Source organism: Bacillus rossius, chromosome 11 (genome assembly GCF_032445375.1).
Source record: "Bacillus rossius redtenbacheri isolate Brsri chromosome 11, Brsri_v3, whole genome shotgun sequence".
Classification (NCBI taxonomy): Eukaryota; Metazoa; Arthropoda; class Insecta; order Phasmatodea; family Bacillidae; genus Bacillus; species Bacillus rossius.
In genome coordinates, this window is record NC_086338.1 from 28871333 (window position 1) to 28943421 (window position 72089).

At 42.8% G+C, this 72089-nt stretch overlaps 3 protein-coding genes across 3 annotated transcripts; 2 read left to right on the top strand and 1 right to left on the bottom strand.

The window, feature by feature from the left end:
- The first annotated feature begins 11700 nt into the window (after window positions 1-11700).
- On the top strand, window positions 11701-29647 carry LOC134536751 (peptidyl-prolyl cis-trans isomerase-like 3). The gene is made up of 5 exons (XM_063376660.1): window positions 11701-11800; window positions 18328-18402; window positions 25108-25269; window positions 28159-28277; window positions 29060-29647. The coding sequence occupies exons 1-5, from the start codon at window positions 11798-11800 to the stop codon at window positions 29184-29186; spliced, it is 486 nt and encodes a 161-aa protein (XP_063232730.1). The 5' UTR covers window positions 11701-11797; the 3' UTR covers window positions 29187-29647.
- On the top strand, window positions 11852-13001 carry LOC134536750 (solute carrier family 25 member 32-like). The gene has a single exon (XM_063376659.1). It carries the CDS (start codon window positions 11945-11947, stop codon window positions 12896-12898), a length of 954 nt encoding a protein of 317 aa, XP_063232729.1. The 5' UTR covers window positions 11852-11944; the 3' UTR covers window positions 12899-13001.
- Window positions 29648-30013: 366 nt separating the features above from the next.
- LOC134536442 (sodium/hydrogen exchanger 9B2-like) lies at window positions 30014-59311 on the bottom strand. The gene is made up of 10 exons (XM_063376156.1): window positions 59071-59311; window positions 56141-56237; window positions 52123-52443; window positions 49304-49486; window positions 46161-46336; window positions 43514-43620; window positions 34220-34384; window positions 33343-33486; window positions 31131-31232; window positions 30014-30920 (listed from the first exon to the last, which is right to left on the bottom strand). The coding sequence occupies exons 1-10, from the start codon at window positions 59309-59311 to the stop codon at window positions 30612-30614; spliced, it is 1845 nt and encodes a 614-aa protein (XP_063232226.1). The 3' UTR covers window positions 30014-30611.
- Between the last annotated feature and the right edge of the window lie 12778 nt (window positions 59312-72089).

Below are 72089 nucleotides of genomic sequence, written 5' to 3' on the forward strand. Positions count from 1 at the left end.
TCGCTAGGCTCAATTATCCCGTCATGCAACATGTCCTGAACCTGGTCTAGGATGGTCTGTTTACCAACGTGGCCGTAGCTACCGGGTGGGATAAACATTGGCTCGTGAGGATGGGTCGGGATGGCATGCTCAGCTATGGTGGTACGTTTCAGCGGGTCCGCGGACGCAAACACATTACACTGATGATCGAGGACCTGCTGGATGGTAGCACGAAACTCGGGGGGAACTCCGTGCTGGAACTCGTCGAGACTGACCTGGTTTACTGCTGGTGGAGTAGGCTTACCCAGCCCGTGGATGGTCCGCCGCCCCTGGGTGCCGACGTGGACGCAGCCGGCCCGGATGTCGATGGCTGCGTGCTGCTCGTAGAGCCAGGGTAGCCCCAGAATGACGTCATCACGTAACTGCTCCACCACCAGCGCCGTCGTGACGGACCGTTGGTCCCGCACGTCCACCTCCAGCGTCGCGACGCCCTGGGTGTAGCAGGCGTCCCCCGTGGTAGCCAGCTGGAGTTGGCCCGGGTGGTACTCGAAGTTGTCACGGCCAATCACGCGTGCCGCCACACAGTTGTGGCTGGCGGCGGTGTCAACAAGCGCGTGGACTGCGCGCCCGTTGACAACCACCGGAATGCGCAACAGGTCGGCCTCCGCCGCTCCCACGTGACCCAGGAGAGGCCCCGCCGCCGTAGGTCTGTTGTTGTTAGGTGAGGCGGGGGAGGTGGGCTGTCTTAGCGCGCCGCCCCCTGCCGTCCGTTTCCCGACGGCTGCTGCGCCGCGAAGTCAGGCCGGAACTTGTTCCTCACCGGGCAGTTCTCGTGCCAATGGAACGTGCCTGGTGGACACGTGTGGCACTGAGGTGGTGGGCTGCCGCCGGTAGTCCGTCTCCGCCATGTCAGCTGCGCGTGGCCGCTCGGTCCGGGTTCGTCGCGCCTAGCTTGGTCTCGGGTGGGCGCCGTGTAGGGCACCAGCGCCTTGGTGTCGGCGGGCGTCGTGTCTTCCTGCTTGGTGCTCAGGGTGGCGTGGATCCTGGTCGGTCTGACAGCTCGTAGGTCCTGCTCTAAGACGCGCGCCTGTTGGACGAACTCCTCTGCCGGACGCCGCGTCATCGGGCGTAAATACGGGCGAAATTCCGGGCGCATCAGCTCAACTACCCGCTCCAGCACTCCGGTAGGTTCTTCTCCGGGAAACAGCCGCTTGTACAGACGTATTTTTTTCATGATAAACGCCTCCGCCGCCTCCGTCGCGCCTTGCTCGAGACAATACAGCTCCGTCCGCACTCTCATCTCTGTCTTCACGTCCGCGAATCTGGCCTCGAACAATCTCGCGAACTCGGTCCACGGCATGTCATACTCCTGGACGATCTGCCACCACGTCTTGGCGTCGCCTTTGAGCGCGGTGCTCACCCTGTTCGCCCACTCACACTCCGGCACTCCGTAGCGATTCAGGCGTTCCCGACACGCGTGTACAAATCTCCGCGGATCGTCGCTGGTTCTGCCCGCAAATTCCGGTAGCTCCACGTGTCCTATGAGAGGTACCCTGCTCCGTGGTGTGTCGGCGGCGTCTCTCACCGGGCTGCGGCCTGACGGGCCCGCTATTCTCACGTGGTGGCACCACTGGCACGTGTACCACCCGTCTTGAAAGGAGATTATTTCGGACTTCGCGAAACACGCCGTGTGCTTGAACGCGCGACAGTTCCGGCACCAGCCTCCCTCCCGCGTCTTGCCCTCACACTCCGCATCCGTGCACTTCCCGTGTCCCGCCTCAAACTGATCCGCCCGTTCTGCCTGCTCGTGGTTCGGCTGCGCTTCATACTGTCCTACGCACACGCACGTGTCCGTCCACGAAGAAATCGCCGTCCCGCTCACCTGGCGCGGTCGCGCGCACATAACACAATATAAGCTATTCTTTTGAAACAACTCACTTGCCTTAATCGCGCCCGGATTTTTGTCAAGTCCGTGGTTGTCCGACATGGTCGTGTGGTGGTGAAGCCGGTCGATTGCCCCTCTTCCCTTCGCTACGCGACGCGACGCGGATGGCGGTACACACACACACTGACCTGGCCCGGCTGCTGTTGTCGCGAGGAATGCGGCCACCTGGCTGCTCGCAGCGAATTCCTGGAAGCGCGCGCCCGGCTGGTCACGTGGCCGGCGCGCCAGAGTCCCGCTATGCGCTCCGCGCGAACAATAGTTCCAGCGCGAACTTTAGTTCCGCGCGCTCCGCGTAACAACCGCCTATCTCACACGCTCGTACAGGTCTGGTTTTCGCGGAAGATGTAACTCGCCCCACGCTCTTGGGCGCCATTTGAGGGCTGATCGCGCATTGCCGGTGATTTCGAGATGTTAACTATGGGCGCCACCACGTGGAAGGGCACGTGGACCCGGCGGAGTCTCTCACTCAGGGCGTGACGTAGCCCAAGTGGGGACGAGTTACCAGCCCTTTCTATCCTAGCTACCCAGACCTGGCCCGCTCTAGGCGTCGGGCATGCCACACTCCTAGACTCACTCACCACGTGATTAAATAAGTACTCACTTTATATTTATTCTCCAGATTTAATTTCACTAACACGTCTCTCTACACGCCCGTTACACGTTACACATTACACGGTTAAAAAGCCTGAGGCACGAATCGGTTTAGGTGAGGGCATGGTCCACACACGTGGCCATGCTGCAAAGTATACTTATTACACGGTGATGAAAAAACTCGACTGAGACAATTAATTAATTAAACAGCCCGCTGGCCGAGAGCTGCCCCGAGGATGACGAGCGAAAGAGATTCAGAAATACTTAACGAGACAGAATTACTTGGTCAGTGCAGAACAAAGGTTGAAGTCCCCGGGGTGCTGGCGCGTCTGCTCTCGGTCAGTGATGAAGATCGACTGGGGCTGAGCTCATCGCTCGCAGGTGGCAACATGGCGCCCTTCGCGCCAACACAATTACCGTTACTGTATTCTACGACTCCGTGCCCCGGCGAAGGTGGGTAAATTACAGATAAACATTAAAAATATATAAAAATTACTGACAATGGAAAGTTTGTTACTATTTACTTATTTAATGATAATTCATATAAAAGCATTCCTATCCTCGTCCAAGTCCGTGCCTGTTCGGGTCCGCCCGGGCAACGTCTATAGTTATTTAAGGTAACTTATTTAAATTAAAGAAACACAAGTAAACTACACAGCACTGGGGCGAAGATGGATGAAAACAACAAAAAGGCTTACAATTAATATTAACATAGCAATTTTAGGGATCGCCGCACTGCTTCTAAGCGCCCTCTTGTGGTAGTTCGTGGCGCGCAATTCAAACACACGACTACGTACATGGCGGTACAAATGCCGGGGAAGGGGAGAGGAATGTTGAGGAAACGGAGACTGACTAGGCTCATGGGGCGTAGCCCCGGCTGACGTCAGTATAATATTGTATTGATAACCATACAAAGAAATTCAGTTCAAAATTTAATTTTTCGAGCATGATTAGCTGCAAAAGTGTTAATATTATCATCAAAATTGATCAAAGCAGCTCGTTTGTGTTCAATAGATATTGACGTCGACCCAAGTGTCTCCTCGGCTCCCTCAGGCCGTTATGCCTCGTCAACGTCCTCCCTGTGTGTCCCCAGTGGAGTGCGACGGCCAGGGACGCACCCGCGTGCGCCCTAGCATGCCAGTGAGGGTTATGTCTGTGTATATATATTTGCAAACGATCAAGGGTCTTAAATGTAAATAACTTATTTATTCATTAATGTCTCGTGTATGTCTTTGTAAAAAATTCAATAACTTTCTGAAGGGTTTCGCCGTAGTATGTAGTCGCAGCCTGGCGCGCCGCGGGACGGAGCTCTCTCCCACGCCGGCCGATTTTCCCCTCCCTCCCCGCCACCCGCGGGCGCCGGCCCGCGGGCGAGCGGGGAGAGGCAGTCGCGTCCTGGTCTCGAGCGGAGACAGACGTGTTCGTTGCTCCGCGAGCCGCGCACGTTGCGCTCGGGATTGAACGTTCGCTCAGTCCGCAGTCGGTCACGGCAGCTGAGCTGCCACCGCGAATCAGCTTAGCATTGTTAACTTACGAGTCATCGGGAGACGTGTCTAGCGGGCAGTTTCTACAACGCGAACGTGGTGCTACGAGTCTCTGAACTTTTCGCCGTCCACGGAACATTACGTAACGGGCCGCGTATGTACAGCGTTCCGTCTTCGGGCCCTTTCTCACTGGGTCAGCCTAGCATTAATAAACTTTACGATTCGCGCCGAAACGTATTTGAGAACCGCCCCGTCATCAGGGAGTCCGTGTCGCCGTGGTAGGGCACTTGTTCCGCGACGGTTCCGCCAGGCTGCGGCAGGACTTTATAAGCGTTAATAAAAGACGGCTCGTGAAATTCGTTAATGCCGTGTTCTGCTTGCGACAACCTACCAACATTCCTCGCAATCACTTCACTCTCCCTCCAGGTCCCGCCTTTCCCGGTCCCGGCCACGTTGGCCTGGACCCACACCTCTCCGACGAGGGCAGTACGGGCATAACAGGACATTTATTTCAACGGGAAAACGGGGACCTGAAGCCGAGGGACGTCATTTGGCGCCCAACTAGTGTGGCCGTAAGCATACGCAAGCGCACGCAAGCGCACGCAAGCGCGCAGATGCAGGACAGGACGGAAGCAGGTGCGACCGCGCGGCGTGGGAGCGGCGCGAACTCGAGACGGCGCGCCGGCGCGCCGGCGGGAGATAACGCAGCGCGGGAACGGCGCGAACACGAGACGTTTCGGCGAGAGATACCGTGGCGTGAGAGCGACGCGAACTCGAGACGTTCGGCGTAAGATAACGCGACGTGGGAGCGGTGTGAACCGGAGACGGCGGGCGACGCGACAGGGATCGGTGGCGCGACAGATAACGTGTCGTGGGAGCGCCACGAACCTGAGATCGCGACGCAGCAGGGATCTTCGGTTCAAGATAACGCCGCGAGAGGAAGACACGGACTGAATTACCGAACAGAGACACTCCCGATAAACATGGACGACTTCCAGGAAGCGTACGAGACATGGGCGGAAACAGACTTTCCGGAGCCCGGCGAGTGCTGCGAGCACTTCGCAGATTACGAGTGCGGTTTCTGCTTTGAGTACCGGGCGTATGGTAGGACAATGTGCGGTGCGGACTCGTGCCCCGGCGGGACATCGGATGGGCGGATCTGCGGGACGTGCGGGAATCTGTGGCACAGGGAGTGTTCACAACTGGTCGCGCGAGAAGAGGAATGGACGTCCTGCTTTACGTGTGACCAGTGCCAAGCGAAACTGGGCGTGGGTGGTGCCGCAAGTGTCTCGACCGCGAAGGTCGAGTGGTCACACTGGGCGGGCGCCATCACGCTGCAGGAGTCGGCGATACTCCCAACGCCACTGCAACCGACGCCGCCGCCGACGCTGCCCACGACACCGCCGCCGACGCTGCCTCCGACACCGCCTCCAACACAGCCCCCGCCCTATGGGGTGGAGACGCCGAGCAGGACATCGCTGAAGACGGAGGAAGCCGCGCCCGTCCAGCCCCTGTGGTACGACTGGCACGCGACGTCCGGGTGGATACGGCAGGCCGACTCAGACACGCCGCCCCTGACGCCGCCGCCCCCAACTGCCGTAGGGGCTCACGAGGAGCCTACGCGGTGCGAACCGGCTGTGCTGACACAACCGCTCTGCACACACAAGGGCGTGCCGCGACCACTGTCACGTGGGCCACCTTTGACGCGACGCCGCCGCCATCTGCCGCGCGCGACGCGAAAGGTGCCAAGCCCCTTCGGACCGTCATGTGGGCCACCTTTGACGCGACGCCGCCGCCATCTGCCGCGTGCGACGCGGAAGGTGCCACGCCCCTTCGGACTATCACGTGGACCGCCTTTGACGCGACGCCGCCGCCTGCTGCCGCGCGCGACGCGAAAGGTGCCACGCCCCTTCGGACTATCAAGTGGGCCACCTTTGACGCGACGCCGCCGCCTGTTGCTGCGGGCGACGCGAAAGGTGCCACGCCCCTTCGGACTGGCACGTGGGCCACCTTTGACGCGACGCCGCCGCCAGTTGCCGCGCGCGACGCGAAAGGTGCCACGCCCCCTCGGACTGTCAAGCGGGCCGCCTTTGACGCGACGCCGCCGCCTGTTGCCGCGCGCGCCGCGAAAGGTGCCACGCCCCCACCACCTGTCACGTGGGCCGCCTTTGACGCGACGCCGCCGCCAGCTGCTGCGCGCGACGCGAATGGTGCCACGCCCCTCTGGACTGTCACGTGGGCCGCCTTTGACGCGACGCCGCCGCCAACTGCCGCGTGCGACGCGGAAGGTGCCACGCATCCTCGGACTGTCAAGTGTGCCACCTTTGACGCGACGCCGCCGCCTGTTGCTGCGGACGACGCGAAAGGTGCCACGCCCCCTCGTCAAGTGTGCCACCTTTGACGCGACGCCGCCGCCTGATGCTGCGGGCGACGCGAAAGGTGCCACGCCCCCTCGAAGTTACAAGTGTGCCACCTTTGACGCGACGCCGCCGCCTGATGCTGCGGGCGACGCGAAAGGTGCCACGCCCCCTCGAAGTTACAAGTGTGCCACCTTTGACGCGACGCCGCCGCCTGTTGCTGCGGGCGACGCGAAAGGTGCCACGCCCCTTTCGGACTATCACGTGGGCCGCCTTTGACGCGACGACGCCGCCAACTGCCGCGTGCGACGCGGAAGGTGCCACGCATCCTCGGACTGTCAAGTGTGCCACCTTTGACGCGACGCCGCCGCCTGTTACTGCGGGCGACGCGAAAGGTGCCACGCCCCCTCGGACTGTCAAGTGTGCCACCTTTGACGCGACGCTGCCGCCTGATGCTGCGGGCGACGCGAAAGGTGCCACGCCCCCTCGGACTGCCAAGTGTGCCACCTTTGACGCGACGCCGCCGCCTGTTGCTGCGGACGACGCGAAAGGTGCCACGCCCCCTCGGACTGTCAAGTGTGCCACCCTTGACGCGACGCCGCCGCCTGATGCTGCAGACGACGAGAAAGGTGCCACGCCCCCTCGGACTGTCAAGTGTGCCACCTTTGACGCGACGCCGCCGCCTGATGCTGCGGGCGACGCGAAAGGTGCCACGCCCCCTCGAAGTGTCAAGTGTGCCACCTTTGACGCGACGCCGCCGCCCACTGCCGCGCGCGACGCGAAAGGTGCCACGCCCCTTCGGACTGTCACGTGGGCCGCCTTTGACGCGACGCCGCCGCCAGCTGCTGCGGGCGACGCGAAAGGTGCCACACCCCCTCGGACTGTCACGGGGGCTACCTTTGACGCGACGCCGCCGCCAGCTGCCGCGTGCGACGCGGAAGGTGCCACGCCCCTTCGGACTGTCATGCGGGCCGCCTTTGACGCGACGCAAAAGGTGCCACGCCCCTTCGGACCATCACGTGGGCACCTTTGACGCGACGCCGCCGCCCACTGCCGCGCGCGACGCGAAAGGTGCCACGCCCCTTCCATCTGTCACGAGGGTCCCGGACTCAGCAGGTCAGTTCTCCAGTGCCACGGCCTGGTGCTTCATGTCCATTTAATAAATGAGAGGCGTTGACGGACATAACGGCCTCGTCGGAGGGGGGGCATTTGACGTCGACCCAAGTGTCTCCTCGGCTCCCTCAGGCCGTTATGCCTCGTCAACGTCCTCCCTGTGTGTCCCCAGTGGAGTGCGACGGCCAGGGACGCACCCGCGTGCGCCCTAGCATGCCAGTGAGGGTTATGTCTGTGTATATATATTTGCAAACGATCAAGGGTCTTAAATGTAAATAACTTATTTATTCATTAATGTCTCGTGTATGTCTTTGTAAAAAATTCAATAACTTTCTGAAGGGTTTCGCCGTAGTATGTAGTCGCAGCCTGGCGCGCCGCGGGACGGAGCTCTCTCCCACGCCGGCCGATTTTCCCCTCCCTCCCCGCCACCCGCGGGCGCCGGCCCGCGGGCGAGCGGGGAGAGGCAGTCGCGTCCTGGTCTCGAGCGGAGACAGACGTGTTCGTTGCTCCGCGAGCCGCGCACGTTGCGCTCGGGATTGAACGTTCGCTCAGTCCGCAGTCGGTCACGGCAGCTGAGCTGCCACCGCGAATCAGCTTAGCATTGTTAACTTACGAGTCATCGGGAGACGTGTCTAGCGGGCAGTTTCTACAACGCGAACGTGGTGCTACGAGTCTCTGAACTTTTCGCCGTCCACGGAACATTACGTAACGGGCCGCGTATGTACAGCGTTCCGTCTTCGGGCCCTTTCTCACTGGGTCAGCCTAGCATTAATAAACTTTACGATTCGCGCCGAAACGTATTTGAGAACCGCCCCGTCATCAGGGAGTCCGTGTCGCCGTGGTAGGGCACTTGTTCCGCGACGGTTCCGCCAGGCTGCGGCAGGACTTTATAAGCGTTAATAAAAGACGGCTCGTGAAATTCGTTAATGCCGTGTTCTGCTTGCGACAACCTACCAACATTCCTCGCAATCACTTCACTCTCCCTCCAGGTCCCGCCTTTCCCGGTCCCGGCCACGTTGGCCTGGACCCACACCTCTCCGACGAGGGCAGTACGGGCATAACAGGACATTTATTTCAACGGGAAAACGGGGACCTGAAGCCGAGGGACGTCAATATAATACTTAGATTTGTTAATCTCTGCTGGCCCATCGTGCTTCTCAAATAGCTTTTAGTAAGTTTAAGTTTACTAAAACTTCTTTCACCTGACGCAATTGTAACTGGAAGGGTGAAAAACATTCTCAGAGCAGTAGTAATGTTAGGATGTGCCTCCTCCAGTTTATATTTGTAGATAAGGCTCAACATTGTTGATGCTGTAGCATCTTTTAATTCATAGTCTACTGTTAATGCATGGTGCTTAAAACTTTCAATTTCAAATACGAATTCCTCTTTGTTAAGATCGGCACTGTGTTTCCTAATTCTGCTGCTTTGACTTTTAAATCTTCTACTTCCATTTTATGAATTTGAACACCACTAAAAAATCCAAACTTTTAGTTAATGTTCTCCAAAGCCTTAAACCTGTTACTCAGTTCCATAATTAATCTGTCAATGACTTTAAACATTACTTGATGTAAGTTTTTTGGACATACGCCATTGCTAAGCACTTTTTCTGTAGAAGAAAACTAAAAAATAAAATAAATAAATAAGTAAAAATAACCAAAAGACAAAAAGCACAAATAAGCAAACAATTGGTGTTGTCAACAGAATATAAACACCACAAAATATTCCGTAACAGCAATATGGTCAACAAACAAAGAAAAACAAAGAAAAACGTACTAAGAGAACGAAAAAAAAACCCACAAATCATGACAACACAAAAATATTGAACCCAAAAAAAGTTCAGCACAATGGTTGAAACGAGACAATAACACGACAAAACGAAAAAACGAAACAAACACAATAGTTTTTCCAAAACAGAAACAAGCGACGTTTCGGGAACTGCTATCTGCTCCCGTCCTCAGGCAGAGACGCACATGGTATGAAAACACAGGAGCGATTGAGTAGGGGCTGGAAAAATGAGGTTATTTATCAGAGAAAGGGCTACATCTTGCTCAGCCAAGTGATCACCCGCGCAACGGGTCCTTGAGATACCAGCTCTCATCGCAGTGGTTTTACTCACTCCAGACCACGAATTATGGTAATAATTGTTTCTTAGAGTGAAGTAACGCATTTGAAGTACGAATATATTTACAAATTATACATAATCAAGTTAAATAGAATTTCTTAATTTCTTGGCTAACTTATTGGTTGCGATATGTACACTTTCAAAACTTTTTTTAATGACTAGTTTCAACTTGTTTTAGTGAACCACTTTTCATATTTTGCCGCCCCCTGATATTTGCTGCCCGGGGCACATGCCCCCCATGCCCCCCCCTTAGTTCCGGCCCTGGTGTGGTGGTTACGATCAGGGACGCACCCGCGTACGCCCTGGAACATCCTTAACCAAATACTTGTTTTGTAAATAATTCCTTCTGTCTTGTAATTATCGTGTCAGTGTATTTCCTGTTGTCTAATACTTTTTATAATATTTTGTAATGTTCTTAACTTGTGTTTACGTCTTTTAAAAGTAATTTATAATGTTTCGTAATTTCTTAAATAATTTGCATTTAAATATTTTTGTATATATTTTTCAGTGCCTATGTTATCATGTAGAACCGCAAGCCTGGCCCGCCGCGCGAGTCGCGTCTCTCCCACGCCGGCCCATTTCCCCTTCCTCATCTCTGCAGCCCGCGCGGGCGGGCGGGCGGCGGAGTGTCAGTCGCCTGCAGGCAGCCGCACGCAGCAGACCTGCTTCGCTCTGCTCCGCGAGAAGTAGTATGTTACGGAGTCCGGGTCGCAGCGTGGATGAAACATCCGTCAACCGACGTGGTCATCCAGGCTGTGACAAGATTTCCAGTGGTAAATCTCGTTAACAAGATCGCGTTTTCTTCACTTTGCAATTCGCTCCGCTCGAGACGCACGCTGTGCACGTCTGAACTTTTATAACCATACATTTCGTCACGGGACATCGAGTCGTGTTCCAGTTGTTTCCAGTATATTTCCGGGAGTCCGGAACGTGGCGAAGAAGGACGCTCGTCCCGCAACGCGTCGGCCAGGCTGCGATAGGGCTTTGAACGGAATAAAGGAGCTCGTGAAAACGGACAGCAACATCTTCTCCTTGCAACCTTCTACATTTCCTATTTAACTATACTAATTTCCTTCCTGGTCCCATGTTTCACGGTCCCGGCCACGTTGGCCTGAACTCCACTCTCTCTCCGACTGGAGCTACGCGGGCAAATCAGGGCGAGTCTCAGGACAATTCGAAACAGGGACTTAGGGACCGCAGGCCGAGGGACGTCAAATAGTTCTTAAGTATTAAAATTTTTGTGTTTAAAGCATAGGCGCGCCTACAGGGGGGGCCAGGTGGGCCATGGCCCCCCCTAATGTAATCACTCAGATCGGCATTTTCTCTAATGCGTTCGTTAATATTCGTATATTCCTGGCACTGTGACACTCAAACTGTTTTTCAGTGTTGCAGTGTGGTAATTATCAATATTTCTAAACATTTTATCGTTCTGGAAATACAGCCGCCTTAGTTTATTTAAAACACGAGGTCCCTTAAAATTGCCAAGCAAAAAAAAAAAAAAATTAAGAGGTTTGTTAAAGTTCCGTTGTCTGAATTGCTGTGTTTGCATTCACTAAAAAGAAGTTAATTTCAAGGTAGATCTGGACCAAGCTATTGGAAAATTCGAGAGGGAAAAATGTGTAGGTACCCTTTAAACATTGTCTATGGAAAAAAAAAAAACATATTTTCAAGATTGCTAAAATTATACGGATATAAATATTAACTAGTAAACATTCATATCTCGTCGATACTGCACAAAAATATAAACACGCAATGAGTGAATGTATTTAGGATATTTAACATTCTAAATTCAGCTTCTGATTTAAAAATTTAGCAGGGCCCCCCCTAATGGAAATGTCTGGGCACGCCTATGGTTTAAAGGCACCACCACTTTGCATGGTTTTCGAAAATATGCCTTGCAACAATAAAATTATATAAATAAACCACATGAACCTGTAAAGCATCTTTATTGACGTGCAAGTAACTTAATTTCTCGAAATATTATAGCATTAAGACGTATATGTATTCAAATTAATTTAAACCATTTAGTTTAAAAAACACTTCACTAAATCATTGAGTTAGGTGTGGTTGGCTTCGTTAATGCTTCACCTCTTACCCTGCGTGAGCGCTGATAGTGTGTCTCCCCCCTACTCCTTTACATGTGCGTATACCATGTCTTAAGTCTATGTATGAAATGCGCCGCAGATTTTTTTATTAGACTTCGGACATGGTTTGTTGTTACATAAATATTTATCTAAAATAAGTAATGTTAACTTACTATTGGTGTTAAATAATATTGTAAAAGTTATAAATTGCTTTTGATCAACATAGAGTTCATGTCACTTTTGTAAAAAGTGTCGTACCTAACCAAATAATGACAACCGCCGGAAACATTTCTGATTACAAATCTCGCAATACGTTGTTAGACAATTTGAAATATGAGCATCTGGTTGCTGGAATCTCTGGTGGTGTTACCTCGACAATCATCTTGCACCCACTAGATCTCGTAAAGATAAGATTAGCTGTCAACGATGGCATCACGACGACAATACCCCGGTATTCGGGCCTGCGGAACGCATTCATTACGATATTTCATCAGGAGGGGCTGCGCGGATTGTACCGGGGTTTGGCGCCCAATGTGTGGGGGGCAGGAAGCTCTTGGGGACTGTATTTCCTGTTCTATAGTGCTGTTAAAACATGGATTCAAGGCGGCGATGGGCAAAAACCCCTTGGCCCAGCACGGCACTTGCTTGCTGCTTCACAGGCAGGTGTTTTGACTCTGACAATAACGAATCCCATCTGGGTCGTGAAGACGAGGCTGTTTTTGCAGTATTGTGACGTGAATGCATCTAAACTACCGGATGCAAAGCAGTATAATGGCATGGTGGATGCTCTTTATAAAATTTACGTTCACGAAGGTTTTCGCGGCCTGTATAAGGGATTCGTGCCAGGTATTTTTGGAGTCTCCCACGGAGCTCTTCAGTTCATGGCCTATGAGGAAATGAAGAACAGGTACAACCAGTATAGAGGAGTACCTATTAACTCTAAACTTAGTTCTTTTGACTACTTAGTATTTGCAGCTCTGTCGAAGCTTTTCGCTGTGATGACAACGTATCCCTACCAGGTAGTTCGTGCACGCCTGCAGGATCAGCACCACAGCTATAATGGTTCTTGGGGTTGTGTTCAGCAAACTTATCGCTACGAAGGTGTTCGTGGATTTTATAAAGGTCTCAGTGCAAATGTGTTGCGTGTGACTCCAGCAACAATGATCACGTTCTTGGTTTATGAAAATGTGTCACGTTACTTGTTGTTTCTGAAGGCACCATGAGAAGATGCCAGTACATCATAGAGTTCTGTACATATGTCTGGGCCTGTAGTTTTTGCTTTTGCATAGTTTTTTTATCTTTTATTTGTTTTGCGACCTGTTTAGTTGGTACTTTATTGAAGTAATGAGTGACTTTTTAACCATTAACTGATATAACAGTGAGTCAGGTACCTGAAAATATCCGTTTTAAAATAAAATTTTTTTTTTTTATATTTTTCTTTGTTTAGTTGAAAAATTATGTTGAAATCAAAGCAAAAAATTGAAGATGTTACATTTGAAACTATTATGGTTTCTGAATAAAATATTTTTGTTAATGATTTTTTCTTCCTTTTTTCTTATAAGTAAATTTGTGGGAGATGAAAACCAAGCTAATTTCTTAAATGAAGACAGCTTAGTATCTTATTTCTGTGATAGCTTTGTTACCACTGCTTTGATGTAAAGTTTATATAAGTTCTTATCTGTACTGCAAATAAACTGTTGAATTGACTTTGTTGTAAATGTTTCTAATGAATGGCTTTGTTAGACACATGTTGGCTATATCTGAAAGAAATGCCAGATTCAAGGAATGGGGAAGACACTAAGGAGCTGATGGCTCTTCTGAATGCAACTTAATTATAATAAATTTGATATTGATTGTGGAATAATAATAATAATAATAATAATAATAATAATCTTAACACAAGCTCTGAATCTGCCAATGTCCCTATTAACAAATGAAAAAATTCTTATCTAATGTATTTTTAAAAGTCAGTCTACTATTTATACTTTCACATAAAGTCATGCATCATTAATAGTAGAGTAATTTGTGAAGCCACAAAAAGTTTTTAAAGTTGTAGCAAGCTCCATCTGTATCTGTAAAACATATAAGTGTAACTTATATTGATGTGAGGTTTTTAATTATGGATACACTGAGATCTGGTAATAGAAATTTACAAGACTAGCCACGCTTCTAAAAAAAAAATCCTCAAAACTTTTTTTGGCTCTAATGCATATGTTTGGTTGTTTAGAAGGTGGTATGTGAGAGAAATTGTGGGGAATTTCTTACCTTACCACAAAAAATATTTTTGCCAGAGTAGTGAACAAACTTAATATCACCTTATTTAGAAAGAGAGAAAAGAAAGCACCACAGAAAACTAAAATTCCACTTTTTTACCCCTAGAGTCCTTAAATGAATATTACATTTTTCCTTGCCAAATATATGCTCAGGTTTCCCAGTTAAACCTATACACCTGACGTATGATTTCTGGGTGAATCATAGAGGACTCGAGATAACGTAGGAAACCCCTTGTGACGACATGCTAACCAGAATCGCTGCGCAAATAATAATTCCCTAGTGTGAACCCTGCTTCTTACAGGTCGCTCAAAGATAAACACAGCAACCCGAAAAATTGATAAAACATAAAAAATTAAAAAATGTAAATTAAATAATATGAATTACAGTTTGTAAACATGGATGGCCAGATTTGAGTCATTGGGGCTAAGCACATCTCATCAATGAAAAGGTGATTGCTGATGGGAAACAGAACACAATTGGGGATGTTGGGGAAGCAATCGACCATGTCCAAACTGGAGACACAGCAGCATTTGCTAGATTTTATTCTTGGCTAACCTTGGAAAATCAAAAACATGATGGCCGGATTGGGATTTTAACCCCTTGTTCTCAAGAATGCGAGTCCAGTGATATCGGAATAAATTTGAAACTATACTAAAAGCCAAAACTTTACAATGAACACATTGTGGTATTCAGAATGGTTGGGAATTCCCTTTGTGCCTTTTGCGCGTTTATACGAGACACGAGGCAAAAAAAAAAAAATTCTAATGAACATGTTTTTAAAACCCTGCAAGTCACGCAGAGTGCTTCAAGTGAAACACTATAATGCAACATTTTCGGTGTTTATGCGCTGCCTTCTTTCCATCTTCAAGGGTGTAAATCATAGGCACTAGGTACTAGCAGACTGAAGCAGCATACCTTGAGCTATTGACTTAATATATTCTGTTTCAGTGGCCAACTTCAAGATCTTCTTGTTGAATGTTGATGTGTACTTTGCACCCCATTGTTTTTAGTTTGGTAGCTGGTGTAAAGAGAGTATCAGTACTGAACAAGTGGTCCTATGAAGTTGGCCAATCATGGACAAGCGAGCAGAGAATACTGGGTCACTGGAGCGAGGTGTGCGGCAGGTTTTCTCAGGCCACCCCATTTCCCCCCTACCCTTGAATTATATTGCTGCTCAGTTTCAGTGTTTCACCCGCGTCTGTCTGAAATTATGTACCTTGATGTTGACGAGATGTGAAACTCATTAATCCATAAAATAACTTGTTCTATCATTCATATTCGTTTGTTTGTTCGTTCAGTCATTCATCCATTCCTTGGTTTGTTCATTGATATATTAATTACTTTGTTCATCCAGCCATTCCTATGTTCGTTAATTTATTTATTCATCTATCCATTCATTCTTTATTTGTTCACTCAAATATAGGTTCAAAATACTGATAAAAATTTTCTCTAGGAACAACTTTGGAAACTCACAAGTCTTAGTACACACATGCAGTCAAAATTTAAACACAGTCAATTTCATAACTAATTTTTGGTATGGAATTGTTGCCTTTGTGCTCTACGGTTATGTTCTGAATAAATCAACATAACACTCACATGCATTATAAACTATTGTGGACTTCTGATACACAAGTTGATTAGAGGTTCACACATTGAAAATGTCATCTAACCAACCATCACCACCACCATCATCATCATCATCGTTGTCAACAACTGCTTCCAGCCTGTGGTCGGATCAGCAAAATAAAATGCCTCGATCTTCTGTCACGCCACAATTCCCAATCCTTCACTCTTTTCCAGTCTTATGCTCTCTCTCTCCTGCCTTCCTTTAACTATCTGCTCTTCCCACCTCCTCCTTTGTCTTCCTTGGGGGCCTTCTTCATTTGTGTTTCAACTCCCTCATTTTCCTAGACAGCCATGCTTTTTTCCATTTTCTGGATATGGACCATCTCATTCTTGCCTTTTTAATGATCTCATTCAGTCCTGTACTGCTCTTGCTTGCACTATCTCATTCTTGGTCCTGTCTCGCCTCGTAACTGCCAACACACTACTCACAAACTTCATTCCTATTGCCCTGATCTTCCTAGCATCTCTCTTGTCCACAGTCCAAGTCTCCGCCCTGTAAGTGACTGTGGGTACAAACTAGGTATTGGACAACACTTGTTTGTATTTTAATGGCACCTCCCTCTTGTAAGAATTGTTTTTGAAGTTATACTTTAGGCATGATATGGAAAATTGAGTGAATTTTCAAGATATGTGCACATCATAAAACAACATTTTCACAGGATGAAAAAAAAAAAAAGCTAAATACAATCAAAAATTATATACTATAGATATAATATACCATACTTTAGCGATTGATATTTACTACTGGTCCATATCATTAAAAACAATTTTATTAGTGATATAAATTGTATCTTTAAACCTTTTCAAGTATATTTACATAAGTGAGTTTATGTTATCATTTGCATAACGATGTCAGGTTACTTGTAAACTTCTATTGGTACTGGCAGGGAGTGTCTGTGGAAGGTTTAGTAGTCTCCTGGCCGTTTTCATGGGATTGTTTGTGAGGTTATGTTACCGTATGTATAATTTATTTGCAATATATATTATTGCATAATTATTTGATAAATAATTAATAAATTAGAAGAAACGTTCAGCATATGTGTTGATTTTCATTATTAATGAAAAATTATATGTTTATTATTTTACTAATTTAGATAATTAATTTTATACACATGATTATATTAATGCTGAATACCGAGTATTTAAAATATTTAATTTGATTGAATTTATACTTTACCAACCATATTAATAATATCACTGCATTCCTTTTATTATTTTATTTCTATTAGTTATTTGCTCGCAAAATTAGAGTTAGATTATTGTGCCGAGTAAGTATAACTTCTAACATGTGTACATAAAGTACACGCACCCATTATTTTGTTTCTTTTTTGACTTAGGCGACAGTAAGATCATTAGAGACATGACCTCAACTACACATTTAGAGGAAACTGGTTAAGGAATCGGCTAAGACTAGTGCAAGGAACCACCCCATCATTTGCCGAGAGTGATGTCGGGGGAAACCATGGTTCGAACCCAGTTCCTCTGGAACGCGGGTCCAGAGTCCGGTGCCACCTTACTCCATCTTGCCCGTAAATCAGTGGTGGTCGACTAGCGGCCCGTGATGTAGTTTTACACGGATTGCTTAAAGAATTTTTGTGTAATTAATTATTGTGTATACTCTTGTGCATGGGGGGGGGGGGGAGGGGGAACGTTAGGGGAACCCCAGTCCTCCTGGAATTAAGAAGCTGGCCCGGTTGCGTTTGCATAATTGTGACTATGAAAAGTTGGAAAAGATGTACGCTGATGCAAAAAAATTATGCATGGTATGTTTATTGCTTTTGAGAGGTGCGGGGGTTGGGAAAAGGGGGGGGGGGGGTGGTGCTAATTACTATTTCTGCCTCGGGCAAAGAAAAGCCTATATCTGTCCCTGCTTGCGACTTCACTTGCTCCATGTCGTGTTGTGAAACGTTTTATCACCCCTCCCCCCCCCCCCCCCCCTTTCAGCTCTATGCCAGAGTTTAGTAGTGTTCAAATTCATCAGCTATGTTTGATATTTATTTGCTTGCTTTTTGCAGATATTAATGAATAAACTTTGACTGCGCAAGTAGTTTAACAAAAAGTGTTGATGAAAAGGGGTTGATAAACATAATAATGTCGAAACTATATTTTATGGAAAACTTTCTGTATATTTTAAAATTTTTGTGCTGATTGCATGCATATAGGACAAAATAAGGACAGTATATAAGGACAGTATACAAGCACCCTATTCAGAGATGACGTGTCGGTTATCCTCTCTGGCCGCTCCCCCCACTCCCTGGCCCCCTTATGAAAATTTACAAGAGGCCCCTTGTGCATTCTACAGATCTGCGCCCTGCTCTTGTGTATTAGCCATCTTTGTGTGCCTGTATGTAGGATTAGTCACCAGCAGCCACCGATGAAGCCATGGTATTCTCACGGAAATATTAAAAAAAAATACTATATATACAATTTGTAATCTATTTATTTTGTCTCATGGATATTTATTTTAGATTAAAAGGTATTTCTTAATTTTTTTTGTTAATACTATTTTTAAAATAATATTTTGTTTCTTCGTGACATGTCACGTGTGTTATATTTATTGATTACTCTACAGAAAAATACAACATTAAAAAAATCGTTACAAGTGTAATATTTATTCACGTGTGGCTAGCCCTCAGATTAGTTTGGAAAATATCTGGCCCTCGAGAAGCGTGCCAATGTGATTGGTGTGTTTGCCGAGCCACGGCGACCAAGTCTCGCGCCTGGTGCAGTGAACCTGTGCAATGTGTTCCAGTCTGTCACGCTTCACACGGACGTCGGGGACTTGAAGATAGAACTGTTCTGCGAGGGGTGTCCGAAAACGTGTGAGGTAAGCCGTGTTGGTGCCAGGCTAAACTCACGGAAATGATAAATTTTCAAGGAACTCAACTGTTTTATTTTTAGACTTTTTCTCCCTTCCTATTTCATGTACACTAGTCTCCATCTTTCAGTGGGTCAGGGATGTACATTAATGTTAGATGTCATTAGGGACAAGATTATATGGTGAATTGCGATAAAACCGAAAAGAATGCAAGTACACCATTAAACACGAAAATTCAACTGAAAGAAAAAAATGAACAACATTTTTAATCAAAAATAAAAAAAATGATTATTTTAATATATTAAACTCGAGGAATGTAACATATTTAGCATGAAAGTTGTACCAAATTGATGTACTAAATAGATTGAAATTTTAATTTTTTTTTTAGATCTATCAACTGTTATTCGTAACTCATTATTACATTAAGGCATTCATACATTTTTCAAACACACAATTACTTGCAGATTTATTGTTCTTGTCCCGAATAGTTAGAAATATTTATTTCAACTTATATCGTAATAGAGCATCATGTATCGCTTACAATAAATTGTTTTGGTGAATGAAGTGTTATGAAACATTTAAGTGTCACATGTGTTTAATATTTTATGTATAAATAAACAGAGTTCATAAAAAAATAAAAACACAGATTTCTTTTTTTAAAAACTAAATTAGCCTAAGAATAAAACCATAAAATCTTGTTCCTAGTCATTGTCACAAAATAATAACTAAAAATAAAAAAACAACTGGAGAAAATATATTCTATGTCCTGCCACGCCAAAGATTTGGGTTGAAAAACTTAAATTGAAATTAGGGCAAATTGAAAAAAGGAAAATGAAAAATTGTATGTATCAGTTCCCCTGAATCCAGTGTAATTTGTTGATTCTTAGTTTATCTTCCCTGGTTTCGAGGGTGCAGCCTGCGACCAGGGAAGAATCTAGAAGGGCGAGGGTGCAGCCTGCGACCAGGGAAGGATCTAGAAGGGCAAGGGGGCAGCCTGCGACCAGGGAAGGATCTAGAAGGGCGAGGGGGCAGCCCGCGACCAGGGAAGGATCTAGAAGGGCGAGTGTGCAGCCCGCGACCAGGGAAGGATCTAGAAGGGCGAGTGTGCAGCCGGCGACCAGGGAAGGATCTAGAAGGGCGAGGTGGCAGCCCGCGACCAGGGAAGGATCTAGAAGGGCGAGGGTGCAGCCCGCGACCAGGGAAGGATCTAGAAGGGCGAGTGTGCAGCCGGCGACCAGGGAAGGATCTAGAAGGGCGAGTGTGCAGCCTGCGACCAGGGAAGGATCTAGAAGGGCGAGTGTGCAGCCGGCGACCAGGGAAGGATCTAGAAGGGCGAGGGTGCAGCCGGCGACCAGGGAAGGATCTAGAAGGGCGAGGGTGCAGCCGGCGACCAGGGAAGGATCTAGAAGGGCGAGTGTGCAGCCGGCGACCAGGGAAGGATCTAGAAGGGCGAGTGTGCAGCCGGCGACCAGGGAAGGATCTAGAAGGGCGAGTGTGCAGCCGGCGACCAGGGAAGGATCTAGAAGGGCGAGGTGGCAGCCTGCGACCAGGGAAGGATCTAGATGGGCGAGGTGGCAGCCTGCGACCAGGGAAGGATCTAGATGGGCGAGGGGGCAGCCTGCGACCAGGGAAGGATCTAGAAGGGCGAGGGGGCAGCCGGCGACCAGGGAAGGATCTAGAAGGGCGAGGGGGCAGCCTGCGACCAGGGAAGGATCTAGAAGGGCGAGGGGGCAGCCTGCGACCAGGGAAGGATCTAGAAGGGCGAGGGGGCAGCCGGCGACCAGGGAAGGATCTAGAAGTGCGAGGGGGCAGCCGGCGACCAGGGAAGGATCTAGAAGGGCGAGGGGGCAGCCTGCGACCAGGGAAGGATCTAGAAGGGCGAGGGGGCAGCCTGCGACCAGGGAAGGATCTAGAAGGGCGAGGGGGCAGCCGGCGACCAGGGAAGGATCTAGAAGGGCAAGGGGGCAGCCTGCGACCAGGGAAGGATCTAGAAGGGCGAGGGGGCAGCCGGCGACCAGGGAAGGATCTAGAAGGGCGAGGGGGCAGCCTGCGACCAGGGAAGGATCTAGAAGGGCGAGGGGGCAGCCTGCGACCAGGGAAGGATCTAGAAGGGCGAGGGGGCAGCCGGCGACCAGGGAAGGATCTAGAAGGGCGAGGGGGCAGCCTGCGACCAGGGAAGGATCTAGAAGGGCGAGGGGGCAGCCGGCGACCAGGGAAGGATCTAGAAGGGCGAGGGGGCAGCCTGCGACCAGGGAAGGATCTAGAAGGGCGAGGGGGCAGCCTGCGACCAGGGAAGGATCTAGAAGGGCGAGGGGGCAGCCTGCGACCAGGGAAGGATCTAGAAGGGCGAGGGGGCAGCCGGCGACCAGGGAAGGATCTAGAAGGGCGAGGGGGCAGCCTGCGACCAGGGAAGGATCTAGAAGGGCGAGTGTGTAGCCCGCGACCAGGGAAGGATCTAGAAGGGCGAGGGGGCAGCCTGCGACCAGGGAAGGATCTAGAATGGCGAGAGGGGGCAGCTTGTGGCCAGCGCGGGATTGGTTGACAAATTTCTGTGGATTACATAAAGAGTGAAATACTTAGAGAAAGTAAAAAAGATATATTATATCTAATTACAATAAGTGACTGTAGAAATGTCCTAATTAGGTACCTAATTTTATATGTAGCCCAGGGGTGCAACAACTAAATTTCCAAAGGGGGGGCAATATACCTTTTTATAAAGAATCATCAATCCCCCCTATTGCAGCGGGGGGTCCATGGGTCCTCCCCCGGGAAAATTTGTATTTCAAGGTGGATAATGGTGCTATTTAAGCAGTTTTATTATCGAAAAATAGATTACACAGCACTTTCTTTGCCCCCTGTTTGCCCCTACTTCAAGGTTTCAGAGGGGGGGAAAAATACCCTTGCCCCCCCTGTTGTTGCGCCACTGATGTAGCCTATGTATTCTTGTTTCTTGTCATAACTTTTTTATTTGGAACTCCAGTACATTACATCATAAGTTTTCAATATTGTAATTTAAAATTGTAACACAATGAAATTTTTTTTTCTTTCTGTTTTTTTTTTGTGTTTGAACTTTTAACACTATATTATTTTTTTCCAATACAGTTTGTGAATTAAAGTGTACATTTAAACACTGATATGTTTAAGTATGAGGTATGAAAGAATTCAGTTTAAAATCTGGCATGTAATGTACTGAATGCAAAACAAATTATGCATGGTACGTTAATTTCTAATGTGAGAAAGGGGGGGGGGGGGGGGGCTATCACAATTACTTTCCCGGGCAAAGAAAAGCCTTTATATGTTCCTGCTTGCGACTTCACTCGCTCTATCTCGTGTGTTTTATCACTTCTCCCCGATGTCAGAGTTCAGCTATATCTATTTATTTGCTTGTTGTTTGCAGATATTAATCAATAAACATTGTAGAGTGACAATGAACTTTTAGAGCAAGTAGTGTAACAAGTGTTATTACTGTATATGATTATGAATAATAGCCTGGCTGTTTTACAAACAGAAAATAATGTGTAGCATATATTTGCAATATTTGCAACAAAACATAATATTCTATGTTTACTTATATTAGAAAAATTGGTAGACATTGTCCTTCAACAACACTAATAATGTGAAAATCCAACTCTGCGGATAAAAAGTTTTTAATCTGGCAACTTTGGGATCACGGCCATGCTGAATTAGTGATTTTGCTGAATGATCGAACCTCAAAAGTGTTTTAATGGTACTAACAATAGGTAAATTAGTATACAGTAAAATGTTATTTAAAACATGTTGTATTAACCTGTCCTATGTATAGAAAAAAATACAATGAGTGTGGGTCTTCTTTATAATATCATTATGGAAATGTATACATGAAATGGAAAAAGTGGAAACATAAAAACTAGAAAGCTAGAAAAGAGAAAACATTGTAGTACTGCAATAAAGTCAACAGAAACGATAAAATTTAAGCAATCTAAAAATGCAGGCAGTGCAGTAACACAACCTTTGCGATCAAAGTCAACAGCAGAAATCCGCTGGGAAAAATTCTGGACCAGAGAAAATGTATTGGTGTCAGATTTTAGATGTTCTGAACCATGGAGGTCTTTTTTTTTTTTACCTAAATATAAACAAACGTAAAAAATTTATAGAATATTAAAATAAAAAAAGGACTTGTATCATTAAGTCCTGGGGTCCTCAGTTCTATCCTTGCAAGGGCAATTGAATAAAATATGAATAAAAAGTTTTGAAAATTTTTTTTAAAAGTACTTAAATGAAAACTGCACTTACGTCATATGTTTCCCGAAGTTCTCTGTTTGATTCTCGGCGAATGTACATGTCAAAATGAGCAGCAACTTTCCAAAAATTTCCACCAAACAAGACCGACCACTGTCAAGGCAAAGCGTGGCTCCAGCTTATTTTTCTGCTCTGCACCTGCATCCAGCTCGCATGCTAGTACTCGTGATGTGTGACGTGCGGGCAGTGGCTCTCCCGGGATGAGCTAGTCCTGAACCACTGTTGCAACTTCCTTGTGTTAGTGAGCTGCGCCCAGAGTGTTTCATTTCAATCTCCCTAATTTCCTAATTTTGGGTTATGAATAACTAATCATATGTTCTGTACTGAATTTACAGTGCTTGATGCGATAGTCTCAGCAGTTAATGTATCCTGTACAAAAAAAAACCAATCCCCATCAAAGTAGCTCCAGAAGATAACCTTGATCGAGTGTTTACAGTTTTTAAAAACTAGGAGCTTTTTTCATGGCCATGGCATATGATTACAAAATTTTATTTTGGCCATTTATGTGCAAAAAAAAAATCAAATACCAAAGAGACTCAAAACAGCTATATCAAAATAAAACCATTACATTAAATCAGTTATTTTTGGTACTCTGTAAAATGAAAGAATATTAAAATATAAAAGTTACTTAATAGTAATTTTGCCATGCAGCTGACATTTTTTTAGGTAATATAATTTTTGGTAAAGGTATATTTTTACACACACAAAGTTACTACTCTCAGATCAGCAATGTTTAAAGCTAATATTTTTCATGGTTTCTTTGGTATTGTTAATGAAAAAAAAGTTAGAAAAATTTCTGAGACTTACTTATTATAGATAATTATAGCTTGCCCCTTTGCAGAAGATTACAGGGCCCTTCCAAGTTTCAAAGCTGTGTCTGCCCTGATTGGAACAACTTTATACTCAGCATATTAAGATGCAGCAAAGTCTTGATCAACCATCAGATCCTTGGTTATTGCTTGCATGTCCTCATGCAGCGAGGGTCGAATGTTTGACTCCAACTCCTGGCACAATTCTTAATTTATTATTGTTATTATCATCATCGAGTTGGTACCCAAGTGGCCTGGAGCCCACCGTGATCGTGGATGTCTTATCGCCTTAAGCCTCTTTCCAATAGCATTAAATTCCAAGGAAATGTGGTTTGCCGACAGCTTGGATGAAAACTAACCCAAGTAATGCAGTCATTCCTCGCCTCTTTCTCTAACCATGTGATTTTTTTCTGTCTGAAACTTTCCAAACCTTAACCAGTTTGATTGATTGTGGTTGTAATGTTGTCAATTGAATCACTTCCCAATCACAATAACAGTTGCAACAATAATGCCAACTAAGATTTCTGCCATTATTCTCTAAACCACTAAGTAATTTGCTTTCTGAGAAAACTTCCACCATATTTACATGTGACTGTGCCTCTTCCTAATGTATGAAATTTTAAAAACATTTTTTTATTTTCATTTTTTTTTTTACCAATTTTCTATTTTAAAACAAAGCATGGCCAAAATAGACTCAGGTTTTTGAGAAACAGTTGCTGGAGAGGCTGGTGTGATATTACAAAAGATACATTTTGATTACGTTCAGGCGGCCAGTGTCAGCACAGCTACTCTGATACTGTATGTTGGCACATGTATAAGCATGTATGTTTATTAAATGAGTTAGGGTAGCTTAATACAGTCTCTGCTCTTGTAAGTTGAGCGTTAAACTGTGAAACTACAAAATGTGGTGTTGAAATTAAGCTAAAAAAACATATCTGTTATTCAGTGAATGTTGTGTAGGTTTTCTCATTAATGTGGCGAAGCCTGGTTTGTGTAAGGGATTGTCCATTAATCACGTGAGGCTCGAAAAGGAGGGGGGGGGGGGGTCGGGAAAAATCACGAAATATCACAAGGGGGGAGGGGGGGTGTAGAGAGATATCACGTGTATTTATTTTTTCGCGCGATTTCTACTAAACCGAAAAGCGACACGTGACCTGTACTCGCTGTAGCCAGGCAACAATATCCCCGCCCGCCGCAACATGAACCACCCGGCTCGGCTTGCCAGTCGCCAGTAAGACTGTGATTTTGGCGCCGAATACATGCGTAAATGACATGATATAAGCCTTTCCTTTATTATTTATATGCCAGTGAGAATAAACCTGCAACCTTAATGTGTGTATGGACATTTTTATCACTGTGCTTAATTTTCCAGAATTAAATTAGATTATACCTATATTTAAAGATAATATTCAGAAATTTTAAAAAAAAATATTTCATACCAAAAAAATACACGTGGTTTATTGGGGGGGGGGGGGGGGGGGGTGTAATTCTAATTCTAAAACCTCACCACAAATCACTAGGGGGGAGGGGGGGGGGGGTTTAAAATTTGCTAAAAAAACATCACGTGATTAATGGACGACCCCTAACAAGAATTGAATTTTTTTTTTTTTTTTTTTTTTTTTTACAGAATTTCTTAGCGCTGTGTGCAAGCGACTACTACAATGGCTGCACTTTCCATCGCAACATCAAAGGGTTCATCGTGCAGACCGGGGACCCCACGCAGACGGGGAAAGGAGGCAACTCCATTTGGGGGAAGAAGTTTGAGGATGAATTCAAAGAAGACTTGAAGGTAAGATGAAAACGCTGCACTACAACAAAACATTTATGCAGTGCACAGTAGGCCTGTGTGATGCTTCGACTAAGCGAATCAATCGAAGCTCTTTTTATATGTTATATTTATCTTTGCCAGAAAATTTTCTGTTCATTTTATTCGAAGCTTCAGTTGTTATTTAAAGCTTCGCATCTGATGTGAATCTTCATGTTTGTTGCAAAGCTTTAAAACATTGGAAGCTCAAGATTCGCTCATGAAAATATAAAGGTTTTCATGTTATGTATGTTTTGCTTGAATAAAGTTGGTTACAAAAAAAACAAACAAAAGAAAGCACTCCGTTTGCTTTCATGAATGCTTAATATTAATATATGCATGGTATGATGTATATAGGGCCCAATTGATTAATCACTTAATCAGTTAAATTTTTTTATTTGAATCCTGTATTTTGTAATATAAGTGTAATACAGCTTCGCAGAGAACAATATTCTCAATTCGGTTGGACTTCGCTAATTATTTAAACATTTGATTTGATATTCGCTTCTCATCAAAAAAGTAGTTTTCACTCAGGCCTAGTAGGCCTACGCAGTTGTGCTAATTGAGATTTATAAATGAATAAATGAATGAACCAGGGCTTATCATCTAATCGACATCAGGGTCATTAGAGATGGTGTAAAGAACTTATTTGTGTCCTACTTGGTGTGCCATTCTGTAAAGTGAATGCTTCACTTGGATGGACAATATGTGTGTAGAATGTCGCTCTTGGGTATCAAATCTGTATATTATCTGAACATGTGGGGTTTACTACACTCACTGTGTTTATGTACCTCACTCACAACTGAGCTACTTGGAAAATAATCCGTATTATTATTCCAGTTACCTTTTTTCCAACCAAGATACTTATTGCATTTTTTTGGCTTCTGGGTGTAGGCCGTGTCAAGTAATTGTCTTGCGATGTTTCGGCAGTCATTGCAGCTGCCATCATCAAGTCTACACCCAGAAGCCAAGAAAATGCAGACAATGGGCGTGAAATCCTGATATCTTTAAGATACTTATTATTTATCATAGGTTAACTCAAAAACATCGATATAGGATATGCACTATGTTACTCTTGGTGACTAAATGAATAACAATAAACATTAAAAGCAAAGAAAAATTGAAATATATTAAAATTTTTAAAATGTATTACATACAAAACTAGATTACACATATAACCCTAAACTAGTCCATCTGGTTTCTTGATAAAACAGAATTTAACAGCGTTAGGTGGCTTTGCCGTTATGATGGGCACATCTTTACCAAGCGTATTTATACTCAGAAATTATCACTTGAAATAATAAAATATTGATTGTCAACTCAATCAAAAATGTTTCTCAGGGATTTCGTTGATTTTATTTCTGACATTTCAAATTGGTAGAACATTTAAAACTGTGTCAAGGGACTTCTGGACTTAGGGTTGTATGTCCGTTTGTATTTAAGGACATTTTTAAACAAACAAAATGTTATTTCCATACAAAATAAAAATAAAATAATGTTTTGGTGCTTTTTCAAGAGTTTGAAGCACTTTTCACATCATATAGTGGGTGATAGTAGCCTTAAACAAGGGTGGCGTCACTAAAATGTGCGATAACGGCCAACCAAAATGGGCTACCTGGGATGCTGCGACACTGGACTAATCTTTGATCTCACGTTGAATGTCCGCAGGTAGCGATCAAGCACAACCTTTTAGTGATTCTTGTGGCTAACCCTTTATTGCACCAACAGTAACATTGCTTTAATGCCGACACACACCTTTAACTGTAAAATTCAGCTCTAGTCAGACCCATCTGATGCGGAAGTTGGGTCTCAGCTTGGCTGGACTTATGTAGTAATCTAAATCCCTTCATGCATTGCGCCGGGTGCCTCAAAGCTTTCAGCAAAGAAAGTTTGAAACGCCGCACTGCACGAAGCAGCGGCCAATCACATGACGCCATTTAGAAATGGTGCAGAAGCTAGAAACTGTCAATTATTACGTAAAATAATGTTATGTAATAAAACTGTTCATTGCCAATGTCTTTAAATACCTATAAAATATTGTTTGCAACACAATATTGTTCGAAAGTATGATTTACATTCATGTAAACAGACCACTCTGTTCACTGCCAGTAGCCTTGGAGACAGTAATTAAAAATATAAGCACTAATATTATCACTCTGAACTATTGTACTAGTACAATAATAGTAGTAATGAGATGAGAATGAAGCATAAACAAATGTAATGTGGGTGTGAATCAGTTCTCTGAGAAAATCCACTGGCCCTTTGATAAATCTTGGTTTGGCCCTGCTGGTAATTAAACTCGGATCACCTTGGTAGGAAATGTAACTCTACACAGTGCATTTATGAGGTATTTTTATAACAACATGCTCTACTTAATTATATTATAATATAACTGAAGTGCAATACTAATGTAGTACAACAAAGACATCACATGTATGCAGTGCAAACACAGAACATTATCCCACCACATATCATATGCGATCAATGAGAATAAGTACCTGCGTGCCAAGCCACATCAGTCAGAATTGGTAAGGTTGTAACCGGAAGCTTATCGCAAAGTGTTTACACCAATGAAGTTCACAGGCTTCTGCTCCCACTGCCCTAATTGGCCCTCATTGGCCAATAGCTCCAGCCAGTGCTCTACCCAGACAAGAATAGTTAAAGGTGGGAAAAACTTTGCTGTCATCTTGAAGATGGCGACTGATGGTGACTGCAATGTCGAACTAGTCAGAGATTGTTTCTTTAACTTTGATAAGGCAATTCAGGTTTACAGATTGGCTGGATTGTATCATACTTTTTTTTTTATAAATAATGAAGGCTACCTGTTATTTGCGATTGTTCATAAACATGCACTTTTGCTATTTGTTTTTGCAGCACAGTGTACGAGGTATGGTGTCCATGGCTAATAATGGACCTAATACTAACAGTAGCCAGTTTTTCATCACATACTCGCCCCAGCCTCACTTGGACCTGAAGTACACCTTGTTTGGCAAGTAAGAACAGTTTTTCTTACTCGCTTGTTGTTACAATTTTATCTACAATAATTTCACTCTTGTAGCTGCTTTGTATTTTGTAGAATTAGTGTGCTGCCTTATGTGTGTTTTTCAATGTGAGCTACTCAGTTAATAATCTCTTTCATATATTTTTAAAACTTTTTTTACATAGTTCCTTATGTAATTATTGACTAATTTGATCAGTTATTATATTTAACGTGTCCTAATACTATTGTCATTTTTAAAGCGGCTGTTTGATATGTTGCTCACTTGATTGTGCAGATTATGACTTCATATGATTTACCAGCCAATTACTGTCAAACCCCAATAGTAAAAACCTGAAGGGACCATTATTGTATCACTTTGCAATAACAAGGTTTGTATTAACCAAACTATCACAAAATTTAGCTATATTTTTTTTTCTTCTAATTTTTAATTAAATTCAAATAAATTAAAAAGTTTTTTTCTCATTTAATACTTTCAAAACACACCTAAAAAAAAATAGAATATTCACCAAGGAAACTTGCACACAATTTTATACAAAACTAAATGTATTTTTTAAAAGTTTTTAGGGATTGTAACAAACAATTTAGAATGATTACACATGTGGCTCAAAAAAATATTTTGGATTGAGGTTTGACTGTAGGTATTTTGTTTATTCAAATTTTCGTTATCCTGAATTGGCTCTGATTTCAAATATATCCAACTTAACGAGGTTCTACTTACAGCATAGGGACTGGAAAGTTTCTGCTACTAACACACTGGAAATTTTATTGTTCTAGAGTGATCGATGGATTTGATGCATTGGACGACCTTGAAAAACTCCCAGTGAACCCAAAGAACTACAAGCCTCTCACAGAGACGAGAATCAACAGTGTTACAATACATGCAAACCCTCTTGCTGGTTGAAGTGTGCAGAAAGTTTTGGTGACCACTTAGTATATTTCTTATATCAGAATGTGAGGAAGAAATACCATCAAGAAAGTGCTAGTGTGTGAAGTTGAATGATAGTTTAGTTTTTAAATAGTAATGTTTTCAATCTAAAATATCCCATTTTTTTTTGATAAGAAAATGATAAAAAGAATTTACAGTGAATTTTTAGCATATTTTTGGCAGCATGTTTGATTGAACTAGATATATCTGCAACTGACTGCTATACTACCATACTGATTTTTTTTCCTTCTGTTATGCTATATAATTTTTTTATTTTAAAAAATCATTTCATCAAATAAATTATTCACAAATATTTTTAACTGCATACAAAAATTGTTGTTACCATAAAATTTTAAATCAATTTTGAGAGTGATTTATAAAACAAAAACAATGTGATCATGTCAACTAACATTAAATGTAATTTCTCTTTGTTGTAATGTGTTTTTCAGTATTTTTGGGGATTGCCATATATTTTACAAGTCGAAACACACAGAAAATAAATGCTGCATAGAAAATCCTAACATGACAATGAATGAAGAAACTAAGCTGGAAAATTATTATTATTTTTTTGCAGTTTTTGAAAACTACAGGTCTTTGCCCTTTGGTGGTTTTAGGCTTTTGGCCACTGGCACCTGTTTGAGAACTGTACAAGACTCACTGTTTCCAAGTCTTCTTCAGTGCCTGTGGCAGACATGTTTCTTGTACAACACATTTATTACAATTTACAATTTAGAGTGCACATTATGAAAATAACATGGGCCTGGCGCTTATTTGGATTCAATATTGTTTCATAAAATCATTCATTTATTATTTTTTTTTCAGGTATAATAGTTTTATTTGCGAACTATTTGGTTTTTTCCAATTACATTTACATCCGAATTTGGTACATAATGGAATAGGTGTCAGGATGATGTTTGCTGATACACGGCAAAGTATTTACGAAACATTTCACAAAATAGAATGACTTTCGAACCTACTACGATGAAACTGCATTAAGTAAGTTCACAACTGATAAAATGTTTAGAGTATTTGGAGAGCTGAATCGCACTGCTCGGGTAAGGAATGATAAAACGGCGTGGTGACCACGGGGCTGTGCGGGGCAGAGCGCTAGAGGGACGCGGTGCGGTCGCCGTGCCACTCGCGAGCCGGGTCGACGATGAAGCCCCGGTTGACCACGCCGCTGGCCAGCTCGCTGAAGGCGCCCACGGTCACCACGGACTCCGTGTCGGCGCGGGCGTGCGGGGCAGAGCGCTAGAGGGACGCGGTGCGGTCGCCGTGCCACTCGCGCGCCGGGTCGACGATGAAGCCCCGGTTGACCACGCCGCTGGCCAGCTCGCTGAAGGCGCCCACGGTCACCACGGACTCCGTGTCGGACTGGGCGTGGGCGTGCGGGGCAGAGCGCTAGAGGGACGCGGTGCGGTCGCCGTGCCACTCGCGCGCCGGGTCGACGATGAAGCCCCGGTTGACCACGCCGCTGGCCAGCTCGCTGAAGGCGCCCACGGTCACCACGGACTCCGTGTCGGACTGGGCGTGGGCGTGCGGGGCGCGGGACAGCAGCTGGCGGCCGGCAAGGGGCAGCAGCGAGCCGAGCGGGGCCGTCAGCAGGATGGCCAGGATCACCACGTGCAGGAAGCTCGTCGAGGTGGCGACCATGGCGGCGTCCTGCTCCAGCAGCCGCGACAGGTCCAGGGCCGTGGGTCCCAGCGCCGCCTGCACAGACGCAGTTCCTGCCAGTCGGCGATGTATCCGTACTGATGAGGAGCCTGCCTAGTTAGTAGTGTGTCTGGAAACTTTTCACGATAACTACTCAATTAAAAGTCTGAAATTAATTTGCACTTTCAATATTCTTGACGACAAAATTAATACATGTTTTTTTACGTGATACATTCGGCGGAGAATACTCACACTGCTGGACCTCACCTGAACGGTTCCTTTGGGGAACCAGGACATGGCAATGAACGCCTTTTCCTTCCAGTTGAACTTGACACCAGACGACACCCACACTGTTATCAACATTCTCACCTGAAACACATTTGCTCGTCGTTAAAAATCACTTACAGGAAATACCAATGCAAATAGTGTTTTTTCAAAACCAATTTTGCAGTATAATACAAAGTAATAAACATTTAATGAAAAATGAAAATAAAATTTAGGTAGCGCTAATTGTTGAAAGTGACTTGAAAAATAATTTTTGGAATCGTGCTTGAGCATTTAGAATCTGGTGTCCATCTGGACACTTTGTAACTTGCAGGTTGCCGTACCTATGGGTTAAGTGGGTGTTGATTACATCTGAGGATACACTCAGAGAAGATTCACCAAAGCCATGTCATAATTATTACATATTAAAAGTTACAAGAATGGATGTGTTCATGCAAGCGTTAGGGAAAAATTTCCATTCAACAGAGAATTTTGAGCTATACGGTGCAGATTTAAGGATCAGGGTTGCTATGGTCAGGGAGAATCTGGAAAACCTGGTGGTGTCAAGTAATTCCGTGTTCTCCGGAAGAGTCGGGGAACTAAAAATATTTCTGGAAAATTTACACATACTTCCTCCCACACTGTTAAAACAGATATTTTTGGATTTTGTTTAAGGAAACATGTTTGTTTTCTCCTGTAATTTTTTGTTCTTGTCAAGTCGCCAACATGATAGTCAAGACGGCATGTATCAAACCACAATAGAACATATCGCGTGTCCCGTGATTTTGACTAATTGATAGGCACTGATATTGCTGTAATGTACATTGAGACCGATATTTAAGTGATTTTGATTAATCAATGCGAGCAATAGATGGAAATATTCTTGAAACTTCCATGGCGCGCTGTGATTATAGCCTAGCTGTATTCAGAAATAGTTCAAGCATTGCAAATAAAGAAAAATTTTTAGAAGAGGCTCAGAAGGAATCCCAACTAAATGAGATGAAATCTGTTCAATTACCAAGCAACAGCCTTAACATGTTGTGAATGATGATTTTGTTCACCTATCACAATTTTTTATTTTTATTATATGGGGTCATATCTCATATGTTTAGACTTGTTATCAGCATTTTGAAATGTCAGATATACTGTTCATTCTATAAATATTTTATATTTTTGTTATTTTAAATTTACAAAATAGCATCTTTACCATTACATCTTTGGAATGTGTACGTACTTTTTAAATTTAAATTTTTCATAATTGTGTGTTTGTTTTTATAAATATTAAAAATTCATTTTTTGGTACATTTTTGACAGTTAATTAATTTATTTGACTTACTTGAAATATAAATGCATATAGGTAAACAACTCATTAAAAAGAGTACTTAAGCTCACTAGTGTTAAGCGATTAACTTTCTGAAAGGACATCTGTTATACAAATTTTTCATCAGATACTAGTCTTCCTGCAAATATGCTGAAATAAAATTGTCGTTTGTGAACTTAAAAAACTTAGAAAAGTCAGGGAATTGCATATTCAAAAATGTGTAGCAATCCTGACAATGTACTTTACAAAACATAAAATATGAATACCTTTTAAAGACTGGTTATGTCTGAACATGTTGAATGGTCCAGGAATAATCAATAGTATAGTGTAAGTGCATACAATACTTAAAGTTAAGTGAAACCACTAGGACCTAGAAGAGTGACAGTTTATGTTACAGCTAACAGCCCAGTCTAAGGCCTGTTCTATGATGACATGGAAACAGAGACGGATCTCACGAAACAGATTTCCCACAATAGCATGCAGACGGAGTGGGACCATATGGATTAGCTTGACAATGCTAAGCTCTTCCATTTACATTATTAGGGCGACCAATAAAAGCTGAGTACTTGGCTGCTGTGGTGGCCATGTTTACGTTCCAAAAATGTTAAAACATTTTTCAAGGTCAAGAATATTTAAGTGTTCTATTATTAATTACCTAGGCGTTTATTTTTATTATTCATGTAGGCCTACATTCTGACTGTGCAATGATCTCGAAGCATAAATTTTTTTAAAATTAAATAAATATTTTGTATCCTCAAAATGCAATTTCATTGGTTGCCAGTTAAGTTTTTGTGTATTGGGGAAGAGCAGATGTGATAGTGAAATATTCCGGGAGATCCGTCTCCGTTCATGTGATCTTTCTCCGTTTCCATGCCATTGTAGAGCGGACCTTACCAGCAGTCCGCCGTATATGACTGCGGCTCCCAGGAGTATCATTTTGCCGTCGATGTTGGATAGGTCGATCTCACCCCCGATCAGCGAGAACAGGACTGGCTGCATCAACCCCCATAAGATGGCAAAGCAGTTCGCCACCGGGTTCTGCGAAAAATAATCTGTCCATGAGTCAGCAGTTGGACAGGTTTACACTGGGGTCACGTGAATAGGCATGTGCAGGATCTCAGCAATGGGAGTGCCATTTAAACTCTTAGAAATCACAGTAAATCTACAGACTTTTCGTTTAAAAATGCAACTCAAATAAAATTAGCTTTCTTTGTAGTTCCAGAGGATTGGATATTTGTAGAGACTATGCCGGACTCAACTAGAGTTTTTTTTTGTCATAGACTTAACAATATTGGGAATGATTCTTAAGAAATTTAATTCAAAGTAAGTGAACTCGTAACTCGTAAACTTACGAAGATTTCATTTTTATTTCCCCAGTTTTTCTACCATTCTTTAATTTTGGACAGTACTTGGAAAATAAAAAATAAAATTGTTTATAGTACCTATGCATAATTTAAAGTGCTAATAAATTCATATTTAAAATCATAATATCGAATTAGAAAAACTTTCAAAAATATCTTATTGGCTCTTATAATTACATGATTGTACCAGAATTTGATTTTAAGAACATTATGATACTAACCATAGGATAATTTATGAGAGAAAATATCAAAATATATTAAGATAAATTAGCAAACAATAGTGAAATTTTAGTTCCAGATTTGCTTAAAACCATTGTTTGAAGGAAGTTACTTTTTTAATAATTTCCAGGGGAAGGCCAGGGAACTATTCCCTACCCCCCTGTTGAAAGTGCGTCGGGCGAGGCACTCACGTGGTTCTCCGAGAAGCCCTGCCGCCTCCAGCTGTGGCAGGCGATGAAGGCGCCCATCATGCAGGCCACGGGGCCGGCGCCCTCGAAGCCGTACTCGCCGCTCGTCAGCAGCATCACCGTGCCGCCCAGCCCCAGCAGCAGCGCGCGCAGGATGTGCACGTAGTCCTGTCCGCCCGTACCAACTCCCGCTGTACTGGCGTCGCTGCTTCTATACCCCCCCCTGGCGATAGTTCTAGGAAGGCCTCGCGTCGTCAAGGATTGACCCGACCTCCGAAACACCCAGAACATTGGCGTGCTATTCACACCGCTCCTCGAGGCGGCCACTACGGCACGGAAGCAGAGACGGATCTCCCGGAACATTTCACTGTCGCCTCTGCTGCTTCCACAGTGCACGGAAACGTAACAAATTGCAACCAATAAGATTGCATCTCAGGGCTACAAATTATTAATTTAGCTATAAAATATGCGATGCTTCGATATCATCGCACGGGCACAATTTACGTATGTAATAAAAAGAAGAAAAAAACTAGCCGAAGTACCCGGCGTTGCCCGGACTAAAAATATTATTATATAAGGAACATAACTACCGAGTTTCAAGTCTGTAGGACATACACTTGAAAAACAGTAAATTTTGATTTTAAATTCCCATTGATTGCACAGTCTCGGTACATCAAGGTACCTACATCAGCAAAACCGGGACGCCAATCTTCAGCCTCATTTTGTGAGAAGGCAGGTAACCCCTAGGCAAGACGTGACGGACGCACCAAACGATAGCGCGTTACAATTTCAAGGCAACACCTTCTATTGACGAATTTATAAACTGAACTCTTATTAGCGCTTTTATTTCGCTAGCAGCCGCGAGCTTCACTAAGCGGACGGGTTTCGCCAAGAAGGATAGGAAGTTTGCGTGTTATGACCTACCTCCTATGATTATCTATTATAAAACTGAATGTTCCTTTTTTTTTTTTTAACTCCCTTAGGGATGGACTTTATTAATTACTATCTGCCCGACCCGGCTTCGCACGGATATACTAATGGAAAAAAATTAAGCCACATCTCCCATTTACAGTAATGGTAAATAATAAAAAAAAATCAGTGAAAATTTATTACAATGCTGTAAAATGTACCGGAGAGAAAATGAATAGCACCGATGGTTTCCCGACTCGTGCACGCAACGTACAACTGATGTACCCGTACTTCGCTACGGCAGTCTACAGGCAGATCACTCTTGCGCCGCTCATTATACATGCCCCTCGTTGTGGGTACGCCACTGCCGCACGATGCCCGTTGCCATGGAGACGCAGAAGGCATGAACAATGCAAAATCCTGTTCTCATGCAGACAAAGTACCCACTGTTGCCTGGTTTTAACCACCCATGGGATCTAATTTTCGGAAAATGTCATCCTGCGTAACATAAGTTTAAAGTACCCGCCAAAATTTCAACGGTGATGAGGACTGCACTAACAATGAAATAGTCGTTGCCATAGAGACGAATGAAGCATCAACAAAGCAACAGCCGTTGCCAGTGGCGTAGCGTGGGTGGGGCGGAGGGGGCGGCCCGCCCCGGGCGGCAACCCGCGGGGGCGGGTCGCCGGTGAAGCGGGTTGAGATCTGATCTATGATTCATCCATTACATGTGTCAGACACACTATAATGTTCCATTTTTATCTAAAATTTTGCGCACCAACTATTTTTTAATATTTATTTAAAAGAAAAACTGCGAAATCACTGACAGAGCTCTTTATAACGTTTGTTTGTTTACATACGAACGGCAACATCGCATCACGCCGCGCCGCCCGGCCCGCGCGCCCCGAGTTGAGCGGCACTCCTTATTATGTTCATTACTCATACAAAATCTTTTGTTTCACGCGTCGGCCCGTGTCGATGGCTCTCTTTCGCACTCATTGAATTTAGTACTACGCATTGTACTGTAAAGTTTGACCTTAACCCAGGGCAAACCAAACAACTTCCGCAAACCGGGACACAGTAAAACTCCTATATTATTATTATTATTATTATTATTATTATTATTATTATTTATTTATTATTTACAAAAGTTACAATATTTCTTACATTAGTCTCGCAAAACCTATTCACCTAGGTTTGTCTGCGAGTACGGAGTCACACTCGTACATTAAATCTTATTTTATAATACACTTAAAATTGCTCTAATAGCTGTTTGAACATTGATTATTGTTTAAAAAGTATGGAGTATATTAACATAAATTACATTGAGTTAAGGTACGTCTTTTTAAGTTTACGACTGAATTTTGTCCTGCTACTTGAATTTAAAACTTCAATAGGGGATGTTTTGTAAATCTAGTAGTAGTCTAGGAATATTTTTTTTTGTTTTTGGATATCTTGATTATTTATGGTACCTGTCATACAAAGAAAACATAATTTTTCATTTAGCTCAAAAATGGCGCCAACGATTTTTCTCAAATTTCTCGTCATTTTATCTTTTAATAACATCTATAACATGGCTTACTCAGTCAGTTTTTACCGGGAAACTCTAAAAAAGGTAGCTGCCATACAAAATCAATTTTGTTTGTAAATTTTCCTATAAGCCCGGCAAACCGCGCCGTCACCAAAACCACTTTTGTTTTGTGATAGATAAAATACTTATTTGAAATTCGAACGTGTCCTCCGGCCAATATTCATGGGAATACATAACTTATTTTACAGGTACAAGAAGAAGACGTACCTGCCGTCGCAGTTGGAAGTAGTTCTGGTCCCACCACAGAGCAGGGTCAAGACGAAGTCGACTCATTAAAAGTACCTCAAGCATCTAGTCATAAGCCTACAGAAAAAGTGAATGTTGCCAAAGAAGACATAATTGAAATCGTGCCTTCTGCTCCTGCCGAAATCAAAGATGTGAATCTCGACGATGTAGGTTGCTGGCCTTCTCCTATGACCGACGAAGTAAGAACGCTTCTAGTATGTCGCGGATCTGACTCAGTACAGCACATCGATTCCAAATTTGCCGATGTTGTTCGCTCAGGGACTTCAACGAAAGGCGGTACCCGAAAACTAACCAAAGAGTGGTTCTACAAACCATTATCTAACGGCGAAAAGGTTCTCCGAACATGGATGGTGTACTCGCCTTTGAAGCAATCCTTGTATTGTTTTTCTTGCAAGCTGTTTGGCAATTCCGGCTCTAACTTCGCATCTGAAGAAGGATTCAACAAATGGTGGAAGCTAAATCCAAGAATAGGAGACCATGAAAATAGCCTGGGCCATGAACAGAGCTTCTTGAAATGGAAGGAGTTGGAAGTTCGCCTGAACTGTAAAGCAACCATCGATCAGAAACAACAAGAAGTTTTCGAAAGTGAGGAGAAGAAGTGGAGGGATGTACTGTACAGGTTGCTGAATATTATCCAGTTCTTAGCCAAACAGAATCTGGCCTTCAGAGGATATCGAGAAGACATTCGAGGAGATGATAGTGGCAATCGCGGGAACTTTCTGGAGTTAGTGCACCTCCTAGCTAAATACGACCCTCTTCTAATGGAACACCTGACAAAGATAAAGCTGGGAGCAAGAGTCTCAGTTTCGTATCTATCTCCAGAAACCCAGAATGAATTTATAAACTTACTGGGACAGCAAGTTCGATCCACCATCATCCGTCGTATTCAAGAAGCTAAATATTATTGCGTAATCTTCGACAGCACACCAGTCATCTCCCACAATGACCAAATGAGCCAAGTTCTGCGATACGTACATATCGAAGGAGAAAAAGTCGCCGTGGTAGAATCTTTCATTGACTTCTTCGAACCAAAAGGAAAAAATGCAGAAGATCTCAGCAACGATATAATCGCGAAGATAACATTAGACGGACTGGACATACAGAATCTGAGAGGACAGGCTTATGACAATGCTGCCACAATGTCAGGGATCCACAATGGAGTTCAAGCCCGGATTAAAGCACCGAATCCGAAAGCTATATTCGTTGCATGCACAAACCACTCACTAAACTTGGCTGGGGTACACGCTGCTTCTGAATCAGTGGATTCCGTGACATTTTTTGGAACTCTGGAGAAGCTGTTTGCCTTCTTTTCCGCATCAACTGTTCGATGGAACGTTTTGGTTGCCGTCACAGGTCAAGCATTAAAACGAGTCACTGAAACGCGCTGGAGCGCTAGACATGTAGCTGTCAAGATGCTTAAAAATAAGTTTGAGGTAGTTCTTGAGGTACTGGAACAATTAACAGATTCATCTCAAACTTCCGAAACAAGATCGGGAGCCAGTCTTCTCCTGACAGCCATGCAGTCATTTAACTTCCTAACTTTTCTTGGCTTTTGGGCTGCAGTGCTACCTGAAGTAGATGACGCACAGATTTACCTGCAGCAACGAGGACTAAGTGTGGATAAGTGTGCTCAGAAACTCTGCGCTTTGAAAACCCTCTTAGTGGAAAGTAGAGACCGTTTCGTGCAAGAAGCAATTGACTTTGCTAAGACTCTCTGCGAAAAACTCGGAATCGAACTGAAAACGAGAAGAATTCGCAGGAAAAAACGCATGCATGGCGATGAATCTTCTGAAGATGCAGCTTTGTCTCACGAACAGGAAATCCGTCGAGAGATTACCGCATCATTCGACAAGATCATTCAAGAAATGACGACTCGATTCCAGCAAATTCAAGAAATATCGGACAAGTTCGGATTTTTGATGCCAGCGAAACTTTTGGACAGCAAGTTCGAGTGTGATCTTTCCCATGTATTAGAAGACATCGACAAGGACGAGTTTCAGATGGAGCGGAAGCGTCTTTAGCAGTTTGTTGTTGTTGCCTGTTCTGAATCAGAGGAACATATAAGTGGTAATGGACCACTGGAGCTCCTCCAGTTCATTCAAAAACTGAATCTCGGAATTTCGGTTCCAAATATAGTCATCTTGATTCGTATATATTTGACTTTGGCGATTAGTGTTGCAAGTTGTGAGAGAAGTTTTTCGAAGTTGAAGCTAATAAAAAATTACCTCAGATCTACTATGAGCTCCGCTAGACTATCAAACTTGGCTATATTGTCGATTGAACAAGAATTGGCTGCTAATATTGATTTTGACAAAGTTATTTCTGACTTCGCTGCTCATAAGGCCCGTAGAATCCGCTTGTAAAACCGCTCATCCTATTTTAACTTCAATAAAAGGTACCTCATTGCATGTGAAATTTAATTTTAAGTAAGCACCTATAGAATGGGGGCGGCAAAATGGGTCTCCCGCCCCAGGCGCCGAGATGGCACGCTACGCCACTGGCCGTTGCCATGGTGATTTCCTACCAAAAACTGGAAATTTTGATATATTACGCCCCCGAAACTCCCCTTGGGATCAGATTTCCGCAGAATCCGTTCTTAGTGAGCGTCTACATCACAAAATGAGTAACTATGCTAAATTTCAAGTCAATTGGGTGTATAGTTTTAGAGATCTCGTGATGAGTGAGTCAGTGAGTGGTATTTTATCCCTTTGGGGGTAGAATTAATCAAAATCCTTTCTTAGCGGATGCCTACGTCATAACATCTACCTGCATGCCAAATTTCATCCCGATCCGTCCAGTGGTTTGGGCTGTGCGTTGATAGATCACTATGTCAGTCAGTCACCTTTGAGTTATATATATTTAGATATGTAGTCTATGTCACTGTCCAGCCCATAAACTATCTATGCAAATCGCCATATCGATGCATTGCTCCGTTGCTGCGCGAAAGAAGGACAAACAGACAAACACACTTTCACGTTTATAATATTAGTAAGGATAACCGACTACAGTAGAATCTCGTTATAGCGAGCACGGTAATAGCGAGAACACGGCTATAACGAGGTATTTTTGAGGAATTTACGGCGTGATCGCTTGAAGCGCGCTTTTGTTATTTGTCTGCTTTATCTCCACCCCTCTCGCTCGCCACTAGACATCTTGCCGTTGACGCCTGTCACATTCTTCAGCCGTGCAGTCGCCACCTAAGTGCGTGGCTCAAAAATAGAATCCCATCCTTTCTTTCTTTTATCAAACTTCCGTTAGTTATCTGTGCCGTGTGTAGACAAAGTTTGAGATTGGAACAGAAACAACGTAAGAAAGTATTTTTTACAAATTAGAAATATGTATGTTTTTGTTTTTATAATCGCGTATTTTCACGTTTTTTGTTGTTGTTATCTTAAAAGAGATAATATTAAAAAGCCGCTCTATTGAGATTTAATTGTTTCTTGGTTAACAAAAACTATTAATTATCAAATATTGTTAATTGTTTATATTCTATTTATTATTATTTACGCGACGTCATACTGTACGCGTACGCAATACGACTGGATTCGTTGCTGCAACATAACATAGCATGTTATGCGATATCAGAAGTAACGAGTAACGTAACGAAAGTAACGAGTACTAATTGTTATAGTAACGAATACATACGGGTACACATTTTTTCGTTACTTTTACACCTCTAGTAGGCACTACCGTATTTATTTCCGAATCGCTAGGACAGTTTTCTTGTAACTTTTGTTTCGGTCAGTTTTTGAGGTATCTGTCCGGGAAAGGGGTGGTGAAGGTTTGAGTTTAATCCCAAATTTATTTTCTGAAACAGTTGACAGGTTTCTTTAAATGAAAAAAGTATAGTTTTCCAGCGACTATTACGTTTGAGGCGTACGTGCGTTGCCGCAGCCGCACTCCTGCTTTTTTGTAAGGAATTAAATCGTCGCGCTACACTAGCACCACCTGTTAACAACATCCCGAACCAACATGGCCGCCAGCAGACAGCCCGCGTCGACGATAGATAGCAGGACAACGCTGCGTCGGCCGCGGGCTGAGATGCTATACTTACGTGGCTTGGTAGGGTATTCTGGTTATTTTGACGCAATCGGTGATCGCATCCGTACTTATGGGGTATCGTTTTAAAGAGAATTCACACATCTGCTCACAGAACTTAATATTTCGTTAATATAACCTGTTATTTTCCAATTATACAGGTTTAAACACAATTTTTATGCTATTTTTTTTTTTTAATTTTTATTTTTTGGGGGCCAATATATGTCCAATTCGGTTATAGCGAGGACACGGTTATAGCTTTGAATATATATACTGTATAGAAGTCACGAGTGGATAGGATTTACTCTACGTTTTTCAGAAGCGTATGATGAGCAGCTTGGGAACTTCACCGCTGCAGTGCGCTGCCGTAACGCCCTGTATCGTCTTAGTTGTTATTTACCCGTTAGGGCGCAGCGCTGTCGCCCGCTGTCATTCCCCGCACCCCTCATCCATCATTCACTGCAGCTCAACGTCGTTCAACGGGAGGGGGAAGGGGTGTTTGAAGAGTTCGACACTTGTCCGCTAGGGACCACCACAAGTCGATGCCCTAGAGATGGTGGCGATTGCGGCGGTGAATTAACCAACTACCTCAAAACCGTATTAGAAATTTTAACCTGGGCTGGCGACTTCTATACAGTATATATATTCAAAGGTTATAGCGAGGATAAAACCCGGAACCGTGACACCTCGCTATAACGGGACTCTAGTGTAATTGATAATAGAACACTAGTTATTCTTGTACTTGAAATAATTTTTAACGTATTTAGAACAAAATAACATGGCTATCACCGTAGCCAATTACTTGGTTTCTATTGGTCGCACAAAGCAACGCAAACGGAAGAGCTCAGCAATGCCGAACTAATCCGTATAGGTTCGTCTCCGTGTGCGTGCTATTGTAGAAACTCTGTTCCATGAGATCCGTCTCCGTTTACGTGATCGTGTCCGTTCCCGTGATACTTTAGAACGGACCTAAGGCCGTGTTATAAACTACGCAAAAAATGCAGGACGCAAAATGTTCAGAAAACACATTTTAGAGTAAAGGTTTATAAGCTACGCCACAGCGCAATGCAAGTATTGTTAAACTTACAACTTGTTTGCGTTTTGACTTGCGTTTTCGACGGCCACATTTAAAGAGAAGTATTCTGAAGGCGCCCGCGATGTTATTTTTACTATATTTATCATGTTTATACTTGTTAAACTTACATACAGTGATAGAAAATCACGTTGTAAAATGAAATTAATGACAGTTTTTTTTTGTTTGTTTTAGTGATGAGTATCGAAAGAAGCCCGGGGCTTAAAAGGGTTCTTCAACACATTGTCAACGTCTTGAAAAGTCATAATGAAAGCTATGGAGTGGATGATTATTAAAGTTATACTTCTTTTGGCGCGTTATGGATGATGACTGATTTTTTTTACGATGCGCGCGCAGCATGAAACAAAATTTTTACAGGAAGATGGCGGACCCAAGTGTATGGACAAAAATTCCAAATATAGTCACTTTCATACTTTCATAAAAATTAGGGGGACATACTAAATATATTGGTGTGCCAAATTAAATTTTGTGATAGTGAAACTACCTTGGAATGTATTTGATAAACTAAAATAGTCATAGTAAAAAGTAATTTAAAGAAAAAAAAACATTTTATGGTATTACAACATTAAGTATCATGCATTTTCTCCTGACAATCTTCCATTAGGCTTCGTAGCGCAGTGGTTATAGTGCGCGGATAAAACGTTAACTAAACGTGGTTCAAAACATGCAGTGGAATTTTTTTTAAAATTACGGTTTACCGTATTGTAGGTACAAATTGTGCACTTTTAAGCACATTTTGTTTGTTTATCGTATTGTTACGATATTATTGTATACACACGTTAATACTAATTATTTTGAATACAGAGTATTTAATTAATTAATTTATGTTACAATAAATTTCCAAATTTCTACGTTTTAAAGAGCCGCCCCCCCCCCCCCCAGTTGCCTCTCTTACAGGACCACCCTGAAACGCGCTCGTTTCGGAAACACCGGTCTGACCATTCTGGCTTTGCATTGCAACGGTCTCTCGAAATCACTCCGGGCACAAGTGCTGGGATAGTTTCTCACAGTACCATGACCAGTTAGTTCTCAGAGATTCTCGAGCAATGGTAACTGGCCCGCTCCGTAATCTTAAATCAATATAATATCACACACAATTATTTTTGAACTGCCTAAGTAAGTTTATGAAATGTCCTTCCTCTGGCCGCCTGAACGCGAACATGGTGAAGGTATTCAAAGGAAAAGGGAAATGGCTAGAGGTAGCACGCAGGGTGAAATTTTGGTGAAGTTAGAGGGTAGAGGAGACGGGAAAGCTATGATGGCTTTCATTATGTGAAATCAAATAAATATTTTTTTTTCCTACACAACGCTTGAATATATTCGTACATGTACTTGTAACTAAACAGAAATTTGATCACTAAATTGTTGATATGTAATATCTACAACTAATAAATGTGATAATAGTGGTATATTTACTTACGTCGTACATTTCAGGAACATACTTGAGCAGCAGGCCCCAAGTGATTCCCACCGTCAAACCGACGATGACTCTTATTGGTCCTCTCAGAATAGAAGCCCACATACCTTCTGTAACTGACCATCAAGTATCTATATTACACAGGGGCGCAACAACTAAATTTCTAAAGGGGGGGCAATATACATTTTTATAAAGAATCATCGATCCCCCCTATTGTAGCGGGGGGTCCGGGGGTCCTCCCCCGGGAAAATTTGTATTTCAAGGTGGAAAATGGTGCTATTTAAGCAGTTTTATTATCTAAAAATTGTTTACACAGCACTTTCTTTGCCCCCGTTTGCTCCCACTTCAAGGTTTCAGAGGGGGGGGGGGGAATACCCTTTCCCCCCCTGTTGTTGCGCCCCTGATATTACACACTGAAAACTGTTCATGACTGCTTGAGGAAACTCTCTGACTTTATGGGCAGATAAATTTGGTCAATCATAGGCCTAGTTAATTTCATGTAATCATAAAATTACTGTACAAATTACTTCCAGGTAATTGTTTTATGATGCATAGCTTAACAACTGCGCTGTATCATGCAGTAAACGAGATTATGGAATTATTATAGGCTAAAGCAGATCAGAGTTGAGATGTTAGGAAATACTTAACTGGAGATGAAGCCGTAGCGGCGAATACAGACAGTTTGCTAAAATTTAATTTATGCCCTTTACTTAACTGCTTGTTTAAGGAATTCACAGAAATGTTCATTTGTTAATAAACTGAAATATCTATTTCTTGAATAAATAGGTAATATTAAGACTTAAAAATGTTAAATCTGTACATGTTGATGCGGATGACAGTTTATTCGAATTCCAGTTTAGCAATCAGGTCTTTAAATTAATGGAGCATTTCTTTCTGTGACAGTTCAAAGGTAAAAACAAACTGGACTAATGTAACACCATATACATCCTTGAAAACTCAGTTGCCACCGATATCACTTTCAAAACTGCAAGGCAGAGCTCTGTAAAATTACATATGGTACAAAGTTCTTCCGTGTAGTTTTAAAAGTGACATTGCTGACAACTGAGTTTCCAAGGGCTTTCTTAGTAAAAGTAAAAACAATTATTTACAGTTTAGGTACCATATAGGTATGGATCGTAAACCTACATAATATTATTGAGAATGCCTTCCTCATCGTCTAGATATGACGTGTATATTAGACATACAGTGTGAGATACATTTCTATCATAATTGGGTTTTATAATAGACCACAATTCAGGGGTAAATTTTTTATAAGTATGCAGGTAGCTTCAAGGTTTGTTTAATTGGGTTGCATTGTAATCAAGGACCAACAATATGGATGACATAAAAGGTATCTAGTATGTACCGCAGTTTGATATGCCGAAATAGTCTTCACTCATTCATTGAATATTTAACTACATTTTAATGTTTTTTTGTTCACTTGCACACAGGTTAACTCCCAGTAATGTGTATGTCTGTAGTAGGCGATTTCACCGAGTAACTTTACAAAGTCCAAAGAATTGTATAAAAATATCATTTGACATCTCACATTCAATTTTTTTTGTAATACACCTGACCTATAGATAAGGTATTTTTTTTATAAATTATTGTAGTTAATAAACTGTTGTTACTATTCACACCACACAAATTTTTGCGAAAGTAGTGGAATCACAGAGGTATCAATCACAGCATTTGGAGCAAGGCTTAGTGAAGCTTAGGTAAATATTTATCTAAATTTTCCTGTCACTTAAATTTAGAGACCAATCAATTAAACGGAGCCTTTAGAACACAAGTAAAATATTGATAGGCCACTGAGATGGATACTGATAATAACTTTCCTACTTGTAACCAAAAACTGCTGCTAAATAACAACATGTATTTAATTTAGTTACACAGACAAAATGTAACCTGCTCAGCTGAAAATTTATAGTAATTAAATAAATTTCCCCTTATTGCACAGTGGTCCATTATATTGTGGGCGTATAGAGATCAACCATGGCAAACATACATACACCAAACTCGAACACGAGTGATTTTGGTTACGGCAGAGAAATGTTTATCACTAAATCTCTGCAGAGTAGAAAACCCTATTTCTGACTTGAAATATCAGTGAAATTCGCTGTGAATCAAAGGATAGGGTCAGAAATGTTGCTGAAAAAAAATCAACGGAATTTACTGCGAACTCAATGAAAATTCATTGGAAAAATCAGTGAAATGTCAATGCAAAATCAATGTAATGTCAATGAAAAATGCCAGGATTTGTGTATGGGGGTGTTAAGAAGCATCAACCCCCTCCCCTTGTATTAAAGCGGGTGGGGGTGGGGGGTTCTTCCCCGGGAAAATTTGGATTTTAAGGTGTAAAATAGTGCTATTTTAGCAGTTTTCGGTAATTAAATTTAAATATTGTAATGATAAAATTTTTATTAATTCTTAATATAAAATTTGTTTGAGTTATGAATTAGAAATTTAATTAAAGATTTGGTGCTAAGGGGGGGGGGGGTGTTTGAAACCCTAACCCCCCCCCCCGGCTATGCCCCTAAATATCACAGAGAAACCAGTGGAGATCACCGGGGAACCAGTGACTACCACTGATGAATCAGTGTGAATGACTGTAAGACGAGAAGAGCGGTTGTAACGGTATGCGACCGACCCTCGCTGAGGATGACGGAGAGCGGCACGCCGAAGGCGGCCAGCGACACCAGGTCGTCCAAGCTGGACGCGGCGATGATGAGCGCCGGGATGTCCTTGTCGGTGCCGTAGTCGTCGAGCTGCAGGCCGAACAGCGAGGGGATGGTGACTGCGGGCGCCGCGGAGGCCAGCGTGATCCTGCGGCATGCGCGCACCATCAGTCCAGCTCCCGGCTCGGCCCGGACTGAGGCCCTCCGCACACACGACCAGTCCCCGGTACGGGAGACCTAAGATGCACATAAAGTTCTGCCATTCCCGATCACACCCGAACAATTCTCGGCCAACTTCGGGATTTGTTTTATTTTTGCGCAGGAAAAATGAATTCAAATATTAAAAGTGGTCGGTTAGGTTAGCTACATTAAAACACTTTAAAACACTATGGACGGTTAGTTAGGTTAGTATAGCGACATTAAAATAAACAGAGAAATATAAATATATATATATAAATAAACCCGAGGTTGGCCGAAGGTGAATTGTTCGGGTGTAATCGTGAATGGCAGAACTTTATGTGCATCTTAGGCTTCCCGTCCATGTGCTCAGTTCCGACCGACGAGCGTTCCGACCGAACTGAAGCCTTCCCTACGCACGACCAGTCTCGTGGTTGCTGTGTTGCTGTTGGGCGTATAATTTCATCGTAAAAAAAAAAAAAGGAAGGAACATTGGACGTGGCAGGTGCAGTTGCACTTTAAGTTAGAAAAAAAAACAGTGCGTGGTGTCCCTCCGCGCGGAAGAAGTGAAATTTCGTAATGTGGAAATGAAAATAGGAAGGGGTAGAAATTGATTTTTAGTGAAATCATATTGTATCAAATAAAACTAAAAAAAAAAAACAAGTAAATGAAATAATGAATATTATAAATTAAAATAGAACAATAAAATATAACAACAAGTACGTATTTACGCTAATTTCACGACGGTCACACTGTTTACTTCGCTGCATAGCAAGAACACCACGCGCATGTGCTTGGAATATTGGACGCTACTCGTTGCTAACGCTCGCGCTGGCCTGTAACAGGTATACTACGCGCATGCGTTCGAGTGCCACGCATTCACTCTCGCTCTGTCTCTTTCTATTCCCCCTCCCCAGGAGCGTTGAACGTTTAACGCAACAGTGCTTTCATACCCCCTCCATGGTAGCGTTAAACGTTTAACGCAACCTTGTTGGAAGTCGCATTGGAAGTTTCACTTCAAAAATAGCAAAGCAACCAAAGATGTCTCTGCCTCAGAACTCAGCTGATGGACTGATTGTTTTGACTGGCGAGACGCTGTTGGCTGTTCCCATACAGTGTTCAGTTCAGACTGATGTCAGTTCGGACTGATCGTGTGTGGAGACCTTAATAAGAGGGTAGGGCGTGGTACGCGCGGTCGACTGTACACATAGAGTTCGTACCACCGCGCTACGGCAATTTGCATCGCTGCAGTGACGCACTAAAGAAGCTGCAGTACCGCTCTAGTAGGTATGTGCAACTTAATACAACGCTGTAAATGTAATTGGTAATTGTTCGTTATTGCGTATCCAGTCTACATTAAAGTTTTTAAATTCAAATTATCAAAAAAATTATTTTTTTGGTTATAGTTACATTTACACATCACAATCACATTAAAATGCTTACTTTATTTTTTTTTACGTTAAAATGAAATTGGATATATTGTAAAGGTTTTATTCATATTTTCGAAATAAAATACATTTTGGTGATTATACAGATTTGTATTACAAACGTTTTTCTTTGTTTTAATAATTCATGTTGAAACACAACTGCACACGCAACTAGCTGCCAGGGTCGGGGACCTGAAGGGAAGCCTTCTTTTCACAGACGAGAGAGACAAACGTCCGATCTTCGGTTTTTTTTGTTCATTGTAAATAAATATGGTGGTGTTGATAAAAGGAAAGACCATAAACAAGGCAACGGTATTTATTTGTGCGCCGCCATATTTTTCGTTTGCCGTGTGTCCGTGAATGTTTATTTTGGACAACTCATGATTACTGTGAAATCATGTAAACTGTTTCCTAGCGCTGGCTAGCTACATATTAAAAAGTTATTTGCTAAGCAACTATAAAATGATTTTACAGTATTTTTAATGTAGCTATACTTACCTAATATAACCAACCATCCACAATGTTTTAATTTTTTTATAATGTAGCTAACCCATCCTAATCGACCGCAAAATTTAATGCCACGCCGGTTTATGCAATGAGATAGAACGGCGTATGATGTATGAGTAAGCTACATCCCAAATAAATACACCTGTTGTGGAACGGAAAAAAAAGCGAGCATGAACTTGGGGGAACTTGAGGTGTGGCTCTCTCGTCTGTGGAATGCAGGCTTCCTGGACCTGAAGGACAGTTACAATAGCAATGTCCTAAACTGTGTCCTAAGGACACTCGTCGCTGATTGGTCCACGTGATCCTCTGACGTCATGCGTCAAGCGGGCGAAGGTCCGAACCTACCTGGTCCGAAGACATTCGTCAATTTGAACTTTTTGTCCCGACCTGTGTACTTCGGACACAGAAAAAGAACATAACACTCACGATATTTGAATTTCCGGTTCCCGTTTGAAAACGTGGTGTTTGTTTTTGTTATTGAAGGAAATGGAAGGTGTTGTAAGTCAAGAAGAGCAAGACGACATTTAAATTAGTGTTGTCCGATTGCTGTGATATGAGTTAATTTTTTAGCATTTACATTTGCCACTTTGCCTTACTGAATAAATATATAAAATTGAACTCCCACAACTTTCAAAAGTTCAATCTCAAACTACAAAGCATCAAAATAATAAACAAAAAAAAACATTTGGTTTGGCACATTTACTGCGCTCTGGTAGCAGTGGCGGATCCAGGATTTTGGTTTGGGAGGGGCTTGACCCAGCTGAGGCTAGGCTTTATCAAGACAAACACTAAAACAATAGTGGACCCAGATGCTTTCGGAGGGGGCTTGAGCCCCTTAGCCCCACCCCTTACTCTGGATCCTCTACTGTCTGGTAGCAACGTTGAAGAAATCAATACATTCGGACATCGGACATCGCAATTGTGGACAGGGCAGTTTTCGGCGAGACAATGCGACGTCACTCACATTCGGATAAGGACACGGACTATTGCAGACGGGCTCTTACCCCAGGAAGACGCCCCAGAGCCAGGGCAGGCCCAGCACGTATCTGGCGAGCAGGGCGACGGTGGCGGCCTCCAGCAGGGACGGCAGCAGCGCCAACCTCAGCAGCACGCACCTGAAGCGCTCCAGGTTCTTGGGGTCGAACTCGAGGGCCGCGCGCGTCAGGATGGTCATCAGCGCCGTGCGCCTGGCCGACAGAGAGCCCCAAGCGGTCGTTCACAAAGCAATCTCTCACACATCTTCAGAACTTTTAGCTTCCAAAAATATTGTTGTTATTCTTCCTGGAGAACTAAAAACAAAACTTTATTTTCAAATATTATCTTTGAAAGATTTGTGCAATGGGAGTGCATGACTTGATGTAAGCTTATGGACACGCCGTTGCTAAGCACATGTATGTAGTATGTCTGTAGAAGAAAACTTACAAAAAACGCAAATCAAGCAAAAAAAAAATTGCTGTTGTCAGGATATAAACACCACACAATACTCCACAACAGGAATATGGTCAACAAACAAAGAAAAACAAAGAAAAAATGGACTAACAGGACGAAAAAACCCCCACAAATGATGACAGCACAAAAATACCGAAACCAAAAAAATTCAGCACAACAGTTGAAACGAGACAAAAACACAGCAAAACGAAAAGACGAAACAAACACAATGGATTTCCAAAAACAGAAGAGAACGAAAAAACACACACAAATGATGACAGCACAAAAATATTGAACCCAAAAAAATTCAGCACAACAGTCAAAACGAGACAAAAACACGACACAATTCTCAAATCAAAATTATATGTTAATATTTGGCTAGATAATTTAACTGCTGAAGAGATTGCTTTAGTATTTAAGTAATTTTTAATATATTGTTATAACTTTGTACTTTTACTTTACTTTAAATACTAAATTTTATTGAATTATATTTTCATTTATTCATTTAACAATGTCATTATTTATATGGTTTTTGTTTATACATTATATTTAATTTTAATAAATTGCTCTTTAACTTTCATCTTTATAAACTAATGTAAAGGTTTCTTAGGTTATATTTTTTATTTTTATTTCTCAGTCACTATACATTTATAAATGTTTACATTTGTCAAAATACAGCATGTAATTTGAAGTGACTAGAAGCATGTCCATACAAGATATTGTTTTAGTGAGTGCTAAATTTCCTGGTTTGTAAAGTGAATATTGTTAACAAAGTGTAAAAAACAGGGGAAATAAAATAATTATTAGAATTATTATTAGTTGGGAGGAATCACGGTTTAAGGGGGGGGAGGGGCGGCGAAAAGCTACCAGACATTGAGAGGAGTCTAGTGTCCCACAGCAACATGCCGACGTACCAAGAAGCGGTGGGATGGAAGGTATACTGGATAAGTGTTCCTCTTCCCAAATGATGAATGCCACCGCTCCGAAGAACACAAAAAAGCCTTCCTTAACACAGAATGGAAATTTAACTACCTTCACCCTTGAAGCCAACCAAGAATGTTGGCGGTACAAGAGCCAGTGATTTTCGCCGGTCGTACAATGTAATTGCGACTATGCTGTGACCCCCAATGTTTTCCTCCCAGCTGATGTGTGCCATCGTTCTGAAGAACACTACACAGACTTCATTCACTTAGTTTTTCCCGCCAGAGATACGACAACCCGTGATGGCCACAGTGCGGGGAATAACAAGGTCTCACGAGCGACTACCCCAGCTTTCTGTGAACTCCCACATAGTTAACTGTCTGTAGAAAACGCCCCCGTATCTCAGTTCGTCCTTGTCCCTTTAGCCACTTAAAAAACTGAGTGTCCCCGAACCACATAGCATGTTTTTAAAATGTGAGGGTATATATCACATACAAAAAATTATATATAAATAGCAAATATTTATGAATGTATAAACAGTAAAGATTTATATATAATATAAGTAATACATAAATATTTATGTTTATTAAAAATGTTCAAAATAATCTTACATCTTTTCATTAAAATGTCGATTTTTATTTTGGCATGGGAATCCACATTGGAGTTATATTCCCAACCATCAAGAATGGTTCTTGCAGGAGGTTAGTAGCGGTGTGACAGTAGACTAGAGCGAGACTATACCTCCTCTTATGACTCTCACCCATACTGGTCTTCACACCCATGACAAGCTGGTGACGCCATCCCTTTCAAAGGACGTCACGCTTAGCTCAGCACCCACATTCAGCAGTGGCACATCACAGTCTGGCGGTTCTTGCAATCACGATATTTTAAGGGACGTTCCACCAGCTTACAGCGGCATCAGACAGTTACGTACATGGTTAGCTGAGCGAGGCCGGGGGGTGAAGAGTGGTGTCTATGCTGAGATGGGTAGTCTCGGCCTCTGACACATCTCCCTTTTGGCATACACTCCCATGGAGGGTAGGGCTAATGCTAGGAGGGCTGGGTCAGTTGACTTCACTAGTTTAGTTACGTACTACACAAGGGCGTCGCCAGCCGATGGCCTAGGGAGGAGAAGAGGGGGGGGGGGGGGGGTGGGGCAAGTTGTTGGCAAAGTATGTATATTTTTTTTTTGCATTTGGCTAAATTTTTTTTGAATCTCTACACTCTAAAAAAAAAAATATTGTACTTTTACAAGGTAAATTCTTGGAAACCCTGATGTTGCCAAGGATATTTCTTGCCAAACTACGAGGCAGAGTCTTGCAAAATCGCACATGGTACAAAGCTGGTGTCAGCAATTTCAACACCGCCAACAAGTACTATCCATGGCAACAGGGTTTCCAAGGATTTTCTTCCAGTGCAGGGCTCTAGGGGACTATAACTCTAGTAGGACTATAGACAGGAGGGCGGGACGCACCGGAGGAAGGTGACGAGCTTGAGGTAGCTGCCCGACACGCTGAGGAAGCCCGTGTTGCGCAGCAGCGCGCCCATCAGCAGCATGCCGACCAGCGGGGGCAGCCGCGCGCCGTGCGCCACGTAGCCGGCCAGCACGGCGGTCACGTACAGCACGTACAGGTTGAACAGCTGGCCGCCGGGCGTGGCCGTGGTGCCGCCCAGCGAGTACATCACCCCCCACAGCACCAGGCCGATCACGGCGAACGAGACGGCGCGCGCCGCGTCCATCCAGGAGGGGCAGCGCGGGTGCGAGGTGGCGGCCAGCCAGGCGGACGGACACCCCCTGCGGCACACCCCCAGGTTCAATCCCACTCCGGTGTTTCACGGGCACCACGCAACCCGCGTCAACCTCATAACATTCAATTGCTGTTTCCATTTTGCTTGTAACTAATCAACTAACATAGCTTTCCAAATGATGCTTGCTTGATATATAAGACAAAGATGCTCTCATCAAAGCCCCTTTCTTCAAAAACGTGCATAAATTATTTTTTTACACTAATATTCACTAATATGTATAAGTGTATTGTCTAGGTTTGAACCATGATTTATGCACGTTTTTCGAAGAAAGGGGGCTTTGATAAGAGAATCGTTGTCTCACGTATCAAGCAAGCATCGTTTCTAAATCTATATTAGTTAATAAGTTATAAGCAAAATGATAAAATAGCATTGAATCTTATGAGGTTAACGCGGGTTGCGTAGTGCCCCTGAAACACTGGAGTGGCCTCTTAACTTATAACTACATGTAGACTCGAAATTGGTTTGCGAGAATAGAAAAAAGGTCCACTACTTCTAGTGTGCCGCCAATAGTGATTTTCGGCACAATTTTTTTAATTTGAATTTTAAATTATCATCTTAACAGTAATTTTATAGCTTGAATTTAAACTTGTTCAGCTCACTGTAAACTCCCACTTAATTTTTGTTCGGCTAGTTCCTCGAGTCATTCCCAGCGCAGTATCTAAGACTTTGCCGATCCTTTGCGAGGCAAGCATCATGCCTCATCTGTCCCCCGCCTCAGTGCACAATCGTCGATTGAAATTTACCCCTGCTTTCGTGACCACGACCGCTTGTGCATGCAGCTTCTCAGGGCAGCCCATTTCTCAGAGCTCCCCTGAGGTGAGCACTTACAGTCATGCCCCATTCTAAGGTTCCAGGGCTCTCGAGCATGTATAGGCGCTCCAGGTAACACATTTCTCACGAGCCAGCACCCCCTTCCTCTATTCCACGAATCACTGCCCAGAGAATTGACTGGTGCTTAACCCAGGCTAGCGACAGCCTGTCTCAAGAACTGGCCGCTGGTGTTCAAATGTACCGCCTCTGACCTCTAGTGGCGGAGTTGTCTAATGCTACTTCCCTGGGTGTTCGAATTTTTGCTCAACACACCTGCCCTCTAGCGACCCACACAACAAAAAATGTTCTCCTGTCTTTCTCTTCCGAGCCACTAGAGCACTCCACCAGTCTCCCCCATTAAGCCCCTTGCTTTTTAAGCAGTCTCGTTCGAGATGTGCGAGTCGACTTCGTCTCTGTTTTGGCCACTCCCCAGTAGATAGCGCTGCGATCAGGCGCCAACAGCAGCACCGAGTTCTCGAAGCCTGTATTTCTCGACCCCTCCCTCGGACGTCTTCGGAACTTTTCGGCCCCGTAGCCGAAGTATCCCCTCCTTCTTCCAAAGCGAAGCGCCGAATTTAATTAAACGTCACAGGTGCCATACCAGGGACTTCTTGGCGCGACTTCCGACTGACTGCATCGTTCTCGGCCAGCCCTCAGCTAGATTTGACTTCACTACTTCAACTAAGATGTAGTCGCCTCATCAAGGGATGTTTTCCCAAACCTCGTTTTTAGTTACCTTTTTGTAAACAGTCAGCCAGTGTTATAGTCAATAGCTTGTTAATGTTTTAAATTATGAGTGCTTCCACATCCACCACGCTAATTTCGCATCAAGTTTCGTGGGCACTCGGCGAGACATCTCGTGATTCCAGGACCAACACCCTGTTTTGGTAATTTGTCGATACCCATTCTCTTCGTCGTTTATTCCCTTTTTGCGGGCATTTATGCCTATTTATGACTGTCTACGGACTACTTTGAATTTGGCTTGTTCGCAGACAGGGTCCAAGAACCGGAGCCGAGGTTGCGGCCAAATGTTCTCCCTGGCACCATAAGAAATAACCACTCCAAATCCACCGGCTACGGACTTTCAACTTCCAAACTATCCACGACGACTCAGGAACTTTTTTTCCCCCTCCGTAACACCAACAGCGGGCCATTTCCACAAGAATTAGGATGTCAGCAAGTCATGCGAAATTTATATTACCCCCTCCATTTTTATAATTACTTATCTAAGAAACAATAGATCCAGTGTGCAAATTCTATATGATAACATATTGTATTACGTTATATTTTTAATTATGTCTTAAATATATTTGTGTAAATAATTATTTTCGGGCCGACCCTATTATAAATGTAATTTTATCATTAACCTTAACTCATATTTATTTATTTAGTAATTATTCAGACATACGAAGTAAAATAAATCGAAGCACGCCTATGTACGAAACTGCATTTTTTATTTATTAATATAAAGTTACCGATCCACAGTCTCTACAGTGTTTACAGGGAGGCATTATCTTTTTCATTCTTTGGCCTTTAGTGTCGCCTCTGAGGTAATAAGTTTTGTTTGCCTGTTCTCCTTTTTTAATCCCAGCCACTTCCAAGGTAAATTATTATTATATTTGATATGATTATAAAATTATATTTTTATCCTATTCTATTTTACTATTATATTTTACTAAATATTTTAAAGACAAGAAAGGCACTAGCATTAGGTTTTTAGGATATCCCATCATGTGATTTTAAAATGGTCATTAAGATATTATTTATTGAACTTCGTCGCAATTTACTGACAAGGACGTATCCAGCCCAAAAAGGAACGAAGGGGTGGATGGTACCTTACAATAATAAAGAAATACCAAAAGGAACATCATATTCCTTAATTGATTTAAACAATCGTTTGTAATGATTAGATGGCATGCAGGAGTAAGAGTTGCAAATATAAGCAAACATTAAGATGAATACGAAGTGTTTATGACTTCTCACAGATAACGCAGTGTGCCCCCTTTCATAGCTATATCAGTATAAGTGCTGAAATATCAATAACTAATTTGTTAATAGGCCTACATTTTTCCGAAACGTTTTTGTAAATGTTTTGTTTGATTTTATTTTTTTCTTCGATGGGGGGAGGAGAGAGCTGCATCCCATTGCCACCTCCTGGATACGTCCTTGAACAGGAATACACAATTTTGCTCAAATCGATACCTACCTATTAGTTTTATAATTCATGAATAAATTAACTGAAGACAGCACTAATAATTTGTACGATTAGTGTAACTTTTCTCACAGCGTTTAAGGGCGTATGTCGTGTTCCAGGCCATTATTTTAAACTTACATTGTACACGGTTAAACTTACCGACTTTTTGAGTGGCTTAACTTTCACAAAGTTATATATTTAGCATACATTTTGCATAATTACCTGGCAAAGTTGCATTTTTTAACGTTTTATTTTCGGCAGTATGGATAAGGAGAATGAGATGGATTATAAACTGGGAAATTTTTCATTGGCTGCTATGCGATGTGGTTTGATTTATTTCAGGGAAGGGGGGGGGGATAATTTTACCTGGCATATTAAAATCATCATAATTTTTATGATTTTAAAGACCAAATATAATTAATTTAATTTTCTGAAATTATTATAAACCATACCACGCGGCAGCCACCAGCATTGCTTTTAAACCCAAACATTTTTCAGTTATTTATTCAATGTGGTTCTCATTATCCATACTAAACAAACATGTAAAATAATTCAACATTGCCATCTAATTATGCGAAAAGGTTTATCTGCAAATTTAACCGTGTCAAATGTAAACAATAACGTCCTGGAGCCGGACGCACACGCACACCCTTAACAGACGGTGCGCTGGAGCGCTCACCTGGCCGTCGCTTGCGAAGGCGACCGCCCGCCGCTGACCACACTCCCTTCAGGCGCCTGCGCACTGCTGGCCTTCCGCTCGTGGTCGCCAGGCAGCACTGCAACACGCGCGCGCCCACATAGACTCGCTGTCGGGGCGGGTTGCGTCACACCAGGGGTCGGCTGACCAAGGCTCTGTTCACACGGTTCCACGAGTCAATTAAAACAGCCGACAAAAACTTTTTTTTTTCTCGAGAGTTTATTGACGTGACAACGTCTAATAAATCGATGAACGCCTGCTGCACGCACGAAAAAGTGTCCCGTTACGTACATTGTTTCGTTACGCTGTGTCCCGTTACGCTCATTGTACGCTTTAGCCGCATCTATCTCTCTTCCACTCGACTGTTTATAAAGTGAAGTGAAAAGTTAATGTGGTTTTCATTGCTTATTACAACAACAATTTCGGCAATAAAGGTTAATTATTCTTGCATTTTAAAAATCTGATTACTAGTATAATTTCAAGTATTTATTCTTTTATTATTAAAATTAAAATGATTCAATTTTATTAATAAAGTATGCAATCATTTCATCAATGTTTTGTTATGACGTAGTCACGTTAAACTATCGTCCGTAAACCGACTTTAAAGGCAACCAATTTTTTTTAATGACCAAATGAATATACCTCGCATGAGTATGAAAGAAGTGACACTTTTGCTGGCTTTGTAGTTAGTAATACCTTGCTTTTTGACAGTTTTTTGCATGAACATGTTGATAATTTGAGATTCAGTTTTTATTGTGGTGTTTGAATAGCTGTGTAGTTGGTAGTCACACTTTGACTGATCGCACGCACAAGAGGATGCAGCAAGGCGTTTGCTTCGTGGTTGTGCAGTTAGCAATTATTCAGATTTTGATGCTGCATCCAGTCTTAGGCAGAATTGTGAAGCACGGCGTTAGCTGGTCGTGCAGTAAGTAAATAATAGATGTTGAGTGAATATCGCATTTTAAGGTTGTTCTATAGTGATTTAATTACTGTGTACTACTGTTATTGGTTAAGTGCGTTGTGGTACTCTTAGGAAGGGGTTATCCTCAGGTAAATCACATATTAGGCAAATTATGTGGCAATGATGCTGGGATCAACTTCTCATTGTAGTTCCTCCTCAAACACCCACAAGTTGAGGTGAAATGGCATTTCCACGACCCTATGGCTCTTGGGAGCCCGTGTTTCAGCCCTAAAATAAGTACATACCATCAAAATCCCATTGTAGCTCTTCAGCTAAAAAATTGTCTGATGATTCTTTCAAGTAATGAATGAAATAATTAAAGATTAACGTCTCATCAAGATCCATGCCATAATATATGATGAGAGGTGTTGACACAAGAATGGCACATTTCCCACTTAACCATAGATCTGGGTTTGACAGATCCAGGAATCTAACCTGGGTTGCCCTGGTGGAAGGCGAGTGATTTGACCATTCGACCGCCAAAGGCATTCATTTGGGATTGCAATATCCAAGATTTTAGCATGTTTATATTTGGTTTTGTAGTTGGCAATCTCTGTTAAATTCCTAATGCAACATTCTGTGGAGTCGGCTATACATACAAGGGTATTTGATGAATTGTGGAGTCGGCCTGACATGCAGAGAATTGAAGAATTGTAGGAACGGTTGGCCATGCAGGGGGATTGATTAATTGTGAAGTTGGCCAGAGGATGATGAACGACTGATTAATTATGGAGCTGACCGGCGATGCAGAGGAATTGATGAATCGTGAAGTCAGCTATATGAGCAGGGGAAATAATGAATCGTAGAGTTGGCTGGACATGCAAGGGGACTGATAATAGTGGAGTCGGTCAGACATGCAGAGGGATAGATACATTATGGTGTCAACTGAATGTGTAAGGGGGAATGACATACAAGGTGATCAATAAATTTTGGAGTCAACAGGACATGCATAGGGATTGCTAAATTGTGGAGTTAGCTAGAGGTGCAAGGACATTTATGAATTGTGGAGTCAACAGGAAATGCTTGGGGATTGATAAATTTTGAAGTCGGTTGAACATGGAGGGGGATCGATGAATTGTGAATTACGCTAGATGTGAACGGTGAATTATGAATTGTGGAGTCAACAGGACATGCATAGGGATTGCTAAATTGTGGAGTTAGCTAGGGGTGCAAGGACATTTACGAATTGTGGAGTCAACAGGAAATTCTTGGGGATTGATAAATTTTGAAGTCGGTTGAACATGGAGGGGATCGATGAATTGTGGATTACGCTAGATGTGCAGGGTGAATGATTAATTGTGGAGTCAGCAGTATGTGCTTGGGGATCAGCAAAGAGGTTCCAGGGTACTGATGAACTGTGGATTCAGGTGGATGTGGATGAGGGAGGATTGAAGATCTGCGGACTCTGCTGGATGTGCAGTAGAAATCACGGATTGAGGATGTGCTCGGGGATCAGCAAAGAGGTTCCAGGGTTCTGATGAACTGTGGAGTCAGGTGGATGTGGAGGAGGGGGGATTGAAGATCTGCGGACTCTGCTGGATGTGCAGTAGAAATCACGGATTGAGGATGTGCTCGGGGATCAGCAAAGAGGTTCCAGGGTTCTGATGAACTGTGGAGTCAGGTGGATGTGGAGGAGGGGGGGATTGAAGATCTGCGGACTCTGCTGGACGTGCAGGAGAACTCACAGATTGAGGATGTGCTCGGGGATCAGCAAAGAGGTTCCAGGGTTCTGATGAACTGTGGAGTCAGGTGGATGTGGAGGAGGGGGGGATTGAAGATCTGCGGACTCTGCTGGACGTCCAGGAGAACTCACAGATTGAGGATGTGCTCGGGGATCAGCAAAGAGGTTCCAGGGTTCTGATGAACTGTGGAGTCAGGTGGATGTGAAGGAGGGGGGACTCCGCTGGACGGATTGAGGCTGTGCAGGGGGGATGGCTGGACGGGCACTCACGGTCCAGCGGCTCAAGCATGGGGTTGCAGGCGAGTGCCGGGTCCAGCATGTGGTGGTGCGGTGGCGCCGGCTCCGAGCTGGACTGCCTGCTGGGGTGGCGCTCGTGCCCGCGCCAGTTCGGCTCGTTGCCGCTCCACGCGAGCGTGTCGACGGAGCACGCGGACTCCTCCAGCCACTCGGGGAAGGTCCCCCGCATGTCCGACACCATGGTCGTCGCTCCTTTGTTGTTTGTGGAAACCATCTATAGACACTATAGAGCATTCGGGATCGTATTGTTTACACCTGACAAATATCCTAAATAACATCCACAACATTTCTATTACACTACAACTCCGCGGGCTTATTCCAGCCAATCAGAGGACATTTCTCCCACTCCCTAGGACTCTGGGCCCCTCGCCCCAAATTTAACCACATGTCACCTGGGATATAGAGGGAATTCGTCCTTCTGCAGTCACCGCGAACACATTTCGCGCCGGAGCTCATCGTTTGCGACTTTAACATTTTCGGCCGCAACTAAATCAAGAGATGTAATCTCTAAATTTCGGGAGTTTTCCCTAATTTTTTTATTCATCTAGTTGGCTAGTCGTTTTAGTTCAGCCAAGTAGCTAGTGCTTACGATGGCTCGCGACGGTTCACCGCGACCACTCGCGCCGCCTCTCCTGAGGGAGTGACACACTTCACTGCAACCCCAGACTGGTAAGTGGAACAGTAAGTGGAACATTCAACATCCTTTTGGCTATATTTACCACCCCATTTAATCTTTTGCCCTAACTTTTATATTTATTTGGATTATTAACCACTGGACCCCCTTTTTTTTTTGGTTCCAGTGGGGTGCAAGAGCCAGTTCAAGAGTTTTTCAAGTCCCAGTTCAAGATTTAGTTCAAAACTTTTCAAAATTTAATCTACAAAATTCACGTCGGTCCCTCGGAAATTGAAGAATGCCACAATCTCCTAATTATTCTCAGCCAGTGAACAGTCCGCTGTGGAGTATTGTGAATATATACTCCAGCATCGATCAGAACAACTAATGTCTTAAATAAATTAAATTTATAAATGTTAAATTTATTTTGGTGAAAATAGGATTGTTAAAATTTGTAAAATGTATCAGATAGTTTTAATTGATTTTTACTAACGGCTCGGGCCCTCCTTATAATTAATTCTGTCAAGGGTAATTTTATAATTTCATTGAATATCCAAAGAAAGTATAACAAATCTTAATCAACAATAAAATAGGTAGAAGATAAGCAAACCAGATTTTGTTTTTCACTTCGAATACGATCCACCTTCCTTGTTCCTATTGTGAGAACTAATGAAATTTTAAATGTTTCTCCCTTGTGTCCTCTGATGATACAGTTGTTACTATGTAGCATATATAGGGCAGCTTCCAGAACTTTGATAAATAAATTTATGTACAGTTTTTCTTTAACTACACAAAGGCCATAACAACATAACAACATATATGGTCGCCAATATTCGAAAACGATCGATTTCACATTTTCTCATATTCCAAGCAGCGAAAATATTTTTAATGTTTTTAACTTAATGCATCTAGCATTGAAAGTCTCAACGAATTTAAGATTATGCCTACTAAGGTAGTTATTAAATTATATTTGACATTCAAATACTATTTTTAATCCCTTGCACTAATATATGGTCTTATATATTCTTTTTTGGACGAAGGTAAGGTAATATTTAGATGGTTATTAAAACATTTTCTGACGAATTTGTTACCTACCTCCTAGTAGCACATAACTGAGTGTAACACACAAGTGGAGGGTTGGAGGTTACCTTGGTGCGAAGTGGTCGCTCCTCGGGCTACGAGCAGGACTGCCGACTGCCGACAGAGCGTGCGAGACCAAGGGGGCTGCGTGCTGCTCGTTAGGACGGTTAGCGCGCGTCGGCTAACAGCCACTCAGGCGCGCGCTTAGCACCTGCGGCGGTGCGAGCCGCGATCTTGCTCGACAAACAAGACATTAGCGAGGTCACGACCAGCTGCGCAGTATTGTTTCACAATTGAATTGTTGTGCGTTGGTCTCAGCCGATAAAATTTCCCCATGAATCCAACACCTGTTTCTAGTGTTGGTAATTGAATTCTCCCGCGACAGATGACCAGTAGCTTGTAAACACTATTTTTCAACTCGTGAATTATACTAGGGTAAGATAGGCTTTAAAAAATATAAGCTAAACAATAATTTAAGAATACAAAACCGCTTTCATAACTTTTTTTATGTGGATTTTAATAAGTCATGTATCTAGATAATTACGCCGGCGTTGCAGGTGGCGAAGTTGCTTACAGACCCCCTCTCCCCCAATTGATGGTCTTTTCCAGTCATCCTGTTCTGTCCAATCTACTACCTGCCTTTTATACCCAGTCGACCCTTCGTGGAATACCTCGGTTGGAGTGATTGAAGCACCTCAGGGGTGAGGGCAGCAGCTGTGATTACTGAAGTGTCAGCAGCAAAATGTGAAGCCAGTGCAGGTGATGTAGTTGTAGGAGGCAGCAGATGACAGGTAGTAATTTGGCCTGGAGAGGCAGGTGCTGTTTCGGTCATGTCAAGATCCCCGACTTTTCTGTTTGTAGTGACCTTTGGTTTATGGAGGGTGTGTCTTTTCGTGATTGTCTTCTTTTTAATTATATTCAATGCGGTTCTCTGTTGAAGAATTATTAAAGAAAGATCTGGCCTTTATAGGGGCATTTGGGACAAATATGGCCCAGGGATACCGTGCCCATGTGTTGAGGGAGTATAATCATTTTGAAGAAGCATCGGTATGTCCAGGTTGTCATGATGGCCAGAAGACACAAACGAAGATGTTACTTGTTCTCCATTATTTTCAGTTGGCCTTTGCTTGAGAGAGATGGAATGGTTGGTCGGGGGCTTGTAAGAAGGATTGGAAAGATTCCGAAAGTGGTCGGGAGTAAATGGTGGCGTTGACCATCTCTGTGGTCATAGTGACCATCTGTGAAGATGTGAGTAGCCCTTGCGTTTGCCTGACGTATTTATGGTATGAATTCAATTCCCAAGTGTAATCTACGGTTGTCTCTAATTCGTCAGATGATTTCGATGGAGTACAATTACTTAGTGATTTGCCCTGATGATCGTGAGCGATGATAGGAGTCCAGGTGCTCGGAATCACGAAGTCGATGATGTGCTTTTTTTACGAGATGGTGGTGGCTGCCCCGTGGCACAGGCCATGAACGCTCTCTGTTCGCCTCTGTTGGTTGTGACTGACGTAATTAATAATACTTTGTTGTGGATGGTGATGGTGAATAGTCCCTGAGCGATGGTTTGAGAGGGCATTGTAGAAATCTATTGGGCAAAAGCTTTTGAGGAACTAAAGCGTGAGCGTATCGGTGGACTGGATGTTGATAGTACTGCTGCTTCCTAGAAGGAGGCTTGTGAATGGCAGAGGCTAGACTTGTAAATGTTTAAGGTATATCAGACAATATCATGGTTGGGGGTATAAGCCATAATTTTGTTTATAGAGAAATATGGCTATTAAGAATAGCATATATGTTGTATGTCAACGAAGGATGAATACACTATGTCAATAAAATGTATGTCCCAGTCATACAATTTAAAAGTATTAACAGTAAGTATTTTAGAGAATTGGTTAACAACTAAAGAGTAACTCAACCAGTTTTAGATAAGCGCATTCGCGAGTACTGCTTTGTTGTTTTCTCACTTGAAGCACCACCTACGCAAAATGGAAACCTCTGAGCGTAAAGCGTTTTATGTTCTACAATTTTCTGAAAATGACTCTGTAATTTCAGTTCAATGTGTGTTCCCCATTTGAATCTCTTTGTACAAGAGTGGTTGAACTTCGAAGTCCTTAACCATTGGATCGGTCGTAATGGTCGGACGACAGAGCACTTTTTCGCTGGCCTTCACGTTCACCTGACACAACGCCATGCGACGTTTTCCTTTGGGGCTTTATAAAAGATCGCGTCTACGTTCTGTCACTACCTTATTATTTGCCAGAGTTGAGACACAAAATTGAAGAGGCTATTGCTTCCATATCTCTGGATGTGTTAACCAAAGTGTGGGAAGAATTGGACTTTAGGTTGGATGTGTGCCGTATAACTGAACATGCACATATTGAATATTTGTAAGAAAAAATACAAAAGTTTACTTCCAATTTGATGTATGATTTGTTGTAAATAGTCTAAATAAAATGGTTGTAATATACCTTTGAAACTGAGACATTATTTTATGGAAGGAATATTTTGGAATTTTGAAAGCATATGAAATTGTCAGATAAAATCAACTGAAGATTTTTTCATTGAGTGGAATCAGTTCAACACAAAGAACACCGTGACGGACGAAAATAATTGTTCATTGTTAATGTTGGAGAAGAGAAAAGTACGATGATTGGAATGAGAGACGGATCCCATAGAAGAGAAAAACCCAACGATGAAAGCTTCTGGTTATCCGATTATTCTCTCCTTAAAGCATCATATGGCCGGTAGCTGTGGATGCAAGCGGTTTTTAAGTTCTGCAATCTCTCGTGGGTGGAGATGATGTTTGCATCTGGGCAGTGTCGGAGGCGTGGCGAAAAGCTAACTACAGTCGGACGGTAGTGTCAAACTTCTGAATTGGTAGGCGACTTGCAAGAGAAGCTATTTCCGCAACACTCTGTAGAGTCACAACAGGCCACTGTCTTGTCACGTCTTCCTCGAAGTCTAGTGCAGGCTAGAGTGCGATCGCTGTGTGACCAGTGAGACTGCTGATGACTGCTGAAGTCAAGTGTCTGGCAGCCTGCTTGGCAGCCTTACGTGCTGCTGCGGCGGTGAGAATATTCTAAGACACCCCAGCTGGTTCCAGGTCTCACAGCGCTCGGGTCTGTTGCGTGACACGTTCACTAACTCATAGTCAGACGACTCACTCGGCGAGCCGGGAAAATACCTAACGGGGAGAAGTCCCTTTATATATTGAATAAAGGATTTAAATTCTGACTTGATTTACGTTTTGTTTTATTGTCTATAACTTTACCATTATTACCACACATCATTAGATTATTTGTTTCATTCACAGTTATATTCAGATTTTTTTGTCCTTTATTTATCTTAAGAAATATCAACATAATGGTAACCATTTGGAAACTACAGTAAAAAAAGGTTATATTTGTTTATAATTTTGTGTTGTCAACGAATAATCTCTCAAAGTGTTGTTACCTTTAGTTTTTCCTTGTTTCCACGCAAATAACATAGTAGCAAGTGCCAGGTGGGCGGACATCTCTTACTGTGGTTTAGGGTCGTCGCGGTAATGTGCATAGGGTCATGGGTTCGATCCAAACATACCGGCACGACTCTTATTTATGAGCACCGAGTAGGTGGCCAAGTGGTTCGGAGCCGACTATTATTTCGGAAGTCCCATCACCTCAAGTCTCTGTGGATAACTGTGCATAGAGACGTAAAAAACATATCAAATACAACTGAAATAAATGAGTAAACTGAAATAGTTTTATCAGGGCAAAAATTTGATAATTTGATTGTTTAGAGGCTTTTGAAAATAAACTTTTCAAATAATTATTTTTAATTATAGAGAATTCTGTAGTAGTTATTTTTTTTAGATAGTAGACCAAATTTTCTACATTTAAATTATTTGCAAAACGTTTCTATATAAAGTGGTGTATTCACGTCAGTATATCATTAAAAAAATGCTTGTGTTTTTCTTTTGCTACTGCTGTACTTGTGTTAAGTGTGGCGTTTTATTAATAATGAGAATGACTTTCACCCACCAATTTACCTCGACTTCCAAGTCCTGTCCACTAGCGAGTTTCTCAGAATTATATTAAATAAAAACGAGGAAAAAAAATCGATCTGAATATTGCAGCAGCATATTTGTTGCTTCACTTGCCACGTGATTGTAACGTACCGTCGTTACTGAGGCAAGCTACTCGCGAGCACAGTAGGGACTCACGCCTGGCCCCGCCCGTGTCACTGCGCAGGTGAACATTGAAATTGTTAGTTGGGAAATAACGACAACATCCGTTAGAATAGTAAGAAACTACTTCTATTATTAAATTTTTTTACACTAGACACAAGTAGTACCAAAACAGAAACAGGCACATGTTTACACAATGGCGCTAATGATATATTGACGTGAGTATACCATTTCACCTATAAACGTTTACGTATAAAACTTGCTCTCCTGTCTCAAAACAACAAATCTCAGTAGAAATAAAAACTAAATGATTAGAAAGTCAGTTTTTTTTTTCGAAGAAGCCGCTAACTGGAAAGTTACCAAAACATTTAATCTCTAGATATCTTGATAAAATAGTGCGTGACATAAAAAAATAAAATAATACTTATATATAACTGGGGGTTATTTAAATTCACTTTGGCTTACAATTAATTACTGCTTCGTGAAGTAAATACCGGAGTAAGCAAGCTAAAATGGATTCCTCGACGCCACTTTGCCCTTAAAAAACAAATTACTCTCTACATGACCATATTCACTTGTTTGTGCTTCACATCTGTATCCGGATAAAATGCTCCATCATACAAAATTGGAAGTTCAAATTTTAAATTCCATAAGCGAAAATAAATAAAATTGAGACGAGAATGGCGGTGCATTACAGGCGCAAGGCGGTCGCTGTGTTTGTTACTAAAACTATATTACTTTAATGACGTATGTTGGCAGAACTAGGGCTTAACCACTTGCTCAGTTCCCGCCAACGCGCTATGGACGAAGCTCCACAGCAAAAGCTCCGGCCTGGTGTCTTTATTAGTAATTATTTCCAGCTATCTTAAAATATTCCAATTTAAAGCTGCAAATTCAATTTTAGAGTTATTTATTCAAAACACTTTTGGCATGCCAGGGCACTCACACACGTGCGCGCACACACAAACATATATGCATACATATATACACGTTTTTATACCTTCTTACAGTTTGACATTAACTGGTAGCTGAAGGAATTGGCGGTACAAGTAGACGATTGCTTTATTGATAACTAGCCGAAGTACACGGCGTTGCCCGGGCTAAATTCATCATAATATAAGGAACATAACTACCGAGTTTCAAGCCTGTAGGACATACACTTGAAAAAACTTGATTGCAAAATATCGTTGCATCAAGGCTACGCATCAGAAAAACCAGAAAGCCAATATTCAACTAGGCAAGACGTGACGGACGCACCAAACGATAGAGCGTTACAAATTCAAGGCGATGCCATATATTGATGAAGTTCTAAACTAAACAGTTATTAGCGCCTTTAGTTCGCTAGCAGCCGCGAGCTTCAGTAAGCGGATAAGTTTCGCCAAGGATAAGGATAGGAAATTGTCAGACCTTACTATATGACCGTGTGGTGTACATAGAAAAACGTCACAAACTCATTGTTTGTGTGTATGACCTACCTCCTATGATTTTCTGTTATAAAAATGAATTTACCCCTTTTTCACTCTCTTAGGGTTGGAATTTATTAATTATTTGTAGTCAATGTCACTCTACTGTCCATAAACTATATGCAAAAGATCATGTCGATCAGTTGCTCCGGTGCTGCGTGAAAGGACAAACAGAGAAACACACTTTCGTATTTATAATATTAGTAGGGATTTTACAATACCTTTAAAAAAAAAAAAAAAAAAAAAAAACTTCTTGAAAATGCGTTCAAATCTTCTAGTTAACTTTCGAAAAAGTAAATTAAGTTTATTTGACGACTAATTGCTTATTAGAAGAAAATAATGAGATGCATATTTCTGGTATGCCGCACCACAAAATATGTGGCTACCAAAATAAAGCGAATTAGTTTATATTGGTTTGTTGTCTGATAAAAGCTAATGCAGCACTTCCCTCAGTCAATGTAGCTTCGTTAGTAATTTATTATATAAATTAGTAATTTATTATTATCTAGCAGGTTGGCCCAAAACTACTTCAAAAACCAGGTCTCAGTCCTCAGTCTCAGCAATTAGAGTTTCTCCCCCACAGTTGCAGGTGGGTAGGGGAGGCTGGGAGTGATGAAGGGTGTGGGAAGGAGGGGCTGCAAGGTGAAAACAGAGCCTGAATACTGAGTGAGCGGGGGTGCGAGATTAGACCTCGGGGCCGGTGACACGAGAACTGTTGCCGCGAGAACTTCCCCTCTCCCCCCGAGCAACGCACTGCGCTCTTCATTAAGCCGACAAAAACTTGGATCCCGGCTCCCTCCGGCCCTCGCAGCTCTGAATAGCTAATGCGACACTTTATATCATCAGGGATTTATGCGCACGTTCGCCTGGCGACGTGCCGACCACGTCACTAGGAGCCCGTGGCAAGGCAGGCGGCTGTCTCTCCAGGTTCTCACGCGCGCTAGGTCTAGTTGGAACACTACTATTCCAAAAAAAAATATTTATTGTGAATATTGGTAATATAAATTGTGTTTATAAACTTTTTGAAGTGTATTAATATAAATGAGGTTATTTTCCCGTATGTATAATTTATTGTCATTATAAATTAAACTTTGTTACATTTTATTTAATAAATTATTAAAATTAATAGATTAGTCTAAATATTCTGCATATTAATTGATTTTAATTATGAATTAAAATTTTACGACTGTTCATGTACTGTGTATGTACGGAAAATGGTAGCAGATAAAAACAAAATACACAAGAAAGAGCATGAATTTGACCAGAAAATGTTAGATGCATGTACATCACGATAAAAAAAGTACCTGCTGTAGGTTCATCAAGACAAAATAAGTTGAAAACAGCGTTTCGACTTATGGTTTCAAACACTTCCCAAGGCTCATATACCGCTTTGAAGTTGGAGCCGAATAGCTGGCTTAGTATTTAAGACAAGAAGTCTAATGTCTGATTTAAAAGAAAATAACAATAAAAAAAATTCCCAACCAACACAAAACTTGTCACTGTCGTAATTTATTTAATTAAAATGATTGGTTGTAAAAACTTCATTTTCCTTGAAATATTTTTTGTTGGGGTGCTACCCCAATTATTTCAAAGAAATAATTTTACGAAAGCAAAACTTTTGTGGTGTTTGTAGAGCTTTGTCTTTTTAAATATTATGTACGCGCAAATACTTACATTTAAAATTATTATTTTTTTAATTGCATTAAAATATTTTATTTTCAGCTCCAACTTCAAAAGCGGAAACCAGACTTGGAGAGGAGCTTAGACTATAAGTCGTATATATAAATTATATATGTTTCCAACTCAAATTTTTGTGATGAAATTACAGTCTAAAGGTTTTTCGGGCACATTCAGACTCACTCTGTATGCATATTGTTACGAAGCTGTTAGTGATGAGGCCAGCCGGCGGGAGAGGCGCCGTCCCTTCTATTGCCGCTACACGGTAATCCGATTATTGCAGATCCTCTCTTCTTCCCGCGAGGGTTCGATACGTTTCCAGAGCCCCGTATGCGTGAAGCGGCGTAACTAGTACGCCGTTTTTCCAGCAGCTACGAGTGCTGAAACGAGGATTCTGATGACGCGACACTTAGAAGGGCTACGAGATCTTTCAAGGGCGGGACTGAGAGGTGCACAAAAGGGACGAATGGCCTGCGAGGGCAGTGAAGTGAAGTGGGGGTGGGTGACTCCTTGGCGAGCGATAGCGGGCGACGAGAGACGGACCTCGTGTGCGGGGATTAGACCGGAGAATCTGATACGGTGTTGCGTGTGCGGCGGACTAGTGAGTTGTGCGAAGCGGTGTGTTGGGATCAAGGTGTGCGGCAAGGACGACCATTAGAGAGAGCCACTGTTGTGCCGAGCTCCCGTGGGGGAGAATAAATAGTGGACTTACTAAAGTGCGGTTAAAGTGTGGACCTACATTTAAATAGTTGCAATTTTACTATAAGTTAAACTATTAGGTAATAAATAAAACTGCAAAATACTTATTGGACTATACTTTCCTGGCCCTTATTTATTTCCCTTTCGTAAAAATATGAATTTTATAATTATTCTGCATTGAGCACTTATATTATACACAGACACACAAATATAAGTATGTTGTGGTTGCTAGTCGCTGCCCACAACTTTTGATGTGACTACATCTAATAAATCGATGAACGCCGGCTGCACGCACGAAAAAGTGTCCCATTACGCACATTGTTTCGTTACGCTGTGTCCTGTTACGCACATTGTTCCGTTACGCTGTGTCCCGTTACGCTCATTGTACGCTTGCGCCGCATATATCTCTCTTCCACTCGATTGGCCTATGCGTCCGAGGAGAAGAGAGACAGCAGCAGCACACAACTTACATCTACACGTGAACTGTTTCGTCTACTGTTTATAAAGTGAAGTGAAAAGTTAATGTGGTTATCATTGCTTATTACAACAACAATTTCGGCAATAAAGGTTAATTATTCTTGCATTTTAAAAATATGATTACTAGTATAATTTCAAGTATTTATTCTTTTATTGTTAAAAAAAGTAGCATCTGTCGGCGAGTGCAGTAATAATAGGTTATGTTAGATATTTGATTATAGTTTATTCATATGAAAACTTGTTCATAATTATATTTAAACTTTATAGCTAAAAGCCAGTTTTTAAAATTTATTACAAGTCATCTACATGTGAACTGTTTCGTCGACTGTTTATAAAGTGAAGTGAAAAGTTAATGTGATTTTCATTCCTTATTACAACAACAATTTCGGCAATAATGGTTAATTATTCTTGCATTTAAAAAATCTGTTTAATATTATAATTTCAAGTATTTATTCTTTTATTATTAAAATAAAAATGATTCAATTTTATTCATAAAAGTATGCAATCATTTCATCAATGTTTTGTTATGACGTTGTCACGTTAAACTATCGTCCGTAAACCGACTTTACAGACAACTATCAGAGGGTCAGATGCATTACATTAATACCATATTGCATCATCTTAACAATTTTTTTTTATTCCCTGGTTTTGACTTTGTACCCCTGAAGGGTTCTACTCCCGTCGAACACCCTGTGCTGCGGGTGGCATATCTTCCAGGCAAGTTATCGCCGCTGGTTTCGCGCGCTTCGACTGGAGCAGCGGAGTGGTGGGGGTGACCACGTGACCACGTTTCCGCTCACGTGACTAACACACCTCCTGTCGTCTGCGCCGAAGTAGGAGTAACTCGGACCTTCTGGGCGAGGAAGAAGGGGAAGTGCGTCCGAGGAGTATATAGGTATACTCCCGATCTGAGCACAGAGCACAGAGAGTGCGGGAGGAAGGAGCACAAAGCACACTTCTACGATAGTCGTCCTGACGCCACCCAACAAGGACACCAGGAACTCCACTATGACCTTTGAATATATATATATATATATACTGTATAGAAGTCGCGAGTGGATAGGATTTACTCTACGTGTTTCAGGAGCGTATGATGAGCAGCTTGGGAACTTCACCGCTGCAGTGCGCTGCCGTAACGCCCTGTATCGTCTTAGCTGTTATTTACACGTTAGAGCGCAGCACTGTCGCCCGCTGTCATTCCCCCGCACCCCCAACCCAACATTCACTGCAGCTCAAGGTCGTTCAACGGGAGTTTGTACGTCACAAAACTGTAGGGATGAGAGGTGGGGTAGAGGGTGGGTGGAGGACAACGCATGTTTGAGGGAGGGTGGGGAATGGGTGTTTGAAGAGTTCGACACTTGTCCGCTAGGGACCACCACAAGTCGATGCCCTAGAGATGGTGGCGATTGCGGCGGTGAATTAACCAACTACCTCAAACCGTATTAGAAATTTTAACCTGGGCTGGCGACTTCTATACAGTATATATATTCAAAGCTATGACCGAGCACGCACAGAACATTGAAAGTGGACTTAGTCTCTGTGACTGGTAAGCTCAACTAGAAATGTTACTTTGGGAACTGAACTTAGCCCAGTCTTTGAGGAGGGACCCAAGGGCAGTGCTGCGGAGAGCGACTTAGCGAAGAAGGTAGTCGTCGGCGATTTGATGCGCCAACTCATGGATCGAGTTGGGGGACTCGTCGGGCGAGTGTCGTGTGAAAAGTCGCTCCACCGTTTTGGGACCTGTGCAAGGTGGACAGTAGAACCCGAGGTCTGAAAATGCTCGCCGTTGATGTGTCGCTTTTTACTCGCTGAGCGAGCACGAGAGAGTGAGCAGAAACTCTGAAGGAAATACGGTGGATGGTTTGTGGCTGGCATGTCACGGCAGTGTAATGATATACCCGACTTTGACTTCCTCCTCGACAGTGACTTCTAAACCAGAGGCAACTTTTATTGACTTTGTGTAAGAGTGTTGAGGATGTGTAACGGAACTATTTTTTTTTCAAAGCCGCCTGGTTTTGAGTGTGACAGGGGCGGACATGCTGCCAGTTGAAGAGGGCTGTGGCCTGTTCTTCGCGTCGCCTTGTCGCAGTCGTCGGGGCAACTCGAAGCGCGCCATAGAGTCCGGCTCGACTGCTGTTGGGGCAGGAGAGCGCTAGTCGGCAGGCGAGCTGCTGCGAAGAAACGACTCGCTGAGCGAGCCCGGGACAGGAAGCCCGCCCTACGAGTGTCCGGCCAGTGTTCACGCACAGATTCGAGGAGTTCATTTGATGTTGACAGAGGGTTTGGGGGTAAAATATTATATTTCAAGGCGTTGTACACGCAATATAAATGTGTGAGGATGGTTGTAATGTTATAAATATTTAGTTAAATTAAATTTTAATTTTTGTCCTCAAGTAATTTTAAAATTTGTTTGCCTCAGATATTTTATTCTTAAAATATTACTCGCTCGGCTTAGTATAATTTAAGGTATGCGAGTTTTCTATTCGTCACTGTCTTGCTGTTGTAAACGTTGGAGGTAATACTTATTTTAAACATAATCATTCACTTTTATTTTTCAGAATAATATTTCACTATATGTTGAAGTTGATGTACGACTTGTTAGTAACAATCAAAATGTTTTTTTTTGTTGATAGGCACATGCTGTTCTCGTCCTAGAGCGAGTCAAGAAACAAAGAACATGAACACAAGACCAATTGAGTGCTAGAATTTTATTTGTTTGTCTTTGTTAGCCATATATTCGCAGATAATAAAATGTGCTACTCTCAAAAGCCATTACTTTGGTTTCGCCCGAACACAACCCTTTCTTGTTTTACCTCCA

What these genes read in the sequence shown, in the direction of transcription:
- LOC134536750 (XM_063376659.1), top strand. Translation starts at nt 11,945, where the DNA reads ATGACAACCGCCGGAAACATTTCTGATTACAAATCTCGCAATACGTTG.
- LOC134536751 (XM_063376660.1), top strand. An exon ending in AATTCAAAGAAGACTTGAAG is followed by an intron (nt 25,270 to 28,158) that starts GTAAGATGAAAA and finishes TTGTTTTTGCAG; the next exon opens with CACAGTGTACGAGGTATGGT. An exon ending in AAGTACACCTTGTTTGGCAA is followed by an intron (nt 28,278 to 29,059) that starts GTAAGAACAGTT and finishes TTATTGTTCTAG; the next exon opens with AGTGATCGATGGATTTGATG.
- LOC134536442 (XM_063376156.1), bottom strand. Translation starts at nt 59,311, where the DNA reads ATGGTTTCCACAAACAACAAAGGAGCGACGACCATGGTGTCGGACATG. An exon ending in CTCCGTCATCCTCAGCGAGG is followed by an intron (nt 43,621 to 46,160) that starts GTCGGTCGCATA and finishes GGTCAGTTACAG; the next exon opens with AAGGTATGTGGGCTTCTATT. An exon ending in AGGGCTTCTCGGAGAACCAC is followed by an intron (nt 33,487 to 34,219) that starts GTGAGTGCCTCG and finishes TATTTTTCGCAG; the next exon opens with AACCCGGTGGCGAACTGCTT.